This window comes from Macaca nemestrina, chromosome 10, assembly GCF_043159975.1.
Source record: "Macaca nemestrina isolate mMacNem1 chromosome 10, mMacNem.hap1, whole genome shotgun sequence".
Taxonomy (NCBI): domain Eukaryota; kingdom Metazoa; phylum Chordata; class Mammalia; order Primates; family Cercopithecidae; genus Macaca; species Macaca nemestrina.
In genome coordinates, this window is record NC_092134.1 from 34853813 (window position 1) to 34925901 (window position 72089).

At 38.9% G+C, this 72089-nt stretch overlaps 3 long non-coding RNA genes and 1 pseudogene across 3 annotated transcripts; 2 read left to right on the top strand and 2 right to left on the bottom strand.

The window, feature by feature from the left end:
- The first annotated feature begins 327 nt into the window (after positions 1 to 327).
- Positions 328 to 5200, top strand: LOC139356529 (uncharacterized). Its single transcript, XR_011608520.1, has 3 exons — positions 328 to 862; positions 1032 to 1270; positions 4836 to 5200. It is a non-coding gene; the product is annotated as an uncharacterized lncRNA (long non-coding RNA).
- Positions 5201 to 8967: 3767 nt separating this feature from the next.
- LOC105463370 (SIN3-HDAC complex-associated factor pseudogene) lies at positions 8968 to 9690 on the bottom strand (annotated as a pseudogene).
- A 13630-nt stretch (positions 9691 to 23320) lies between these two features.
- On the bottom strand, positions 23321 to 33152 carry LOC105463355 (uncharacterized). Its single transcript, XR_976279.2, has 3 exons — positions 32957 to 33152; positions 30822 to 31021; positions 23321 to 23355 (listed from the first exon to the last, which is right to left on the bottom strand). It is a non-coding gene; the product is annotated as an uncharacterized lncRNA (long non-coding RNA).
- A 9155-nt stretch (positions 33153 to 42307) lies between these two features.
- Positions 42308 to 63991, top strand: LOC112423417 (uncharacterized). Its single transcript, XR_003013887.2, has 3 exons — positions 42308 to 42432; positions 43847 to 44021; positions 63634 to 63991. It is a non-coding gene; the product is annotated as an uncharacterized lncRNA (long non-coding RNA).
- Positions 63992 to 72089: the final 8098 nt, after the last annotated feature.

A 72089-nucleotide genomic window follows, 5' to 3' on the forward strand; every position in this document is an offset into this window, starting at 1 on the left:
AGGTGAGGTTGAGAATGTTTTCCAGTAAATGCCCAGGTGATGTTGATGTTGCTGGTTTAGGAACCATGCAGAGAACCTCTGGTTTCATCCAGTCATGATGTCAGACCCTCCGCCTTGCCTGGTTGGTTTAGTAAGACAGCAGAAAAAGTTTACTAGGGGCTTCTAGAGAAGGAGCTTTTTATTGTTAAGAGAGAGATGAGTTTCAGGGCATGCTATTCTGAAAAATGGCACATGGCATTTCAGAAAACAACAGAAGCAGGAAGGTCTCTCTCTCTCACTTTCTTTCCACTTCCTCCCTGAAGCAGGCCATAAAACCTAGCTGACCTTCCTCTGAAAGTAGGTCAGAAAATCCTCGTTTCAGATAAAGGGCTTCTCTCCCTATACCCAAAACAAAATAAAGAAATGTCCTCCTCTCTGAAGACACAGAGACACCAAGAAGAATCTGAACAAATAGGTTTTGGTGAGTTACCCCGCTTTATTACCATTGTATCACACCCTTCTGTTTCCCAGTCATCCTTTTGCAGCCCAACTGCCCACAAAAATACAGTCTTCCCTGCTTCTATAGGTCTTCATTTCTGTAGGTGCCTGTGTAACCTAAAATTTATATTAAATAAATTTGTATGCTATTCTCTTGTTAATCTTTTTTTTTTGTTGTTGTTATAGGGGCCTTTAAACTGCCTTTGCAAAATTATAACAATGAGGAATCTAACATAACTGACTCTACCTTGCTTCTAACCTCACAAGTTAACTGTCTTTGTTCATTCCTATATATAGGCTAACCTAACAATGGAAGAAATTTAGTTTATTGTTTAACTTTAGAGCAAGGATGATAATAGCCCTCAACAGAAAAAGAAGTCTTAAAGTGAGTGGGTGTTGTTTCCATGGTTGTTTTTCCTTTCTTTCTTTTTTTTTAAGTAAACATGTAGTATTGTTTTGTGTCTTTAAACATTTATGTAAATGGCAAACCTGTGTATACCGTACAGATTATCTTGTACTTTGTTTTTATCCATCGACATTTTCTCTCGTTTTAGTTTATTGTGGAGGGACTTCAAGATGGCTGAGTAGAGGCATCTCTTACTCGCCTCTTCTAAGAAGAACCAAAATAGTGAGCAGATAATCGCACTTCAAATAGATTATCTAAGAGAGAGCACTGGAATTCAACAGAGAAATGACAGGAAACACCTAAAGCAAGGAAGGAGAGGGAAGAGAGGAAGCCTGTTTGGCCAAGATCAGCTGGGAGCTGGGAGAGACTCCCCAGTGTGAGGACAAGGTAAATGAGAGATCCCTAGTGGTCCACATTCTCACCATGAACTCCTGCAATCCTACAACAGGAGAGCCTCTCAACCCCAGTGGCCTCAAGACTAACATAGGGGGCTCCCTGGGAACTGTGGGAAGGCACTGCTCTAGAGACGGAGCTCATCCTGGGTCTCACACATCCCTAAGCAGTGGTCTGACGGTGCCATGTTAAGAGCCCAGCCCCCACTGGACTGTGTTTTGCCTGGCAACCAGGATGAGGCAGCAATTTCGCACCCTCCCCCCAACACCTGCCCTGGCCCCATGCAGAGGGGCAGCTGTGCATTCTTACATGCCCCATGGGCAAATTCCACTGCCCACAGCTGCTGTGGCTGCGGACTGCAGGTGATCGAGGCACAGGGGGAAGTCCATGCTCCCTGGCTGCCTGCCTACGGCAGATTCCAGGGAAAGCAACCCATCCTCCCTAGTAGCAGGGCCTCTGCTGCCTCCACCAGAGCATTTTGCTGGCTACGGCTCACCCTACCTTTGCATACCACAGCCAGCGTCTATACGAACCAGTAGGGTGTCCAGCCTGGCTCCACCTTCTCCAGTACCGAGCACAGCGTCCAGAGGCCTGGGGATTGCCCAGCCCTCTCCACCACCAATGGCACCTGAGCACTCCTCCTGGGGTCTAAGTTTGGGCCCACTCAACCTACTGCTACCACAACTGCCACTGACCTGCAGGTGCCACATGTGGGTCTGGGGACTGGCCAGCCTGACCTGTCACAGCCACTGCCAACACCAGTGTGGACCACTTGGGTCCCAGAGGGATGTCCGTTGCTGCTACTGCCATCACCCATACCACATCCACTGCCCAGGGCCTTGGGAACCTGCTCACATGCCTGGCCCACTGCTGCCATTCCTGGGAACAAGCCTCCCAGAGGCCCAAGAATCAGCCTACCTGGACCAGCTAACACCAGTATGTATGATGCTCTAGGGCCCTAGGACAGGCATGCTCACCCACTGCTGCCACCGCTGGGGCCTGAAGACTGGCCTACCTGGTGTCCCAGACCCCAGCAAAACTTCTTCACAGTCTCCACTAGCAAACTGCATCCTGTCGTTGAGAAAATCACAGATACCACCAGTGCTGTTTATAGCCAAAGAAATCCTACAAAGACTAATCATCAGGGAAATGCAAATTAAAATCATAATGAGATATCATCATCTTACCCTAGTTAGAATGGCTATCATTAAACAGACAAAAAAAATACCCCTTAAATTGGCAAGGATGTGGAGAAAAGGGAACACTTATACACTGTTGGAAGGAATGTAAATTAGTACAACCACTGTGGAAAACAGTATGGAGGTTCCTCAAACAACTAAAAATAATCATCAGAGAAATGTAAATCAAAACCACAATGAGATACCGTCTCATACCAGTCAGAATAGCTATTATTAAAAAGTCAAAAAACAACAGATGCTGGTGAGGCTGTGGAGAAAAGGGAACACGTACACTCTTGGTGGGAATGTAAATTAGTTCAGCCACTTAGAAAGCAGTTAGGAGATTTCTCAAAGAACTTAAAACAGAACTACTGTTTGACACTGCGTTCCCATTACTAGGTGTATATCTGGATTAGTTCGTTCTTACATTGCTATAAGGAAATACCTGAGATTGGGTAATTTATAAATAAAAGAGGTTTAATTGACTCACAGTTCCAATGACTGGGGAGGCCTCAGGAAACTTACAATCATGGCAGAAGGCACCTCTTCACAGGGCAGGAGGAGAGAGAATAAGTGCTGAGCAAAGAGGGAATCCCCTTATAAAACTGTCAGATCTTGTGAGAACTCACTATCACGAGAGCACTATGGGGGAAACCACCCCCATGATTTATTTATCTCCACCTGGTCCTGCCCTTGACATTTGGGGATTATTACAATTCAAGGTGAGATTTGGGTAGGGACACAGGGCCAAACCATATCAATAATGAAAAAAAAAATTATACCAAGAAGACACATGCACTGCTATGTTCATTGTGCACTATTCACAATAGCAAAGACATGGAATTCACCTAGTTGCCCATCAATGGTGGATTGGGTAAAGAAAATGCGGTATACCTATACATACTACAGTCCTACAAAGCCATAAAAAAGAAAAAATCATGCCCTTTACAGCAACATGGATTCATCTGGAGGCCGTTATCCTAAGTGAAATAACACAGGAACAGAAAACCAAATACTGCATATTCTCACTTGCAAGTGGGAGCTAGATATTGGGTACTCAGGGACATAAAAATGGCAACAATAGAAACTGGGGACCACTAGAGGGACAAAGAGGAAGGGGGCAATGGTTGTAAAACTTACTATTGGGTACTATACTCATTACCTTGGTGACAGGATCATTTGTACCCAAGCCTCAGCATCATACAATATACCTAGGAAATAACCCTGTGCATGTATCCCTTCAATCTAAAGTAAAAATTAAAACCCTGGAAAAAGAACTACCATATGATCCCATCATCCAAATACTAGGTTTTTATCATAAAAACAGAAAAAGAAATCAATATATTGAAGAGATATCTACACTGTTATGCTTATTGCAGCACTATTCACAATAGCCAAAATATGGAATCAACTTAATTGCCTACCAATGGATGAATGGATAAAGAAAATGTGGTATAAACACACAATAAAATATTATTCAGCCATGAAAAAGAATGGAATCCTGTCAAATGCAGCAACAAATGGATAGCTGGATGGAACTGGAGGCTGTTAGGTTAAGTGAAATAAACCAGGCAAGACAAATACCACATGTTCTCACTCATATGTGAGAGTTAAAAAAATTGATAACATGGAGGTATAGAGTGGAATAATAAATCCCAGAGACTGGGAAGGGTGTATGTGTGGGCGTTGAGGGAGGATGGAGAAAGGCTGGTTAATGGGTACAAAAATACAATTAGATAGAAGAAACACTTTCTAAAGTTTGATAGCAGAGTAGGGCCACTGTAGTCAACAACAATGTATTTTTCAAAATAGAAGAGTAAACCTGAAATGTACCCAACACACATAGAAAAGATACATACTAAATATCTTGACTTGACCATTACATATTCATGCATGTAACAAAATTTCTTATGTAACCCTAAATATGTACAAGTATACTGTATCAAAAAAAAAAAAAAAAAACCAAAAAAGATTTAGTTTATTGTAATAGCTTAAAGTGTTCCATTTTAGGAGCAGACCACATTTTTTTTATCCATCCTGATAAGCACGTAGCCGCTCTAGGGTAGCTACCCAAAGGGGGAACTGCTCCACTGATAGTGGGATGCATCAGCTTAGCAGCTTACTAGGTAGAGCAGAATTGCTCCCCAAAGAGCTACAACAATTCGTCCTCCTACTAGGCACATGCGAATTTCCATTTCTCACATCCTTGCCAACAATTTGTATTAATAAACTTATTTTAAAAAGTTTTTGTGAAAGACATTGTGAAAAAATAGACCATACTTCCCCCACTAATTTTTAAGGCTTTTTTTTTTGTTTTTGTCATAAATGAAGTTGCAAGACGTAAACCCAAGTCTGTTTCCTGTCTGTCTATTCTGTTCCAGTTGTCACTGTGTCGCCTTGCTCTGTGGTATGACTTTACAATGAATCCTGACATCTTTGAGTGTAAGTTTTCCTACATTTTTCTTCTTCAGCATTGTCTTGGTTATTCTCTTTGCCCTTTCTTATTCTATAGGAATTTCAGCATCTGCTTGACCAAGTCTGTGAAAAACCCAGGAGGATTTGACTGCAATGCATTGACTTTATTGATTAATTTGAAGAGAATTGCCAACTTAAAAATATTGCTTCTTTCTTACTCATGAACGTGCTGCATTTTTCCATTATTTTTCAGATTTTAAAAATTTACATCCTTCAATAAAATTTTATACTGTTTTCATAATATTAATATATCTCTTTTGCCAGTTATATTCCTATGTACCTTATATTTTTGTTGCTGCTGTGACTGATACAGTTTTAAAATTACATTTTCTAATTGGATGTTGCAGGTGTATAGAGATGTTATTGATTTTTGTATATGATTTTATATCCAATAAGCTCTTACTGCTTTTAATAGTTTATATATTCTCATAGATTTTTCTACACGGACAATACTATTATCTGTGAATAATGACAGTTTTGATTCTTCATGTCCAATCTTTACATCTCTTTTTTCCTCCCTCTGGTCTTTGCTTTAGCTAAGACATCCAGGATAGTGCTGAATACAAGTGGCACTAATGGACATCCTTGTTCTTTAAAATGCAATGTTTTAAACATTTTACTATTTAGCATGATATTTGCCAAAGGTTTTTGGTAAATACCTTTATCAAGTCAAGAAAGTTCCCCTGAGTGCTGGTGTCTAAGAGTTTTTATAATAAGTGGATATTGAATTTTATCTATTCTCCTGCATTTTTGAGATTATCATATAGGCTTTTTTTTTCTTTTATCAATTAGGGTTGTGTATTACCTTTATTGATTTTCTAACATTAAATAATCTTTGCATTCCTGAGATAGGCCTTAGTCAGTCATGGGGTATCCATTTTTAAATGCCTCACTGCATTTATTTGCTAATAAATTATTTAAGTCTTTTACATCTATGTTTATGAGTGAACTTGGCCTGTAATTTTCTCTTTTTATATGATCCCTCTCCAGTTTTGGGCACTAAGTACATTAACTTTATATAATAAACCAAAGAGTTTTTCTTTTCTGTATGCTTAGTAACAGTTTGAATAAGTTAGGAAACACTATTCCTTGAAGGTTTGAAATATACTTGAATAATCATTTCAGCCCTTATTTGGCCATGAGGAAGAGCATAGATTGTTAATTAGTGGATTCAATTTTTTATATCAGCATGTCTATTCAGGTTTTTATATTTCTTGTGAGAAAATGTTGGTAATTAATTTTTAAAAAAATGTATGCCTGTCTGGGTTTCAAATTTATTGGCATCAAGTTGTTTATAGTATTCCTAAGATGTTTTAAATTTCTGATGTGTCTGTAATTACGTATCTTTTCTCATGTCTAATATGGATACTTTGTACCTTAGTTCTTTTTCTTATTCAATCTTACCAGAGGATTAGCTTGTTTCTGGTCACTGCAAATATTCAGCGTTTTGCTCTGTTGATCCTCTTTTATTTATTTATTTCTGTTATTATATGATGAATTTCTACCCTTAAATGTCTTATTTCCTTTCTCCTACTCCTTCATTTGAGTTTACTGGTTTTTTCTATTTTTTTTGAATCAGATGAAGTTCATTACTTTTTAAAAATTTTCTAAGACTAAATGCATTCAATATCCTCATGAAAGTTGTGATTGTAAGTATCCAATAATACAAAAAGTACAAAACAGACCTGTGGAGTTTGAATATATTAATAAAAAGTGCATGACTGCATGCGGTACATCCTACAGGTAAAGAGAGGTGGAAGGGGAAAAAGAAGACTGTGGTTGAGGGCTAGTGAAAAATAAATAAATACAGAAGCAGAGATGATTCACACTAGAGGATATCCTACCACCGATACTACAGCCAAAATTACAAACAAATTTTTTCAGAATAACTCTGGAGGATAATAACGGCTGGACTCTTATAATTCACCTCAAAGACTGTGGGAGAGCCAACCCAAGTCATTGTGCGGTCTGTGCATACGGTGGCTTGTAGCATGTAGTTTTTTCTGAAAGGAGGAAATATAAAATGTGTTTAGATTAACTGTAAAACTACAGGGTGCCTATAAAAGGTGACTAACTCCTTATTGTTACACTATCCAATTTTAAAAATCCTATTTAAAAAATAAGCACTGAGTTATGTTACTATAGGGCAGGCAAATGCTTCTTCCTCATTATGAAATCTGAACTGGTGATATGTTTTTTTTCTTGCAATAAGAGTACTTTGGTTTGGGTTCAAGTGAGAGGCTTTTAATGAGCATTTTAGAATTGAAGAGCCCTGAGTTCAGGATGTCTCAATGTTCAGAAAGCCTGACTAAAAGAAGCCAAACCAAAACCAACCCACTTGTCATTAATACCACCCCTCTTTTCTTCTAGTAAATTTTACTTTAAATATAGAGTGGGAAAAAACCCTAATAGGCTGAACCAAGTCAAACACCCACTCTTCACAGACAAAACCTTCACAAAAGTTAGCTGAAGTAATCCAGACCTAAAACTGACCTGTGCAGATTTTCAAGGAAGTCATCAGTTATGTAACACAAACAGAAGTCAATTATTTACACACTCAGCAATTCCTCTAAGAAATGTGCCCCAAGAAGCATTAGTTTTTGTTTTGTGCCATCCTGAAGACTACACATTTTAGTTTTGAGATAGTTTAACTTTTGTGTTTGTTTGTTTAATTGAGGCAGAGTCTCTCTCTGTCGCCCAGGCTGGAGTGCAGTGGTGCAGTCTTGGCTCACTGCAACCTCCCTCTCCCGGGTTCAAGCGATTCTCCTGCCTCAGCCTCCTGAGTAGCTGGGATTACAGGCATGCGCCACCACGCCCGCCTAATTTTTATATTTTTAGTAGAGACAGGTTTCACCATGGCCAGGCTGGCCTCAAACTACTGACCTCGAGTGATCCACCCACCTTGGCCTCCCAAAGTTTTGGGATTATGGGTGTGAGCCACCACACCTGGACTCCGATAGTTCAACTTTTTTTTTTTTTTTTTTTTTTGAGACAGAGTCTTGCTCTGTCACCCAGGCTGGAGGCCCGATCTCGGCTCACTGCAAGCTCTGCCTCCCGGGTTCACGCCATTCTCCTGCCTCAGCCTCCCGAATAGCTGGGAATACAGGCACCCGCCTCTACACCCAGCTAATTTTTTGTATTTTTAGTAGATATGGGGTTTCACTGTGTTAGACAGGATGGTCTCGATCTCCTGACCTCTTGATCCACCCGCCTTGCCCTCCCAAAGTGCTGGGATTATAGGCGGGAGCCACCGCACCCGGCCGATAGTTCAACATTTTTAATAGAATGTGTTCTCTATTATGTGTTAATGCTTTGGTACTGTTCATATAGGGTCTTGGCTACCCTAAAGACTTGTTATTTCCCCAAGAGGAGCATTGATTCTGCTTTAGAAGTTTCATAAAAATTGAAATCTTTATCAAATATTAATATCAAGAGAGGTGGCACAGAATGCAACATATACAGTCATCTTTCCTTTCTGTATATTTAGAAATTACTTTTTCCTTTAAGGTATTTGCAACAGAAAGCACAGTCTGTCCTGCTTAATAATCAGTAGTACAGGTTTCAATCGTTGGAACCTTGACAAGACCTTAATATTTCAAAATTATTAACAACTACCTCTAGGGGCAAGTCCATGTTACTGAGTTATGACAAATTATTATCATGAGGGAAAACAAGTGTAGCTGGCTACCTTAAAAAATGCCTAACCACTGCTTCTCAATATAGAAGGACTAAAACCACATACCGTTTAGCATATGACAAATCCCATCTCTGTCCCCTGAAATTCCCCTAGTTTCATTCCTTAGAAGGGTATTTAAAAAAGACCTATAGCAGCATTTGGCTTTCTTGTGAAATATCCAGCATCTTAAATATTATTTACAATTCTTTTTTTGTGAAGCTGGAAACTGACTTCAGAATTTGTGAGACTGGTGGGAAAATAACCCATTCAAAACTATTCTAGAATTTCTTTTTTGGCAGAGTAGCAGGTATCCAAGTTAAAAATAGGAGGAACAGTTAGTTGTTTTGTGGTCTTTTCAAAGTTTAAATTGCTTTTTGTTCCCCGTTTCTACTCCTGAGTGAGGTGGGCAGAGATTCTGGCCCCTGCCCTTAGGATTTCTCGGTAGTTGCTTTCGTATTCCTGCGGCAAGGCTTGAACAGATGTGAGCTGATGAGGACTTCCCCAAAATGGCCTTTATAAACAGACCCACTACGTATCTTCTGTCTTTTTCAGTCCGTGAGATCTAAAAAGGAAAACACCTGGTGTTCTGGTAGAACCAGAAGCCATCTCCATAACTGAGCCATCGTCTGACTGGTTGCTGTTACAAGGAGGCACTTGAGGTGGTACTGTGAGCATCATCATTGTGATCTTTACCTTCCTTCTGCAGTTTATTGGTCTGGTTGCTTTTTATCCTCTTCCCAGATACAGTTTTCACTCTCTTTGGTTTCAATGTAGTCTTTAGACTGGGTCCAGCCCTGCATCTGCCACGTGAATCCAGGGTTTTTGGATCCTGCTGGCAACGTCTTCCATCTTTTCACAAACAGGACACAGGCATTGCAGATGTCTCATGCAGCCCCAGAGAGCTCTGGAAGTCCTTTCCATAGCGTTTACTGTCAGTGAAGCGAGAACTGGAGGACTTAACTCTGCAAACGCAGCAGCCCTCTATACTTTGGTACATCTTTGGCTTGGGAAAAACCAAACATCTTTTCTTCTGGGCAATAGTCTTCCAAATCTTCCAGAAGCATCCATTCCATACGAAACAACATGCCGGAGGTGCAGAGTGCACGCCAGGCCAGTCCCTTTCTAAGCCCTCCCTCTTCAACTGCCTTGTCTAGAAAGATTGGCCCATTACCTTTTGACCTTTCTTCTTATCTAATAAATGCATTTCAGGCTAAATTGCCCATAAGTGCTGACTGAGTTGCATCCATCAATTTAGATATGCAATATTTTTATTGTTATTCAAGTCTGAATATTGATAATTTCCTTTATGATTTATTTGTGGTCCTATAAATTATTTACATGACATTGACATTAAAGATTTCTCTAAGATAATATGGTTTTAAAGTCTATTTCTCTACTATTGGTTTCTAATTTTATAGTACTTTGATCACAAAATGTGGTCTGCTGCACAATGTTTTGAATTTGTTGAATCTTGCTTTGTGAGGAAGAGTCTCTAGTAAATTTATTCATGTGTCCTTGAAAATAAAATGCAATCTTTAATTTTTGGTGTAGAATATAAGTTGCAATCTGTTTGGTAAAGTTTATTAATTGTACTACTTAAGTGTCTATTTTCTTTCTGGCTTTTATTCAGTATTGTAAGATGTTAAAATCTTCCTTCCAGGATTATGGATATGTTCATTTCTCCTTGTGAGTCTTTGGTTTTACTTTATATATTTTAAGGCCATGTTATTAGAGACTGTTATAAGACTATTATATCTTTTTTTTCAAATTATTCATTTTATCATTACATCATGTTTTCTCCCTTAAATTTATTTTTGTCTGATTTAATATGACTGTTTTTATTTATTTATTTATTTATTTATTTATTTATTTATTATACTTTAAGTTCTGGGGTATATGAGCACAAAGTGCAGATTTGACACACAGGTATACATGTGCCATGTTGATTTGCTGCACCCATCAACTTATCATTTACATTAGGTATTTCTCCTAATGCTATCCCTCCCCCAGCCCCCCACTCCCCAACAGGCCCTGATGCGTGATGTTCCCTGTCCAAGTGATCTCATTATTCAATTCCCACCTATGAGTGAGAACATGCAGTGTTTGGTTTTCTGTCCTTGTAATAGTTTGCTGAGAATGATGGTTTCCAGCTTCATCCATGTCCCTGCAAAGAACATGAATTCATCCTTTTTGATGGCTGCATAGTATTCCATTGTGTATATGTGCCACATTTTCTGAATTCACCTATCATTGATGGGCATTTGGGTTGGTTCCAAGTCTTTGCTGTTGTGAACAGTGCTGCAGTAAACATATGTGTGCATGTGTCTTTATAGTAGCATGATTTATAATCCTTTGGGTATATACCCAGTAATGGGATTGCTGGATCAAATGGTAATTCTAGTTCTAGATCCTTGAGGAATTGCCACACTGTCTTCCACAATGGTTGAACTAATTTACACTCCCACCAACAGCATAAAAGCATTCCTATTTCTCCACATCCTCTCCAGCATCTGTTGTTTCCTGACTTTAATGATTGCATTCTAACTGGGGTGAGATGGTATCTCATTGTGGTTTTGATTTGAATTTCTCTAATGACCAGTGATGATGAGCATTTTTTCATGTGTTTGTTGGCTGCATAGATGTCTTCTTTTGAGAAGTGTCTGTTCATATCCTTCACCCACTTTTTGATGGGGTTGTTTGTTTTTTCTTGTAAATTTGTTTGATTCTTAGTAAATTCTGGATTTTAGCCCTTTCTCAGTGAGTAGATTGCAAAAATTTTCTCCCATTCTGTAGGTTACCTGTTCACTCTGATGGTAGTTTCTTTTTTTTTTTTTTTTTTTTTTTTTTTGAGACGGAGTCTCGCTCTGTCGCCCAGGCTGGAGTGCAGTGGCACTATCTCGGCTCACTGCAAGCTCCGCCTCCCGGGTTTAAGCCATTCTCCTGCCTCAGCCTCCCGAGTAGCTGGGACTACAGGCGCCCGCCACCTCGCCCGGCTAATTTTTTTTTTTGTATTTTTAGTAGAGACGGGGTTTCATTGTGTTAGCCAGGATGGTCTCGATCTCCTGACCTCGTGATCCGCCCGTCTCGGCCTCCCAAAGTGCTGGGATTACAGGCTTGAGCCACCGCGCCCGGCCTGGTAGTTTCTTTTGCCATGCAGAAGCTCTTTAGTTTAATTAGATCCCATTTGTCTATTTTGGCTTTTGTTGCCATTGCTTTTGGTGTTTTAGTCATGAAGTCCTTGCCCATGCCTATGTCCTGAATGGTATTGCCTAGGTTTTCTTCTAGGATTTTTATGGTTTTAGGTCTAACACTTAAGTCTTTAATCCGTCTTGAATTAATTTTTGTATAAAGTGTAAGGAAGGGATCCAGTTTCAGTTTTCTCAGCACCATTTATATTCCCCATTTCCTGTTTTTGTCAGATTTGTCAAAGATCAGATGGTTGTAGATGTGTGGTGTTATTTCTGAGGTCTCTGTTCTGTTCTATTCGTCTATCTCTCTGTTTTGGTACCAGTACCGTGCTGTTTTGGTTACTGTAGCCTTGTAGTATAGTTTGAAGTCAAGTAGCGTGATGCCTCCAGCTTTGTTCTTTTTGCTTAGGATTGTGTTGGCAATGCAGGCTCTTTTTTGGTTCCATATGAGCTTTAAAGTAGTTTTTTCCAATTCTGTGAAGAAAGTCATTGGTAGCTTGATGAGGATGACATTGAATCTATAAATTACCTTGGGCAGTATGGCCATTTTCACGATATTGATTCTTCCTATCCATGAGCATGGAATATTCTTCCATTTGTTTGTGTCCTCTTTTATTTCATTGAGCAGTGGTTTGTAGTTCTCCTTGAAGAGATCCTTCACATCTCTTGTTTGTTGGATTCCTAGGTATTTTATTCTCTTTATAGCAATTGTGAATGGGAGTTCACTCATGATTTGGCTCTCTGTTTGTCTGTTAATGGTGTATAGGAATGCTTGTGATTTTTGCACATTTATTTTGTATCCTGAGACTTTGCTGAAGTTGTTTATCAGCTTAAGGAGATTTTGGGCTGAGATGATGGAGTTTTCTAAATATACAATCATGTCATCTGCAAACAGGGACAATTTGACTTCCTCTTTTCCTAACTGAATACCCTTTATTTCTTTCTCTTGCCTGATTGCCCTGGCCAGAACTTCCAACACTATATTGACTAGGAGTGGTGAGAGAGGGAATCTCTGTCTTGTGCCAGTTTTCAAAGGGAATACTTCCACTTTTTGCCCATTCATTATGATATTGGCTGTGGGTTTGTCATAAATAGCTCTTATTATTTTGAGATACGTTCCATCAATACCTAGTTTATTGAGAGTTTTTAGCGTGAAGGGCTGTTGAAGTTTGTCGAAGGCCTTTTCTGCATCTATTGAGATAATCATGTGGTTTTGTCATTGATTCTGTTTATGTGATAGATTACATTTATTGATTTGCATATGTTGAAACATCCTTGCATCCCAGGGATGAAGCCAACTTATCGTGGTGGATAAGCATTTTGATGTGCTGCTGGATTCAGTTTGCCAGTATTTTATTGAGGATTTTAGCACTGATGTTCATCAGGGATATTGGTCTAAAATTCTCTTTTTTTGTTGTGTCTCTGCCAGGCTTTGGTATCAGGATGATGTGGGCCTCATAAAATGCATTAAGGAGGATTCCCCCTTTTCTGTTTATTGGAATAGTTTCAGAAGGAATGGTACTAGCTCCTCTTTGTACCTCTGATAAGATTTGGCTGTGAATCCATCTGGTCCTGGACTTTCTTTGGTGCGTAGGCTATTAATTATTGCCTCAATTTCAGAGCCTGTTATTGGTCTGTTCAGATTTAGTCCCAAGACTAAACCAGGAAGAAGTGGAATCTCTGAACAGACCAATAACAGGCTCTGAAATTGAATCCTGTGTCCAGGAATTTATCCATTTTTTCTAGATTGTCTAGTTTATTTGCTTAGAGGTATTTATAGGATTCTCTGATGGTAGTTTGTATTTCTGTGGGATTGGTGGTGATATCCCCTTTATCATTTTTTATTGTGTCTATTTGATTCTTCTTTCTTTTCTTCTTTATTAGTTTTGCTAGTAGTCTCTCAATTTTGTCGATCTTTTCAAAAAACCAGCTCCTAGATTCATTGATTTTTTTGAAGGGTTTTTTGTGTCTCTATGTCTTTCAGTTCTGCTCTGATCTTAGTTATTTCTTGCCTTCTGCTAGCTTTTGAATTTGTTTGCTCTTGCTTCTCTAGTTCTTTTAATTGTGATGTTAGGGTGTCGATTTTAGATCTTTCCTGTTTTCTCTTGTGGGCATTTAGTGCTATAAATTTCCCTCCACACACTGCTTTAAATGTGTCCCAGAGATTCTGGTATGTTGTATGTTTGTTCTCATTGGTTTCAAAGAACATCTTTATTTCTGCCTTCATTTCATTATTTACCCAGTAGTCATTCAGGAGCAAGTTGTTCAGTTTCCAAGTAGTTGTGCAGTTTTGAATGAGTTTCTTAATCCTGAGTTCTAATTTGATTGCACTGTGGTCTGAGAGGAAGTTTGTTGTGATTCCTGTTCTTTTACTTTCGTTGAGAAGTGTTTTACTTCCAATTATGTGGTCAATTTTAGAATAAGTGCAATGTGGTGCTGAGAAGAATGTATATTCTGTTGATATAGGGTGGAGAGTTCTGTAGATGTCTATTAGGTCTGCTTGTTGCAGAGCTGAGTTCAAGTCCTGGATATCCTTGTTAACTTTCTGTCTCGTTGATATATCTAATATTGCCAGTGGGGTGTTAAAGTCTCCCATTATTATTGTGTGGGAGTCTAAGTCTCTTTGTAGGTCTCTAAGGACTTGCTTTATGAATCTGGGTGCTCCTGTATTGGGTGCACATATATTGAGGATAGTTAGCTCTTCTTCTTGCATTGATCCCTTTACCAGCATGTAATGGCCTTCTTTGTCTCTTTTGATCTTTATTGGTTTAAAGTTTGTTTTATCAGAGACTAGAATTGCAACCCCTGCTTTTTTTTGCTTCCCATTTGCTTGGTAAATCTTCCTCCATCCCTTTATTTTGAGTCTATGTGCATGTTCGCATGTGAGATGGGTCTCCTGAATACAGCACACTGATGGGTCTTGACTCTTTATCCAATTTTCCAGTTTATGTCTTTTAATTGGGGCATTTAGTCCATTTACATTTAAGGTTAATATTGTTATGTGTGAATTTGATCCTGTGATTATGATGTTAGCTGGTTATTTTGCTCGTTAATTGATGCAGTTTCTTCATAGCATCGATGGTCTTTACAATTTGGCCTGTTTTTGCAGTGGCTGGTACCAGTTGTTTCTTTCCATGTTTAGTGCTTTCTTTGGGAGCTCTTGTAAGGCAGGCCTGGTGGTGACAAAATCTCTCAGCATTTGCTTGTCTGTAAAGGATTTTATTTCTTCTTCACTTATGAAGCTTAGTTTGGCTGGATATGAAATTCTGGGTTGAAAATTCTTCTCTTTAAGAATATTGAATATTGGCCCCCACTCTCTTCTGGCTTGTAGGGTTTCTGCTGAGAGATCTGCTGTTAGTCTGATGGGCTTCCCTTTGTGGGTAATTCGACCTTGCTCTCTGGCTGCACTTAACACTTCTTCCTTCATTTCAACCTTGGTGAATCTGACAATTGTGTGTCTTGGGGTTGCTCTTCTTGAGGAGTATCTTTGTGGTCTTCTCTGTATTTCCTGAATCTGAATGTTGGCCTGTCTTGCTGTGTTGGGGAAGTTCTCCTGGTTAATATCCTGAAGAGTGTTTTCCAACTTGGTTCCATTCTCCTCATCACTTTCAGGTACACCAGTCAAACATATATTTGGTCTTTTCACATAGTCCCATATTTCTTAGAGGCTTTGTTTGTTTCTTTTTACTCTTTTTTCTCTAACCTTGTTTTCTCACTTTATTTCATTAATTTGATCTTCAATCACTGATACCCTTTCTTCCACTTGATCGAATAGGCTATTGAAGCTTGTGCAAGTGTCATGAAGTTCTTGTGCCGTGGTTTTCAGCTCCATCAGGTCATTTAAGGTCTTCTCTACACTGTTTATTCTAGTTAGCCATTTGTCTAATCTTTTTTCAAGGTTTTTAACTTCCTTGCGATGGGTTCGAACATCCTCCTTTAGCTTGGAGATGTTTGTTATTACCAACCTTCTGAAGCCTACTTCTGTCAACTCGTCAAAGTCATTCTCTGTCCAGCTTTGTTCTGTTGCTGGTGAGGAGCTGCGATCCTTTGGAGGAGAAGAGGCGCTCAGATTTTTAGAATTTTCAGCTTTTCTGCTCTGGTTTCTCCACACTTTTGTGGTTTTATCTACCTTTGGTCTTTGATGTTGGTGACCTACAGATGGGATTTTGGTGTAGATGACCTTTTTGTTGATGTTGATGCTATTCCTTTCTGTTTGTTTGTTCTCCTTCTAACAGTCAGGTCCCTCAGCTGCAGGTCTGTTGGAGTTTGCTGGAGGTCCACTCCAGACCCTGTTTGCTTGGGTATCACCAGCGGAGGCTGCAGAACAACAAATGTCACAAAACAGCAAATATTGCTGCCTGATCCTTCCTCTGGAAGCTTTGTCCCAGAGGGGCAGCTGCCTATATGAGGTGTCTGTCGGCCCCTACTGGGAGATGTCTCCCAGTTAGGCTACACGGGGGTCAGGGACCCACTTGAGGAGGCAGGCTGTCCGTTCTCAGAGCTCATACACTGTGCTGGGAGAACCACTGCTCTCTTCAGAGCTGTCAGACAGGGACGTTTAAGTCTGCAGAAGTTTTCTGCTGCCTTTGTTCAGCTATGCCCTGCCCACAGAGATGGAGTCTAGAGGCAGTAGGCCTTGTTGAGCTGTGGTGAGCTCCACCCAGTTTGAGCTTCCCGGCTGCTTTGTTTACCTACTCAAGCCTCAGCAATGGTGGACGCTCCTCCCCCAGCCAGGCTACGATCTTGCATTTCGATCTTGGACTGCTGTGCTAGCAGTAAGCAAGGCTCCACGGGTGTGGTAGCCACCCAGCCAGGCATGGGAGAGAATCATCTTGTCTGCTGGTTGCTAAGACCTTGGGAAAAGCACAGTATTTGGGTAGGAGTGTCCCATTTTTCCAGGTAGTCTGTCACGGCTTCCCTTGGCTAGGAAAGGGAAATCCCCCAACCCCTTGTGCTTCCCAGGTAAGGTGATGCCCTGCCTTGCTTCAGCTTGCCCTCTGTGGGCTGCACCCACTGTCCAACCAGTCCCAATGAGATGAACCAGGTACCTCAGATGGAAATGCAGATATCACCTATCTTTTGCATGGATCACGCTGGGAGCTGCAGATTGGAGCTGTTCCTGTTTGGCCGTCTTGGCTCTGACTGTATTTATTTTATTTTGGTAAGTATTACTGCATTATGTAATTTTTCACATCTTTACTTTCAACATTTTTGGAATTAGGTTTTAGGTGTGTCTCTTATGAATAGCATATAATTGGAAAGTGTATGTGCCAAAAAACCAGTGTAAGACTGGTGAGTTTAGTATGTGCATATTTATTGTGATTGCTGATGTCTCTATTTCTACCATTTCATTTTATAGTTTATAACTACTGCATAGCCCTTGGATTCTTCTCTCACTTTCTCATGTGTGTGTGTATGGGGGAGATGGGGTCTATTAGATTGATTGAGTTTTCTTTATTCCTGTGTAGCTACCCATATAACCTTCTCCTTCAGACACTGCATACTATTCTATCTTTTTAGGTGCTACCTTCCTTTTTTGCATGCATAGTTGACCTAAAAAATGTAAATGTAATCAATATGTCTATTCTTTACATAAAAAAGCAGTAGCTCTTTCCTTTCATGTTATTATTGTATATTATTTAATTCCGTCTTTAAAAACACACATGCACAAGATCAGTCAATACCTTTGGCATTGTTTTATACAGTCAGTGCTTCAACTATTTCTTCACTTTCTTTACTTTCATTTCTTCATTGTAGGTTTAATTTCTTTCTTCTTAAGAAACATCCTTTAGTATTTTTTTCAAGAAGATCCTGTGTATGGTAACTTTTTTTCAGTATCAGTCATTGTTAATCTGAAATGTCTTAGCTTGCTCTCACTATTTTAGAAAATTAAGTTATAATTAAGATATAATAAAATACATAGAGTTCAGTTCCATATGTTCTGACAAACTACTACCAAAGCAAGATATTAAGATGATATTTCTATCATCCTAAGAAATTCCCTTGGGCCTCCTTCCAGTCAGTTTCCTGCCCTGCTCCATTCCAGAGACAACCACGGTTCTCTTTTCTTTTCTTTTTTTCTTTTGAGATGGAGTCTCACTCTGTCATCTAGGTTGGAGTGCAGTGGCACAATCTAGGCTTACTGCAACCTCTGCCTCCCAAGTTCAAGTGGTTCTCCTGCCTCAGCCTCCTGAGTAGATGGGACTGCAGGCATCCACCACCACACTTGGCTAATTTTTGTATTTTTAGTAGAGATGAGGTTTCACTATGTTGGCCAGGCTGGTCTCGAACTCCTGACCTTGTGATCCTTGGCCTCCCAAAGTTCTGGGATTACAGGTGTGAGTCACCATGCTCGACCCGCTGTTCTGTTTTCCATCACTATTAGATTAGTTTTGTCTTTTACAGAACTTCTTCATATATGTATACGTTTGTATATATATGTACTCTTGTATTTGACTTCTTTTACTCACAATGTTTTTGCAATTCATCCACGTGTTGTGTGTTTAGTACTTAATTGAAGAAAATTATGAGTAGTATTTCATTATGTGACTATAACATTTCTTTACTCTTTCTCCTGTTGACAGACAGTGGGTTCTTCTATAGATCAACCATTTCCCTAGCTAGGTGGGTCTGTTGTTTTGAGAATTTGAACAATCATTCAGGATGCCAAACTGCATTATCTGTCCCCATCTAATAATACTTGCTATTCATTTCCTGCTATTCATTCCTCTTTTATCTTTCAAATTTCTTACCTTTCCCTGGGATTAAATATAAGAATGCTATCCCCAGTTCCTTCAGTTTTTTTTTTGTCCAGTATCTCAAAATCCAAGACTTTTTCTGAAGTCACAATTGCTTCCAAATTATTCAGCAACTGTTAGGAGTGGTTGGAGCATGAGATAATGGGATTCTTCGTATATAATAATCAGTTATAACATTTATGAAGAATTTACTATGTGGTAGATGTTTAGTTAAGTACTTAATTTAGATGAGCACATTTAATCCTCAACACAATTCTAGGATGACTCCCACTTAACGGATAAAGACACTGAAGCTTAGTTAAGCTCAGGAAGATGACCCATCAGGTGAATGACAAGTTAGAATTTGAACTCAGCCTATCTCTGTACCTTGCATTCTTAAAAATTGTTCGCCTTGCTGGGCAGAAACTATACTTTTAGCTTATTGGGGCACCTCCATACATATCACTAGGGTAATTTTTTAGGCTATCTTTTCTTTCTGGAGCCAAGGCACTTGCTAGTTATCTGCAGATCTTTCTTTCTGCTTCATGGTCATGGGATGTTGCACTTTCTCCAGGAAGTGTGGCTCACATTCTAGAGAGTGCCTCCTTTCTGTGTGAATTTCTTTTGTTCAGAGATCTTGAACCTTTCCTTTCTCCTTAGTGGTAACCAGCTTTCCAGTGAACCAGAAGGAGACCAGAGGGATGAATTAAATCTCTGCCTCTACAGGCAGGCCAAAGTGCTGTTCTCCTGGCTTCTGGAAGACCTTTGGGTTATTTAGTGATTATTTTCACAACCCAGCTGGGCATTCAGTGAGAGAGCCTCTTGGATTAATTAAGCAGTGATAATTAACTGAGTTTCAGGCCTCAGTGGAGTGGTTTTAGGTGGTAATTTCGCAGTTACTAAGACGACAGCTTTAAATCTCTCAGACAATCTTACACATTTTTTTTTTGTACCTTAAAAGTAGCACAGCTGATTTCCCAGAGAAATTTGGTGCCCTGTGTATGTGAATAAAGATAATAAATATAAATGAGGTAGATAGGCCATTTGGCTACTTGTAATTCAAGCTTCCTCAGATTGTCCATGAACTCATGATATAAGAGAAGAAATCCCTAAAATATAGTGAATGGAGATGAAATATGTTGAGGTTTGGTTTCTAGAGCAAATGTGAAATTGAAGGAAAATGCAGTTTTTGAAATAATTCAGGTCAATTGCATATTGGAGAGACTAAACAACAATAACAAAATATCCAAGAGAGAATGGGAAAGGTAAGAAATATGAGACACTGGTTTTGACCCATACAAGATGAAGGGCAATAAAGCACATTAAATTCACATGGAAAGGGGATAGGCCAGGAAGATTCATCTTTGTTTGGAGAGCCATGCCTCTGAATTACTAATGAACAATTTGAAAGATAACACTAGAGTTTGATTTATGCTCACAAAGAAAGACTTGGCTTTCAGACTAAGGAGCCAGCAACAATGGAAAGGCTCAAGGTAGAATTTGAGACTGTTCTCCTGTCCAAACTCCAGATCAGTGGCAAACAGAGAAATGGAATGATGCTCATTTTGGTCTTATAATGTCCACAGAAGATCTCTATCCTCTTTGTAATCTTGAAGAAAACCCCTGTCTGTGTCAAGGCTCAATCACCATGAAGTGTAGGGTGGATACAGACATATGTCTGCTGACTTCCAAATTCTCGCTAACCAGAAAGTTATTTCTCCTCAGCAGCCATGACCGAGGGGAGAGAGAGAAGGAAAGTATCCTCTTGGGTTGGGAGACCAGGCAAGCTCCCCTGGTCCCTTTTGGCTCTGAGGCAGAATGTGGGAGGAAGAGAATGCTCTTTAGCTACTTATTTTCTTTCAAACCTGATTTTCTTTCAAACTTTAGGGTGTGGGCCAGTGTAAAAAGCCCTGAAGGTTACTCAGAGTCCAGCCACAAGATTAGGCTTCACAACCTGTACCCATGAAGGGTTGGATGATGCCTTCATTGAAGGGGTTGGGATCTTGAGCATACAACTCCACCTTTTAGGCCCTATGGGCTGTCCCATGAGGAGAGGAAAGTTTTGACTGCTGGGGAATTGTGTTAGTAAGGGTTTTCTAGAGAGTCAGAACCAGTGGTGTACACACACACACACACACACACACACACACACACACACAGAGAAACACACATTCTGTAGAACGATGTTTCAGTCAACAATAGGCTGCATATTGTTGGTGGTCCTATTATTGGCTTATCATGGAGCTGAAAAATTCCTATCACTTAGTGATGCTGTAGCCATTGTAATGTCAGAGCACAATGCGTTACCCGTATGTTTGTGGTGTTGCTTGTGTAAAGAAACTACTGAGCTGTCAGTCATATAAAAAGCATAGCGCTTATGGTTATATACAGTACATAATACTTGATAATGATAATAAAATGACTATGTTACTGATTTATGTACTATTATACTATATTTCTTTTGTTATTTTAGAGTACTCCTTCTACTTATATAACATAAAAGTTAACTGTAAAACAGCCTCAGGCAAGCCCTTTAGGAGGTATTTCAGGAGAAGGCATTTTTGTCATAGGCGATGACAGCTCCATGAGTGTTACTGCCCCTGAAGACCTTCTGGTGGAATGAGATTTGGAGGTGGGAGAGAAGACTATTGATGACCCTGACCTTGTGTAGGCCTAGGCAAATGTATGTGTTTGTGTCTTAGTTTTTTTTAAAAAATTAAAAAGTAAAGAAAAAAATTGAAAATGAGAAAGCATATAGAATAAGGATACAAAAAATGTTGTATAGCTGTACAATGTGTTTGTGTTTCAAGTGTTATTATGAAAGATCAAAAAGTTAAAAAAGTTTATAAAGTAAAAAAGTTACAGTAAACTAATATTAATTTACTATTGAAGAAAGAAAAATTAAAAACATAAATTTAGTGTTGCCTAAGTATACAATGTTTATAAATTCTACAGCGCAGTAGTATACAGTTGTGTCCTAGGCCTTCACATTCACTCACTACTCACTGACTCAACCAGAGCAACTTCCAGGCCTGCAAGCTCCATTCATGGTAAGTGCCCTATACAGGTATACCATTTAAAACAATCTCTATACCATCTTTTTACTGTATCCTTTTCTATGTTTAGATATACAAACACCAATCACTGTGTTACAATGGCTACAGTATTCAGTACAGTCACATGCTGTACAGGTTTGTAGCCTAGGAGTAATAGGTTATACATGTAGCCTCAGAATGTAGTAGGCTGGACCAATCTAGGTTTGTGTAAATATAATACTGTATGATGTTCACACAATGATGAAATTGCCTAACAAAAACACTTCTCATAACGTATTCCTGTCATTAAATGACACATGACTATCTATCTATCTATCTATCTATCTATCTATCTATCTATCTATCTATCTATCTATCTATCTATCTTTGAGTGAGACTGAGAGAGAGAGAGAAATAGAGGAGAGAGAGATTTATGTTAAGGAATTGGCTTATCCAACTGTAGGACTGTTCACGGTGAAATTTGTAGGGCAAGCCGGCAGGCTGGACATTCCAGCAAGAGTCCGTGTTGCCTATTGCAATCTTAAGGCCATGTGGATGCAGAATTCCTTCCTCTTTGGGGGAACCTCAGTCTTTTTTCTTAATGCCTTGAACTGATTGGATAAAGACTACCCACATTGTGATGGGTAACCTGCTTTACTCAAAAAGGACTGATTTAAATGTTAATCACCTTTGAATAATACTGTGTTAGTCCATTCTTGTGTTACTATAAAGAAATACCTGAGGCTGGGTAATTTATAAGAAAAGAAGGTTTATTTTGGCTCATAGTTCTGCAGGCTGTAAGGAAGAATGGTGCTGGCATCTGCTTCTGATAGGGGCCTCAGGAAGCTTCCAATCATGGTGGAAGGTGAAAAGGAGCCAGTGTATCATAAGGCAAGAGAGGGAGCAAAGGCTGGGGGAGGTGACACACTCTTTTAAACAACCAGATCTCTTGTGAACTACCAGAGTGAGAACTCACTCATCACCAAGGGGATGGTTCTGAGCCATTCATGAGGGATCTGCCCCCGTGATCAGAATGCCTCCCACCAGTGCGTTACATTTCAACACGTGATTTGGAGGGGACAAACAACTAAGTGCCATGACCTAGACAACTTGACATATACAATTAACCATAGCAGGAGGGAGGGAGAAAGGTTGCTTCCTCTCACATGCCCCCTCTTTTCCCTCCTCTTCCTCAGCTGCTGGGCAGCATCTGACACCTCAGTGGAGGCAGTGGTGGGTCACAGGTGTTAATGTTCAAAGCTGGGCACTTGTGGTTGCATCAAAGGAATGAGACCAGAAACTGTAGCAGCACAACAGGCAGCCATCCACACCCCATGAGGACGGGAAGAGGATCTCTACACACACTCTCACCATAAAGGGGGCTTGAAATTAGAATAGGGGTGGGTGGGTGGAAGTGGAGTGAGATGAAGTTCCGGAAATACAACTTGGTGGGACCCTCAGAGATCTGGGATTTTATTTTCTCTTTGGTGGGCCTGGCCCCAGGAGACCTAGGTCTTGTGGAAGGCTGGAGGATTTTTGTAAGACTTCTTTAAGGTGCTATAATTAAGAGCTTTTGGATATATCCATGGGCGATGCATTAATACCACTCCAGCACCTTAGCTTCCTTACTTAGCTGCGATATACTGAAACAGAATTCTGAGCTGCAACAATAGGATCAACTGATTTTGTTGTTAAGTAGCTTCTAAGAGCGTTTTGAAGTCTCAAAAATGCCACTGAGGAAAAGCTCTTCTAATCCTCTTCTCCTCTTCGCAGCTGCCCCTCTCTGTTGGCTGCAGAAATAGATTAACATTTGTTAGACCTCCATTGTAAGCAGTCAAGCAAGCAATCGGGCATTTTATCTTTGGTATTTGATTGAAGGTAGAAGGTATTTTTCATTTATATTTTTGCCTGAAGGGAAAGGGGAAGCAGATAAAAAGAAGAAAAGGCATTGCTCTTATGTACTTCTCTTGGATATAAAAGTTGTAATCTAATGTCGTACTCCAGCTCTTTTCAATTCAATGAATATTCCTTCATTATCTGACAAAACACCCAGTGCTGGGATATGGGTACCTGACATGTAGGGGAACGTTGCAGAGGTAATAAAATTGTGTCAAACATCTTCTAAAGTGTTTATAAATTTTTTTGGCCATGCTTTATTTTTACCTTCAATAAAAAAATGAATTTATGTATTTATTTTAGCATCCACTTTGATAATAAACTTGTTACAAGTCAACAATTAAGAGAGATGACAATTAACTTATTCCAGATTAAAGATAAAGGTGCAAATCTTTATTCTTCCAATTATTCCAGTACTGCAGACAATAAATAGCAAAGGCACTATGTGGAAGGATGATATTAAAATAAATAGATGTGTGTGTGTGTGTGTGCACAAGTAACACTTCTTTCTAGAAAACTCATGTATACTGTGTACAAACTGCAGCATTGGATGTATTGAAATGTAGTAATAATACCTCCTATTTATTTGTAACTTTAGATTTTATAAGTACACTTCTACACTTTGCTCATTTAGGGTAAATTTTTCCAGTTGAGCAATCCTCTCAGCACTTGGGTTTTCAGAGATGGAGAAAACCTCCCTTGTGTACTCTGAGGATTAAATTTTAGACCATGGAAATGAGATAGAAAATGAAAATCAAAGAATTGGCTCTCAAATTTTTTTTTCATTACAGTATTTTTTTTTTCTTCAGACAATTTAATGGAAGAAGTCAGAAAAATTTTTCCTTGAATAATTTTCGTATTTCCATTTTTTGACATTAACCGGTGGGTATGGGAGGAGTTTAGAGGACACTGGTCAGGTTTGCCTGAGGCACAGTGATTGAGAGGAGACTGTAGTATTTGACTGGAGTAAAGGGAAATATATAATATTATCTAGATTTGAACTAACTGTGTCATTCAATGCCAAACGAGGTTTTTAAGACAAAATGGGAGAGAAACCATAAAGGTAGATTGCCCCGGGTTCTGGGAATGACCAGAAAACTGATAACCAAATGTTTCTGTATTCTGCCTTCTGGTTCTTCTTAGAGTTAAAATAAGAAGAATTTGCAGGAACTATGCAAGGAGAACATATTTATATAGGTTTGTTTATCATGTATACATAATATGTGTATATAAATATACACACAAATTAAACATAAAAAAGTTGTTATTATAAAAGCAATCCATATTTATTATGGTTAAATTAGGAAATACAGCCTAATAAAAAGAAAATAAAATTTCTAAACCCATCCATCCAGAAATAATTTAATTTTTTTCTTCATATGTGTGTATCATCATATACATAACAGGTAAAAATGAATCATTATTTTGAAGCTAGTTGTAGAATTTATTTTAGGGAGAGGGTAATTTTTGTTTAAAAGAATTCTATGATGGACTTGTCAGGCATGAAAGAGGAAGCCCAAGGATTGGGCTTTGTGGAGAACGTTGCCGTGCTCACCAATATTCAGTTTCTTCCTTCTGGATCCCATTGTAATTTGGCAAAGCCACGCCAGTAATTCTGGCCAATGAGCTGTGAATGAAGTGGGGTGTATGTGTGTGTGTGTGTGTGTGTGTGTGTGTTGTTTCTAAAACAGAAATCAGGGAGCGAGAGCTCTGTGTGTTTCCTTTTCGCTGGTGTGCTGGAGCCAATATGTGTATCTCTTCTCAACACAGCGTTCAGTGACTTTATGTTGGTAGACTGAAGCTGGTCGTGATGGGAATATTTTTTGATGATGTTTAGTCATCACCATGATGATCATCAAAACATGATAATGTTTAGTCAAATCTTTGTGCATGTCTTTTGTTTATTTCTTAAGGTAGCTTCCTAGAAGTAAGATTTTGGGATACAAGGTATACAAAGTTTTAAAGTTTTGCTATATTTTGTTCAGTTGCTCACTAGAAAGGTGATTTCATTTTATTTAGTTCACAGCAAAGGCCTATTCTGAATATATTCAGTTTGATAAAAAAGCAATACTGTTAAAATGTTTCACGATTTGTCAGAAGCTTACTGAAAGGTTACTTCTGTGTCGATTCAACATATAGAACAGAAAGGTTTAATTATTTTTAATAACTTGGGGGCTCATAAGGGAAGACTCCTGTGCACAACTGTCTTCAAAATTGATATCCTCTTATACCTATTCCTGCTCAACTGCCACATCCCTCCCCTCACTACTCACTTTCATAGGATGACTTCATAGGCTTGGGATCAGAATCTAGCAAAGATTAAGGGAGGGGAAAGAAGAAAGAGTGGAAGTAGGAAAAGAAGTATATAATGCACTTGTGTCTATATGCAAAAACCATTAAACTAAAAGCATTATTTTGAATTATTTTACCTTATTTAAAAGCATATTCTCTTTTTTCTTTGTTCCTAGTAATAGCTCCATCATGAGAGCTTGGATAAGTCCAAACATTTGGCAATGAACAAGCACACAGAAGTACCACCATTATTAGTATTCCAAAGTTGCCTATAAAGACTGAGTTAGCATGGTACCCGAAGCCCTCCAAAATCCCATCCCTGCCTACAGAGCACTGTAGACTCCCCTCTCACTGAACTGTTTGCAGTTTCCCAATACGTGGTTTTCCTCTTATGTCTTGACCTTGGCAGTATGCTTTTCCCTTTGCCTAGAACCTCCTTCCTCCTCTTTGTTCCACGATGTGCTTACAGTTTCAGTTTAGATATCACCTTTTACTAGAAGCTCTGGCTCCTCCTTTGAATAAGTAGATGCTTCTGTCATGTTCTTTCAACATGTTTGATGTGCATCACACAGTATTGTTCTGTCTGGTTCACTTATTGCCTCTCTTACATTAGACTGAGAGCTACTACAGCATGAAGACTGTGTCTGGTTCACTCTGTTCATTTAGCAGAGTAGCCGATATCTGGTGAGCTATCAGCAAACCTAAATGAATGCACAACTAAAAAATGACAAACACAAACATTCTTGTGAGTTTTTGAATCTGTTGTATAAATTCAAGTCAGTTAAAAAACACTTTCTAAGACCCTGCTTTGCGCCTGTAACTAACTAAGTGCTCTGTAAAGATGAATACATTTTAAGACACAAGTCTTAAGAAGCTTACCATCTGGTGAGGGATTTACAATCTGATTCTGATGATAATCCAGTCTCCTGAACAATTGAACAATTGAAGGAGAGGAATTGGCAAAGATTTGAAGGGTTTATTATTTTCTATAAATCTGGCAGCCTAATAAAGGACAGAGACGTAGCAAAAGTTTTTAATCTAAAGTTGCAGGTAAAGAAAGATCGAACACTTAAAAATATAATTTCACACACCTCCGAGTTTACTAACATAAAGGTTATTGTGGGATCTGTCCTTGTGAAGATATCTTGGCTTCTACACTATCATAAAATTAGAATTTTACTTTCCCTACAAAATCTGTTATCAGTTCTGGTTTCGTTAGTTTTCTGTGTGTGCCAAATTCAATAGAAGCTGTCTTAAGTGTTTTCCTCCTTATTAAACAGTTTTCTAAAATCCATAATTCAGTGAGACAGTAAGTAGTCGCCTTTATTTCTATGTAATTCAGCTCTGCAAAGCCAACTGTGAATTCGGTGGGGGCATTCTTGTGCTAGCCACTTTTTGTTATCAGCTACTCCACACGAAAGAAGATTGTACTTCCCTGCTAAAGGAAGAAACTGAAGGGGAGAATAAAGACCCTGAGTATTTTAAAATACTGGTTTAAATTGCAGCTTGAGCTCTAAAGGTAAAGAGCAGTGTAAGTTCTGGAACAGATACATCGTTTACTTATGTGAGACAAAGGGATTTCATTTTTCTTTTGCTTTAAATGAAATTACCCTTTCTATTTATGTACCTAGCCCAAACATTCACATCTTAAAGAAATTTTCATTCCTTAGCACTCTATTCTTTTATCTTCTCATCTCTCATATTTTAAGTACATAAGGACAGAAGCCTGAACTTTAGTTTCAGCATTTCCAAAATATGTTGCTAGGAAGCTCTTTTGTTCCAAGAGAGACCTTAGGATAAAAAGAGATTTTCTGTTTCAGAGGGGTCTTCCAATTGCAATATCTTCAATGCGGCTTCTCCAAAGACATTTAGTCCAAAATGTACGATTGTGATCTGAAGCAGCGATAAAACAAATCACAGAGACAATACGATTTTCCATGAAGTTTTTATGTTTTTGACATTCTTTGACTGTTAGTCTGTAAATGCATTTTGCTAATGGGGCGGTGAAAAACATCTCACAGGTGATTTTATTTCAAGAGACTTTTATTCCCCACTTGTGTTTGATCAGAATACCTTTTTTTTTTTTTTTTTGACAAATAAACTATATGTACATATAGGCTATACTTATTGGAAAAACCAAAACAAAGATAGTAAAACCATCCCAGCAAAATCTACTTTACTCCACTTTCATGCTTTGAAAGAGTTGATGCAGGCCAAATCCCATTAAAGTGAATAGAGATTTGAGTTCTGTTGGTATTTGTCAAAACAGATTTGACATATCTCTTTAATTAACCAATCTGGTATCAATAGAATTACTCTCTTTTGGTTCAATTGATAGGAAATTAGTTGCAAATGCTTTTTAGCATTTTGGGTGTTTTCCCCTGGGCTAACCATACTCTTTGGAATTTTTCTTTTAATAGCTTTCAAAAATCTCATTTTCAAGTTACATGGCAAATTCAGATACCACCTACATAAGGACCATGAGAAATGCTCCAAGAAGCAGCATCCAGTTAAGCTCATTTTCTACATTTCTGCTTTGGGTAAGCTGAGAAGCTGGTAATATGAAAGAAATGACCACTATAACTTGACTTCTTATGACAAACTCATAACTAATCACATTTTTGTTAGGGGAAACTAGAGGTTATAATGGTTCAGTGTCTTAATACTTCAAATTTAACTTTTGAAAGGTGGCTTGATATAGTGGGGTTAGCTAGAGCTGGAATCCAATTTTAGTCTTGATGTTAGATGTGCTATCTTGGTTAAGTAAACTCTCTGAGTCTTCGTTTCTTCATCAGCAGAATGGGTATATAACAATATCTACAATACAGAGTTGTCATGAGATTAATTTTGATGACTTATGGAGAGCACCCAACCCCGCAGCTGGCTCATGGTATGTGATCAATCAATGTGTGCTCCCCCTCTTACCAACTCTTCCCTTACCCTGTCCTTCTTTGTTGAGGTAGGACCATGGAGGTTTTCCAAAGTGTAGAATGAGGATCTTGAGATTTAAAGGACTTCCTATCCCCAAATGCTTGCCTGGCATATTCTCAGAATTTCCTTACTTTAGAAATTAATTTGTGAGAGAAGAGTTAAGGCTCTATATCTGCTAGTCCTCTGCTCAAAATGTTAAAATGTTAGCTGGCATACTTAAATGGGAACATTCATTAGCTGCCCAGGTTTACTCAGCATAGTCCTAGTTTTGTCTTGGTCTGATTATTAATAGCAATGCTTTCACTCTCAAAAGTGTCCTGACTTGGCTGACAAATTATGTGATCACCTGTGTTCCATGACAAGAGACCCTTTATTGTTAACTGCTGTATTTATGACATCTAGCATGATACATGGTTGATGCACACCATACATTTGTTGTATAAATGATGCTATATCTATTTTCTTAATAGTGAATGTAATATTTCTGAATATATTTGTAAAATTGGAACATATTACTTATGGAAAATTTGGAAACTTCCAGAAAGTAAAAGAAGAAGATAAAAAATTACAACATAATTACCAATATTACAAGATAGATTGCCTTATTACATAATTTTTTTGAAAACAGAGGACAATATCTTAACAATACTTGTGATAAGGAGAGGTTGGAATATCAAACGTGTTGGTCAAATTGTCTGTCACGCTCATAGCCTCTTCTGAATGGATAGTCTTAAATTGCTATGTTTTGTACTATGTGACCCTGCCCTACTGGCTGGAGCTGGTTGTATAAGGGGTGAGCAATGATCTAAGAATAGTCAGATCAGAGACTGGCCAGCAGCCCATGATCTGGTGCAAAAGGATGAGCAGGGCTGATCATATTCCCTTTTTTGAAGCTGAACTTGAAAATACAGTTAGCAGTGGGATCTGAAACAGAAGGAATCTATAACGAGAAGCTATGAGGTAAGGTAGGACCATGAGGGGTCACAACAGGCTGAAGTAATGAAAAAGTAAAAGCTATGAGAGAGCAGAATCTTTGAAGTTGAGGAAAGCTACACAGAATGGGGGGAAAGAATAAACCAATTGGTATAGAGGGGCAGCACAGCGAGGAGCAGAGACATTGTCAGAGAGAGACTGTGAAGGCTCTGAGCAAGACAGGGAGATAAAGAGCAGCTTGTTCTTAACCTGTCTTGGTTCCTAGACATTTCTCTGGCCTTGAACCCAGTTCATGAGTATCTTTATGATAACTCACTCATTATTAGGATAGATGTTTTCCCTCTCTATTCTTGGAGCTATCCATAGTCCTAGTGCTGACAGTTGGTCTTCTTCCCAGTGTTTCCCCTGAAGTGAGTCTCCTGACCTTTGCAATCCAAAGAATCTGGAACAACTGGCCAAATACAACAATGAGATGTATGCTGACTGTGGGGGACCTTGCAGGATTAGGATTTCCTGGTTAGATTATAAAGACGTAGGAGATCTCAGAGATCCCGAGTGAAGGAATAACCACAAGATCTCTTGAGAACCTGAAAGCTGTCAGACAGCTAATCTGCCCATTTTCCCTTCCTTCTTGGATCACATGGTGTCTCATCTTTGCCACTCTCTGCATATCTTCTTTGTTCTTTCCCATACCAGCTTCTTTCGAAGGCTCTCAGTTTCTGCTCCTTCATGACCCTGGATTGCATGTGACTTTGAGTTGTTGTGGTGTCGACTGGTGCTTAATCTCTGTGGCTTTTGAGATCTAGTGTCCAGCACTACTTGACTAGCTACAATTGGTATATCTTTTATATTAACTTCTCGAGAGAGTGGATCAGATGCATCTCCAGTCAGCTAATGAATTGATTGCATTTGAGTCAGATGTTCTTCTGATCCAATGATCTGTGGCAAAGGTATGTAACTCACATGATCACCCTGATCCCTCAGTTGGGGCTATGGATATTGATTCTCTGATTACCAGAGAAGGGGAAAGGCAAATTGAGTAACATTGATGTTACACCTTGGTGTCGCCCTGCTATTTAATCCTGATCTTTATTCCTAGTGCAAACTCAGCAGTTGAACTGCTTAGCAAGTTTCAGACCCTAGCTGTGTCATGACTCCTAATATTTAGGGAGAGTTCCTTACTTCTACCATTGCCCTGGCTCACCTTGCAGGTTTTTTCCCCTTCTCTGTTCTTGGAGCTGTCCACAGTCCTAGTGCTGACAGTTTGCCTTCTTCCCAGTTTTGCCCCTGGGGTCAGTTCGTGAACCCACACTTCTGGTAGCCAATCTTCATTCTTCCTCAGAACTGGCAGTGCTATAAATGCTCACTCTGAAGGTGCAGAGAAAAGGCTGTGCTCCACATAGACTGGAATAAAGAAATAGCTGAAAAAATTACACAGTCTTGAATACTGACAGATTCAGCACTACTTGCCTGAGGGCGCCAATTGTGTAAATTCTTCCCATAGCAATGTGACAATCTCTTAGCAACTCTGAGCTTCTCTAGTTTCAGTTTAACAGCAACAGGGCAGCAGACAACAGGGGAACTCATTTCATCCCATAGAGTGTGTTCACCAAAGCCACTTTGGCTTAGCTGTCTGTCTGAATCAGCATATCCTGATGAAGGGCAATTTGGCCTTCTTTTCAAAATGTCTCAGTGGGAGTGACAGAGAGATGTGAGGACTTGCAGCCTTTGGGAATTGTCCACTTGGCCAGCTGAGGCTCTGGGCTACACGCTGTCCACAGAGGCCCCTGTCATTTGTTGCAACTGCTCTTCCAGGTCTGGATCTTGTTCATTCCTTCTCAGGGAGGGAGAACCTCATATTCCTCACCTCTGCGATGCTTTGCACTTGAATTCTACACCATTTTCATCTGACACCACAGATTCTGTGGCTGTCGTCCTCTCAAGACTGTGTGGCCAGAATAGATTATATCTGACAAGTTGAAAGCCCCATAGAGCCATCTCCATGAAGGAGGAAAAAAAGTCAGACCAAAAATCGAAGGCTTATCGTGTGGGTGTGGGGTCTATTTTGCTTAGAGAACAAAAGGAAAGCATTGAACTTGGAAGAGAGGAAAAATGTGGGGGTGTGTGTACATGAATGTGTTTTTCATTGCTTTGTCTCAAGTGGCTATGCACTTGGTCTTTTGAACAAGTTGTTGACTTGCATACTTTCCCATTCCTCCAGTAGTATTAGAAAATAACTAGCAACCACAGGAATTCTATAATGAGTTTTTGAAGCCAGATCTTCTTAGTACATGGGCTACTGCAAGGGAGTAAGTGAGACACTTTGTGAAACTTTGTAACTCTTTCAAGCAACAGAGGGGCCATTTAGTAAATTAGTCCTTGAAATGGTACTCAGAGAAGTTGTTAGCTAGGGTGAAATTACCAAAATCGTTCCCTGGTGACCTGAAAGAACCAGTGAGTTCTTAAAGTATTCTTAGAGTTTCCTACGTGCAAAAACAAATATGACTCCTCTAATATGAATTCTACAGCATGTATTGTGTAGGGGTAAGAGGCAGGCAAACTTCTTGATCACACGAAGGGCTTTTGATTGTGGAGCATTGCAGCAGCAATGATGATTCTAATGAAGTTCTGAGAGCTATTTCTTTCTACAGAGCTCAGTGAGAATTTTTTTTTAAAGTTTTTAAAAATTTTTTTAGACTGAGTCTTGGTCTGTCACCCAGGCTGGAGTGCAGTGGCACAATCTCTGCTCACTGCAACCTCTGCCTCCTGGGTTCAAGTGATTCTTATGCCTCAGCCTCCCGAGTAGCTGGGATTACAGGCATGTGCCATCACGCCCAACTAATTTTTGTAGTTTTAGTAGAGACAGATTTCACCATGTTGGCCAGGCTGGTCTCAAACTCCTGACCTCAAGTGATTCACCCACCTCGGCCTCCCAAAGTGCTAGGATTACGGGAATGAGCCACCACACCCAGCCTAGTGAGGAACAATTGAGATTACCTATGCAGTTAGCCAAATAGAGTCATGTTCAGCGAAAGCTGAACTGGGGTACTAGCAGTGTAGACACCAAATCTTTTCCTAAAAAAGATTTCTTTAATAGAAAATAATTTCTTTAAGTCACCACTTGGAGAATTAATAGAAAGATTTTAATTTCTAGGTTTGTGCAAAGGTAACTAGAAAGTCATTAGTGAGCTATGACCATAGCTCATAATTTTTTGATTCCTCTATTGCAGAAATTAAGTATTTATCTGGAGAAGAGACTGCTAGATACCTACTCAATATTGACTATCACCTTTTTTCTTGTATACAATGTTGATTTTATTGGAGAAGTAGTTTGCTTACCTGAAATATACTAGATTTCCCAGGATTCCTAGAAGATGAGAGGTACATCAGACTAAATCCTAGCCAATGAGATGCAAACAGAAGTTATTGGATGTGTCTTCTGGTAATGCTCCTTAAAAATAGGCAATGACTCAGCCAGCATGCTCCTTTTGTTCCTTGTGTTTTCCCTTCTTCCTACCAGGAATGAGAAAATGCTGTTTGGGGTTCTAGTAGCCACTTTGTATGTATGAGGCAGCCTTGAGGAAAGAAGTCACAACTCAAAGATGGCAGAGAAGAGGGATGGAAAGTCTACGATGAGGTTGCGGAGCCCCCGTACCACACCTAGTGTGTTTAAGCCCTGTTTTCAGGTCTCTGCTCTTCACAATTGAGCACATTTTCTAACTGATACAATATGCAGGGCTGGAATCCCACATGTTTTACTCTTAAATAGAAGTTATTCTGTTCACACAACAGGAACATCAGTAGGGAATAAGATTCTAAAATCCAGCCAGCCTATCCATATGGATGGGCACCATATGGCCTTTCTTTGCTGCCAAGGCCAGTCTAACAGACACAGGGAAGAATGTCAAGTGCAAAGTCAATAATGACATTCTAGAATGCATGAAATGGAGACATCCTGAATAACCTTGAGATACTATAGAAGTATTGATTCTGAAGTGTTTAAAAGAAAAATACCTTATAGTGTGTACTGACCATATTTTATGAAGTCCATAAAGCAACTATTTTATCTTCAAACCATCATATTGGTCAGCTGCTTTAATTACTGTTGCCTGCATTATTCATCAGATCAACTATGTAGAAGATCACTTTGGTTACATTATGTCCATTTTTATCCTTAATCCATGTTGATTTTACAGGTACATACTTAGAGCTGCATGGGAACTTCAGTACATTCTCTCTCCATTTTCTATCTCCCAACATAACAAAAATCCATCCCAACATGTATTTGCTCTCATATTCTGCAGGTCCGCATTGCGTAATAGTGGCCTCCACTTATTTGATATACAAGGCACTGCACTCTATGAGTTGGGTATTGTTATCCTTGTCTCACAGATGAGGAAATTGGGGTTGCGAGAATTTTTCAAAATTTACCAAAGATCATGGTAGAGCTGGGATCAAAATCCAGAACTGTGTAACCAAAATCCATTGTTTTAACCACTCTTTATTCATTCAACAAGTATTGAGCTTTCACTGTGTGCTAGATAGTATTTCAGGCCTTAGGGATGAAAAAGTGAACAAAAATTACAAACATTCCCTGCTGTCCTGAAGATGATGTTTCTTTCTCTCTCTCTTTTTAAATGTTAGGCTTGTGACTGTAGTCTTAGCTACTTGGGAACCAAAGGCAGCAGGATGGCTTAAACCCAGGAGATCAAGGCTGTAGTGAGCTATGATTGCACCACTGCACTCCAGCCTGGTTGAGAGAGTAAGACCCCATCTCTAAAAAATAATGATAGTAATAATAATAATAATTTAATGGGGAAGATAGGCAATAAACATATTAAGTTATGTGCTGTAAGTAAATTATGTGTGATAGGTAAGAAGACAATGGAGCAGGGTAAGATACAGTGAGCACATGGTGGGGACAGCCAGGGACAAGGTTGTGTATTCAGTAGGGAGGTTAGGGAAGGCCTCTCTGATGAGGTGGCACCTGAGCAAAACTTTGAAGGATGTGATGGTATGAGCCAGGTGGATATTTGCTGAGAGGAGAACATTTGAGGCCAAAGAAACAGCTGGTGCAAAGGCCCTGGGCTGAGAGCACACTAGCATGTTTGAGAGACAGTGAGGAGATTGGAGTGGAGTGAGGGGGTGGGAGTGGATAGTAACTGGAAAAGAGATTTGAGAGGAAACAGAAGGCCAGATTATATAGGGTCTTGTAGACAACTGTGAAGACTTCGGTTTTTGGTTTGAGAGAAATAGGGGCCATTTGAGCTGAGAAGTGATGTGATCTGACTTACGTTTCAGAGGACCACTCTGGCTGATGTGTGGAGAATAGACTGAAGGGAGGTATAGATGCGGGGCGTCCAGTGAGGACTGAACACAGTTAGGCTGCAACTGTGTTCTGCTTCACAGTTGGTTAGAGAACACTGTCAGAAAAGGGACTTCTGTCCTTCTCGTCCTTTTAATGTGTTTTGATTAAGGGGGTAAATAACAAAACGGTAAAGGTAATAGCAGACAATGGCTTCAGCACATGGAAGTGGGTCAGGGCCTGGGGATGGTGGTGGTGGTGGAGGAGCAGAAATCTCAGCTGCCTTCTCCATTTTTCTTTCCTCTCTTAGGGAAATGTACAGGCAGAGGCAGGCACTGTCGGGATGGACATCTCCAGAAAGCCTATAAGAGAAACTTTTCCGGGACCGAAGTTTTGAGCATTTATTTTTCTTCATTAATTCAATGAATATTTATGCAGCCATTGTGTAGCTTACATTAGTGGGGGAAACTGACAATAAACATTAGGCATGATAAATATGCAAATTATACAATGTGTTAGGATGAAACCCAAGTTGTAGAAAAATGTAAGACAAGGTAGGTGAGAGTTCTCTGGGCGGGGAAGGGGTAGGTTGCTGTATTAATGGGGTGGTCAGGGTAGGCTTCATTGAGAAGGTATTCTGGTTTGGTGGCCAACAGGACTTGATAATGTCACACCGTCATTAACTAGAGACACTGTGCCATCACCTTTTCTTTTATATTGTGCCCCCTGCTGGTAAGGAAGGTAAGTCGGCTGACATCTCTTCCTTCTCTCCCGCTGAGTGGAGAGGGCTGCTGCTGCTGAGCTCAGTTTATGTTCTTCCCTGTCAGAGTCTGAATCCTGTTGACTCCTTAGAGCCTTGGAGGAAGATAAAGATTAGCTCCTTCTCACAAAATGTGAGCAGCTCCTGCTCTAGCTGAACTGGTTTTCTGGGGAAACTGCGACTTCTTGTCATTTATAGATATTGTTACAGGATCATTGTGGGTTAGCATTGATTGATTGGGTTAGCATTGCCTGCGTCTATATGATACAATATGGGTAACGAAAACATTCATCAATTAATTTTTTCTTCTTGCTTTCCCCTCTGTTTATAAATTCCTGATAATGGAGCATTTGAGCACATTGTCAAATAGTTCTTTAAATTTGGTCTCAAGGCGATGAGGGTTGAATCAGCTATGTGATGGTCTTTACTGTCTAATTAGTCATTTTCTGTTTAAATGAAGCGATTTAATAATTTTGAACAAATTGACAGTGTCAACTCTAGATAATATTTCCAAGAATCACCTGATATAAGCATTATCTAGAAAAGTCTAATTCAGCACTTTTCAAAGTGTATTCCATGGAACATGTTGGTGTTTGGTGTTCTCAAAAAAAAAAAAAAAAAAAAAAAAAGATTCAGTGGTCAAATAAGTTTTGGAAGTACTGCATGCTGCAGCTCTGTCCTGGAGATTCTTGATTCACATTGGTTTTTTAATAGCTTTGAGAACTTTTCAATAAATGAACTTGGTTTAATTTGGTGTTTCCCAAACTTATTTGATTATCTATTTGCCGTATAACCATCAATTAAATCCTATGGGACTATCAGTTTACAAAATGTGCTCTGAGAAAAGCTGATGTGGCTGAAGTTAAATTTCTTAGAAAAATAAAACAGAATTGCTTATTAATGGGATTCAACCAATGTTTATTGAATGAATGAACACTGAAGTTCATTTAATGCTGACTTGAATGTTAAATGTTGAAATGTGTAACTTGAGGGTGAGTTACACTTTTGAACTTATTTGTGTTCCTGAGGTTTATTGTGATTACAGTGCTAAAAGTTTCTATATCATTTTCTGAATCTGAACATTAGGAATCTCACATTGATTTAATTTTGAATTTGTTATATAGTCATAAAATAGACAGGGTCTCAATAGTCATCAACTTCCTAAAGCTATGTAAGGCAAGGGACTATTGGCATTTAAACAAACCAAAGATATAGTTTCTAATTTGTGACCCTGCTCTAATTGTCCCAAGTAACTGCTGTGATAAAATTTATTTCCTCAAATAAAAACAAAAGAGATCAGGCTTAAATATTGATAATTTGTTCTAGAATTAGGGGGTTTCTTACCATTGCCCACAACACGACAATATTTTTGAGACTTAAGATGAATACTCTTAGTTTTCTAAACACTTCCAAGATTTTGAAGTACAAATCATAAGGATGCTTGGTATGGCAGTTGATTTTGGCAGTGCTCAATTGTCAAAATTAGTTTAAACTTCACTTTTTTAACCTCTGCCTCTTAAGCCAATTCTCCATTGCTTATGCAAAATGAAATTAAAATATATGCTTCTTTTGCTGAAATGCGCTTAGAAGATTTCTCTGGAAAATTTCTTTTTTATAAATGATCATATCTTTAAAGTCTTCTGCTACAGTGGACATTCTATTTCCTCTCATTCCATATTGAGTAGGAAGTCACGGGACAATTGAGTCTTTGTAATCTTGAACCAAAAATTTTACTTTTTAGTAGAGGACAACATTTTTCATTCTTTGTTACATTGTCTAATGTCTCAACTTAATAAGTTTGACTTATTTGAACAATTTTTTTTGTTAAATGATAATCACTTTTTCTCTTCAACAAAGAAACAGGACAAATTTTGCCCTGGAAAACAAGTGGTGTATTGCAGTGATTCCTTCATAATTTTTGTGAAAAATGTTGGCATGCTCACTATGGTGTGTTCTGTGCACCATATATTTTGATGCTTCTCCTTGTGATTCCCTCCCTGTGGGAGGATGATACATTTCTTTCCTGTTGAGCTTAGGCTTGGCCCATGTGACTTGCTTTGGCCAATAAAATAAGAACAGAGGTGATATGTGGCACTTTCAACATAAGCTTATAGAGCCATCTCATGGTTTGCCGTATGCTTTTTTCCCTCTCTGCTATGGAAACCTGTTTTGTTTGAGTTAAAGGTTGTTTCATCATTCTAGATCTTAGAGTGAAGCTGATGGGCAGCAGATCCACAGCCAAGCAACAATTGATGCTTCTACAAGGAAGAGAAAAACCCTTGTTGTTGAGAGGTTCAGATTATTTGTTCTTGTTCATAACCCATTCTATCTTGATGAATACAATCACCCTTCTCATCGGAATATTTCTAACTTTCCTTTTTAAAAAACTTGATATAAAAGCAAACAATTCAAACTATCATCTATCAGTTAATCAATATTAAATGAATAGAATAAATTTTCAACAAATTGATAGAAAGCTAACTTTCAGCATCAACAAACAATAAAATCTTTAACCACTGTAACATAGCTAATAACTGCTATCTCGTTTTAAGTAATGAAGCAAGTAAAAATATAGGCAATGCTGCTGTTTAATGGACTGATTACAATGATTCTTGAATGTGAACATGGTATTTTTAATCTAAACCTTTTTTATTCAGACCTTAACAACTGTCTTTGTGAGTTGCAACTTAGTCTCTCAAAAGCACCAAAAGAAAAAGCAAAATTAAATTTTTCGTAACTTGTGTTTACATACAAATGATTCTTTAAGACAGTGGTAGTTAGTGCAATAAGCCCCTAGAATATCATTTTACAGTTGCACCTATTTTTCTCAGGTGAGAGTAGACTTCCTTGGTGTTAGGGCAGTGCTGATTCTGACTAATTATTTAATTCATAAATAATAGTCAATAATTACTATTTCTGTAGATTTTCCCCCACGAAAAGTGAAAGGAGCACCTGAGGAGGTTTTTAGATGAATATGAGAGATGCCATTCTTGAGGGCTTTTAGGACTTGCAATTCTTAGGAGAAACATATATATACATGTTTTGAATTTGTAAAGTACATGAAAATACTGAGATTATTTTATTTTGATAAAGAATTTTAGAGTTTGGGTCACTGATAAATATTAATCTTGGAAACTGAATAGCACAATTAATTCTGTTGGAACTGGCTCACAAACAGGTAAGGAGGAAACAGATTAACTTTCTTCATTTCTGGACATAAGCAATTCTCTTTCAATTTCTTGAAAAATGCTAATCTGTTCCAATGGGAAGAATATTATTTGAAAAATGCCCTTCAAGCAATTGATATTAATCTTGTTTGAGAAGAGTATGATTTTATTGTCAGAAGCTTTAGAAAAAAATAAATCTTAAGTACATTTCCCCATCTATAACCCAACTTGGCTTATTTCCCCTCGATAGTTTTCCTGAAAAAAGGCAAGAAACTTAGAATGCTGTAATTTTTCTCGGAAGAAAATGCCATCTTCTATATATTGTTCTCATGTTTTAGCTCTACTGTGTTATTAGATTACCTTTCAAAATTAGTCACTGTGGTTATTATTTTATGGAGCCTCTATTTATTCAGATTTGCAAATAAAAATAGATTTTTTTTCCCACAGTTGCTTCTTGTATCCCACTCCATTGTTGCTTTTTTGCTTTTTGCTCAAATTCAGTTTTTTGTGATTCTTTCATAGTGTGGTAGGGCAGGGGACTTGTCTATAAATCACAAATTTCCTTATTCTTTATATGCCTAAAAATGTCTTTTTTTTTTTTTTTTTACTCTCACCTTTTGAGTATTAGTTTCACAGGGTAGAGAATTCTAGGTTGACAGTTATTTTACTGAGCACATTTAAAATAATTTTGCTTTGTCTCCTGACAGGTGTTTCTGCTGATTACAAGTGTGCTGTTGGTCTGATTGTAGTTTATTTGTAGGTAAACAGTCATTTCTCCCAGGTAGTTTTAAAAATTGTCTTTACTTTTGTTTCTCTACCGTTTCACTATGATGCATTTTTTTTTAAAAAGTTCTGCTAAGAACTCACTATGCCCTTTAAAATCTAATGATTTATGCCTTTATTCATTTCAGGAAACATTTCATTGTCATCCCTTTGAATATTGTCTCTTTCTAAAGACATTATCTCTCTTTACAAAACCCTATTATATGTATACTAAAGCTTCTTATTCTATCCTTTCTGTTTCTTAACTATTTTCTTCCCCAAATTTTTGGTGATTGCCTTATCTCTTTACCTTCTGGATCACTAATTTCCTTTTCTGTTATGTCTAGTGTATAGTTTAACTCATCAATAGATTATTTGAATGACTACGGTTTTTGTCTTAATCTGATTGAGCTGCTGTAAGACAATATCATAAACTGGGTGGTTTCTAAACAACAGAAATTTATTTCTTACACTTCTGGAGACTGAGATGTCTAAGATCAAGAAGGAGGCAGATTTAGTGACTGGTGAGGACTCAATGCCTAGTTCAAAGACTGCTACCTTTTTGCTGTGTCCCCACATGGCCGAAGGGGCAAGGGAGCTTTCTCAGATCTGTTTTATAAGGAACTAATCCCATTCATGGGGGCAGAGCCCTCATGACCTAATCACTTCCCAAATGCTCTACCCACTAATACTATCACCTTGGAGGTTGGGATTTCAACATTGGATTTTGCGGAGACATAGCAGTCTTCATTTCTAAAAATTTTGTTTTGTTTAGATTTTTCTTTCTCGAGTCTGCCTGTTCTTTTTCCAAAGCACCTTGGTCTTGTCTTATTAATACTTTTTCTTTCTTTATCTTGTGGGACATTATTAATGTACTTATTTTCAAGATTTCATTTTAGATTGTTCAATTATCTTAATTTTTCCCAGCTATAAATTCCCCCTTTATCACGCTTGCTTTCTCAGGGCTTTGGGTTTCCCTGTGTGTTTTACAATTTTGGATTATGAGCTCATCATCAGTTGGCTTTGTCTCCTTGGGAAGCCTTGTTTGTGCCTGGAGTTGAAGAGGCACCTCTATTAGGGACTGTTGCCTAAGTCCTTCCTAGGGCTCTGTGTTTTCCCATGGCTCTGAATCTGTTGTAATGTTAGTTTCTTGGCTACAAACATTCTCATGCCACTTAAGTAATGTTAATTCAGGTCACACATTCAATACTTTTAGTTAAGAAAAATGTGAAAGTAAGCCATAGAGTTGCTATTGAGAGTGTTTGGCACTAATGAGAACTTTAAAATTTCTATCTGGAAGGAGGGTAGAGCCTGTTAAAGAATCTGTCTTAAAGTTGTAACTGCAATTTGTATAGCAAACATAGTACTTTTACTTTATTTGCATGTTTATTTGGAAGAGCTTGGAGATAGGCTGATGGAAATATGATATGGTCTTTAAATTGTGGTTAACAGTAATAACAGTGTTTTTACTTAGAATACGTGTTTATTTGGAGTATACTGAGAAGTGCTGACAGAAATAATGGTGGGGGAAAATCATCTCAAACCTCCTCTTGTGGTTGGAGCTAAATATGCAGTCTGGAATAATATATAAAGGTACTGATCAGCCACAGTGCCTCTCTTAAGAGGTGGGGGAAAGGAACTCTTGATAAACATATCTTTTAACACCTCTGCATCTGGATTAAATTTAAAATGTGTTAAATAATGTTTAGGTTTATTTTGAATTACATGACAATTGACCTAATCAAGTGTGGGATATTGGATTGCTTAAGATTTCAGAAAATAAACTAAAATCAATCAAAACATTTAAGTTTCTCAATTTAATTTGATATGACCCTGAGCTTTTGCCTCATATAATACCAAGAAGAGGAAATTTAAATTAAAAACGAAAGAAGATCTTTATTAACTTGGACAGAAAGAGCTTTGATTATAGTCTTTCTTTCTCCAATCAGTGAGATGTCTGACAGCAAACCTTAGGGACTCCAGAGTTGCAACAAATTAAGAGAAGAATGCTGCTGTTCCTGTGACAGTGTTTGGAGAGTGTAAAACATTACTAGGTCCAGGAGGGCTTTGTCTTGAATGTAAGACCTGAAATTCAAGGAGGTTAAAAATGAAGAAACAATGGGATATCCAGATTGTTAGTTTAATAATTAAATAGCACAAGAATAAAAATAAGTAGCCTGGATTGAGTTTGGGAGAGAGGAGGCACAGTATTTGATCCCACTCTGAAGTTTTTGGAAGTAAGATAGAATAGGTTCTTTTCCTTTTCCTTTTCCTTTTTTTCTTTTTTGGTAGAAAGGATATATTACTAGAAGAGGGATGGGAGTGGGGGCAGCGTCTCACTTTGGTTATATGTATTTCCAAGGTCTTTAGACATAGACAGCATGACTTCCAGGTCTACTCTGTCAGTTCGAGGTGGGTGATGGTAAGAAGTTGCTTAAATTCTCTATGCATTATTTTCCTTAATTGCAAAATTGGGAAATTTGAGTTGTTATAGGAAGCAAATAGTCTTTGTAGAGTGTTGTGCTGCCTCATAGGAGTCTATGGTGTTCCTAAGGGAAATTGGTGCTGAAAAATAGGGATTTTAAGTTATAAGAGGTTCTCAGGAATGCTTCCCTTACATATAATTGAAATACCTTTTATATGCGTATGTGAATTTATCTAGGGGATTAAGGGAGTGACAGGAGCCATAGCTTTCTTTGGATTTTCAAAATTATTCAAAATCACCAAAAGGGATTTATCCTAAAATTTCTACAAGGGGACAGGACAGTCCTAATTTGTATACAAAATATATTGGAGTTGATGTAGTTCTCATTTCAATAAGGTGAGTATTTGAGCACATTGGAACATCAGTACAGGTGGGAGAGAGATATGTTCCCATGGCAAAAAGAGTCCTTATAAGTAGGTTCAGAAATACACACCTATAAGGGCTTTCCTTGCGACCACATTTGAATTAATCTTTAGGAACTTCTGAATTTGTTGGGTGGATTGGATTGTAGCTGTGGTCCTCCTAATTCTTTAGGTATTTAGAGGTTGAACCAAGGAAAGAACTATTGCATCTTATTTCTACTTTGCTTTTGCTGTAACTCCATGTCCCTGGTCAAGACATTTAATTATCTACTCCTATGTATATCTTTGACTGGAGCATGTGGTTCTCCGTGACTTATTAGCTTTGTTGTATCACAAAGACTTGTAGTTTGATTCATAAGTGTAATGGTTATTTAGGTTATACCAGTTTCTTCTAATCTGCCAATTACTTTTCATTTGTTCTTTGAAAAATTCAAAATTAGTGAGGGACATTCTCTGGGTAATGCTTACATTTTCCAGTCAGACGTGAAATGTCAGCTGAGATTTAGAGATTACTTATAAAAAGGTAGTAAAGTACCTTTGAGTGGACCAGCAGAATTCTAGTGCAAGGCAAACACAGGTTTGAGGTGGAGGAGTCAGTGGTCTTAGTTGGGGTGGTTTCATCCTATTCTCCTTAGCCAGATATGTTGCTCTCTGCTTCCTGGCATTGACTCTGTGCACCTGTCAAAATGACTGCTTCACATTCCCCTGCCGATGTGTGCCTATTTCTACCTCTAGTTTTGCTCATACTGCATTGTTTTACTTCATGGGATGACTCTTTATGTTTATCTCCTTATTCTACCCATTTTAAAATTCTTTCCTTAGAAACTTTTCACTGACTAATTCTGCCTCTAGTGATCCCTCACATATTATATGTATAATCCTTCATCTTGTCTTCCTCTTTGAATTATAAGCAACTCAAGGGTGGGATAGTGGCAGAGACTGACTAACTGTTCAAATCCATTCCTCTTTTTGGGCATATAGTTAGACCATGTCCTCAGATTGCTTTGCCTTGCAGTTAGATGTGACCATGAGGCTGAGTTCTAACTGAAGCAATATAAGCAGAGGTGATGAACACTACTTTCAGGTCTGACATAAAATATCCTACACATGGTCCTCTATGTTCTTTTCCTATATACTGGCTGAATGTAGAGGATTGAGGGATTTAGGGGAGGGCAAATCTGCGATGGAAGGGGCTTAGGTCTCTGAAGTATTATAGGAAAATATTCCACCAACAAGTAATAACTACATTATGCTGTTAGAGGATAAGCAACCAACTTACCAACTTACCACGTATTAAGCCTCCAGGGTCTTAGGGCTTCTCAGGGTAGTAGCTAGTGTTACTTTAACAAATATAGAGGTGAATTATATTATATTTGTTTCCTTCACAGTACCTAGAATAATGTAGACAGAGGTTCCATCAATGCTGGCTGCCTCCTCCAAAATGTCAGTGTACTGACTGTCACCTTCCAGAGCAAAGAGAAGTAGGATGATGTTCTGCTCAGGTCTGGAGAGTGGGAAGCAGGACAAAGAAGAGATGTTAGCAGTGGATGGCCCAGTGTGCAGGTAAATAGGGTAGATAAGGCACATACATTTGGTCTTCTACCCTGGTCAATGGCATCAAGTAAACAAACAGTATTGTTATTGATTATTATATTAAGTAAATATCAGGAAAGGTATTGATATTGATTATTACATTAGATAAATGTGCAGAGTAGTGGTGTTATTGATTTTTATATTCAACAAATATAAGGATGGACAAAACTCACACCCCAGCCGACACATCTTAAAATGACTTAAGGTTTTGAGCACAATTCTGGGACAGGGACTTATTTTATGATTAATGTTTTAGAATATCTAAGAACTTTTCTCATCGAATTCCCATTAAGAAGAAAAGCAATTAGGGACACATATGCATCTGTCTATAAAAAGCCTTGGAGCTGGCAGCATCATTGTCGGCAACAAAGACCCATGGGATCTATCAAATACCAAATGTTGAACAGAGCCCCTTTAAGATATGGGGCCAATGAAATAAATCAAACTGAGAGATGGAACACATTTGCAAAAAGCAGAAAAATTTTAATTATGTGTAAAATGTAAACAAGGTGATATAGTTTGACTGTGTCACCACCCAAAATCTCATCTTGAATTGTAGTCCCCATACGTAATACCCATAATCCCCACATATGAAGGGAGAGACCAGGTGAAAGTAATTGAATCATGGGGGCAGTTTCTCCCATGCCGTTCTCATGATAGTGAGTGAATTCTCATGAGATCTGATGGTTTTATGTGCTTGGTAGTTCCTCGAGTTCATTCTCCTTCCTGCGGCCTTGTGAAGAAGATGCCTTGCTTCCCCTTTGCCTTCTGCCATGATTGTAAGTTTCCTGAGGCCTCCCCAGCCATACAAAACTATAAGTCAATTGAGCCTCTTTCCTTTCTAAATTACCCAGTCTCAGGCAGTTCTTTATAGCAGTGTGAGAAGAGACTGATTCACAAGATTTTCTATGATTAGAGGCCCACAGTTTTGTATCTTTGAGGTGGAGAAATGGTAGCTACATAGGGTAGGTGAAGCAATCCCTCATTTACACATGCTGTGGGTAAAGGGCAAAAAAATCAAGTTTTCCAGTTCGGGACTGTGGGACAGGAATACGTAGTTGTTACTGAAGCTTGCTTTTTTTTTTAAAAAAATTCAAGTAATAATAAAATTCTTGATTTTAACCAATATATTCTTCAAAGTTAGATTAAAACAACCTAGAGAAGGACTGATAATAGGATAAGAAAAGGGTTCAAAATAGTCTTTGTGGAAAGGCATTTCCTCCTGGTGGGAAGGATGAAGGAAGAGTTAGAGATGAAGAGTCCATGGAGAGGTGGAATCCCAATGTACACATTCAGAAAAATCTGAGAAATGTGTTATGCAGGGAAGGAGGTGCAAAAGAAAGTTCATATACACAACATATGCAAGCAGTGAAGACACCATTGAGGCTGTTGCTGTTGTCTTGCCTAGACAACTTCCCCTCTTTGACTGACTTGTTTCATTCAGATCTCAGCTTAGATTTTTTGCTGACTACCCCATGTAATGTTGCTCCGTCAGTCATTGTCTTCACCTTGTGATGGTGAATTTTCTTCATAGAATTTACTGTGTTAAAGTTTTCTAAGTCATTCATGTGTTTGCAGTCCATCTTCCATGGCAACAGGGATCTCATCTGGCTTGCTCATCACCGTACTCTGAGCACCCAGACTAGGACCTGGCACAGAGGAGGCATTCAATAAATGTCTTCATCAGTTCAGGCTGCTGTAACAAGTCATCATAGACTGGGTGGCTTAAACAACAGACCTTTATTTCTCACAGTTCTTGGAGTTGGGAAGTTCAAGGTCTAGGTGCTGGAAGATTTGGTGTCTGCTGAGGGCTACTTCCTGGTTCAGAGAGGGCTGTCTTCTCATTATATTCTCACATGATGGAAAGATGACAAGCTGGCTCTCTGGAATCACTTTTGTAAGTGCACTCATCCTATTTATGAGGGCTCCACCCTCATGACCAAGTGACCTCCACAGGCCCCATCTCTGATGCCTTCACACTGGGGGTCAGGATTACAACATATGAATTTTTGGGAATCACAAACATTAAGTTCATTTAAACACATATCTATAGAATGGATGAGCCAGATACCTGTCCTTTGTAGTAGAGAAGTTGCCTCTGAATCAAAATCAGGTGAAGGAGAAGCTTAAGAAATACCTAAAAACTTTCTTTGACTAAGGGAAGGGCTATCAGCACATATTATTTAGTTATCCTGCTTCAAGTGCAAAAACATTGAAGAGAAGTTAAGCTGACAACCTGTTATAAACAACAGCCACGGTCTTCTGACTCTGAAATTCTTGCTTATTTTGCTGCCCATTTTATACATTTCTCTCTTCAGTGTTTGGGAGGAGTAATATTTAGGAGGAAAACAAGTTGTTTGGCCACTTGGATAAAGCCATTGGCCACCTCAGCAAATCCTCTGCTTTGGCTGTGGGCACTCTGACCTGAATGAGTAGCAGGTGGTGAATTAACGGTGTGATTTGCATTTTTGAGGGCATGTGTGTGCAGAGTCTTGCTTATACTTGTCTGGAGCTCTTTATATTAAAATGTGTTTATATTTAAGGAAATAGAAAAGGAATTATTGGCCTGCTTTTGTCATGGTTGTACTATAATCCACCATGAGAAATCATAATATAATTTCATTTTTCCCTTGGTTTAATGCTGTTAAAGAAGCCAGCTCTCAGTCTGAGGAAACAAATCTACTTTTAAGCATACCTGCATGCAAATGGGCTGTGGAGGTGGTTTATCCTTTTACATAATAAGTTAGAGAGTTCTCTTTTTCAGTGGAATAGATGTATAGATTAATAAACCCCGACTAGGCACACGGATACGTGGAATCAATGTAAGCCTGGTTAGAGATGACAAAGAGCTTCACGCTCGAGTGCTTTGCAGCCTAATTCAATAAAACAAAATGAAAGGCAAATGCTTGAGGAGTTGAAGAGAGGATCTTTATGAAAATATTAAAACCTCTGTACAAAGAAAGTCATATTCTTTTTTGAGCTTGCTCCCAATATTGCAATGTAATATATGGGCCTCTTTAGGGGGAAAAATTTAAAGGCGCTTTGTGATTTTCTTTAACAAAGCAACAAAAAGGAACCATTTTGAATGTAGAAGCCTACACTTTGGTCTTTAACTGGAAAGTAAAATGCTGAGATAAAACTAGATTTTTTTCCCCCATCAATTTGCAAAACTTAAGTCTGAATCTAAACTGAAACAGCGACAGCGTGAAAAGCTATTCACGGGTCTGCAGCCATCTCTGATTCTATCAATTTGTTTTCCAGTCTTTGTTGTGATTCCGTGTTTCTCATGGATCTCTAGAGACAGCTTCCGGCTTGAGGAGAGAATATCAATAGCCCGCATGTTCCTCTAGGAGGCTTCCCTGCGACAATCACGATGCTTCCACAGATCAGATCTTCTCTTTCTTTAATGATGGGGTGTTAAAACAACAAAAATTATTCATTTTGGGAAACATGAAAATCAACAAAGCAATAATGTCTGAGTGAGAATATAATTTTGCTTCCTCTTTGTGCAATAAGCTCAAAGGCAAAAAGTAAGAATCAATTGGTCTCTTTTCTGGGATTTCATAAATCCATAATTATATCACATGCATTTAAAAATGAAGCAAAGAGCTTAATAAATTTGGACAGAACTTTCACACTGCAATGAAATAAGTACTGGACTTTCTGAGTCTGGAAGGCCTGGTTTTTGGCTGAGTCCCATCAGGTGACAAGTGGGTCATCTCCGATAAAACCCCTAATTCCTCTGAACTCTATATTTCACATCCATAAAATGGAAATAACAATATCTGCTGTTCTAATCTCACAGGACTGATGAAATATAACATGTCATGTATGCAAGTATCTAGAAAACGTTCGAAGCATGTGTGAATACAATATGCTGTCAAATTATTAGAGAAGTTACACTTTTCTTTAATATTCATACCATTCTCTAGGAACTTGTCCTGTCCAGAAAATCCTACAACGTTTAAGAGAAGAATTGCTGCTTTCAGTTGTATATTTTGTATTTTAAAATATATGTGTTTATATATATGTAAATATTTATATTTTTCTGCCTTTTTCCTTCTTCTCCCTCTTCCCAAACCCCTTAGTTCTTCCCGATTATCCTTGAACATTCAATTCAGTGTTATCTCCTTTAAGACACTTGCCCCGTGCCCAAGGCCAGATTGGTCCATACTACTGTGCTTTAAAAAAAATTTTGAGTTTATCTTCAGGTATCTTTTCAACATATCTTATGTTTATTTTTCTGTCTCCTTTGCTAGATTGTGAGTATCTTGAGAGTGGACTTTGTTTCTTAATCATGTTTGAATTCCCACGGCCTAGACAGTGTTGGCCACATTGTAGGCACTCAGAAAATTTTGTTACATTACTAATCACTGTTCTTATCAAAAAATACAAAAGTGTAAATGTTTCCATTCCAACGTGAGGGGCCAGGGACTGGCTAGATTTATCTGTTGCTATAAGAAATTGGGTTTTCCTTTAGAAATTGTGGTAGACAGAATGGTTTCTCCAAGATGTCTTATACTGGAATCTGTGACTATATTATGTAACATGACAAAAGGAACTCTACAGATGTATTTAAGGTTACAGATCTTAAAATAGAGAGATCATCCTGGATTATCTGGTTGGGCACAACCTAATCACATAAGCCCTCAGAAACAGATCGCTTTCTCTGGCTGGAAGCAGAAGAGATGCGGCAGCAGAAGCACTGAGGTTCAAAGTGTGAGAAGGACTTGATGTGTTGTTGCCAGCCATGAGAAGTAGGGGGCTATGTATGCAGGACGGAGAGGGACCTCAAGGAGCTGAGAGGGGTTCCTGGCTGACAGTTAGTAAGGAATCAGGAACATCAGCCCTACATCTGCTAGGAACCAAATTCTACTAACAATGTGAACAGGCTTGAAAGCAGATTCTTCTCCCGAAGCTCTAGGTAAGCTCTCCAGTTGGCTGACAACTTGACTTCAGCCTTAGGAGACGCATAGCCAAAAAAACAGTCTAGTCAACCTGGACTTCTATCTACAGAATAGTGAGATAATACACTTGGGTTGTTATATACCATTAAGTTTATGGTAATTGGTTGCCGCAGCAATAGAATACAGATACATAAATTAATTTACTAGTTCCAAAAGACTAGTTTTTAGAAACTTATAAAAGGTGGAATAGGCTGGGTGCAGTGGCTCACGTCTGTAATTCCAGCACTTTGGGAGGCCAAGGGGCAGATCACTTGAGCCCAGGAGTTCGAAACTAGCCTGGCTAGCATGGTGAAACCCCGTCTCTACTAAAAATACAACTAGCCAGGTATGGTGGTGCACACCTGTAATCCCAGCTACTCTGGGAGGCTGAGGCATGAGAATCGCTTGAATCTGGGAGGCAGAGGTTGCAGTGAGCTAAGATCACACCACTGCACTCCAGCTTGGGCAACAGAACAAGACCCTGTCACAAAACAAAACAAAACAAAACAAAACAAAACAAAACAAACAAAACAAAACAAAAGAACGTGGAATAGCCTGGGTCTGCTACAGACTATGAAAATCCCCAGAAAGGATGCCACCGAAAAGTTACACGGGTTGGATTCCCTGGGATGGTGACAGTGGCAGTGGTGGAATTAGGGGATTGGTTGGAGCTGCCATCCTAACTAAGTCAGGGTGGGCAGTTCATTGACCCCCCAGGAATAGGCTTAATTTCATCCTGATTTGAAGCTGAGTACAAGTTAGATTTGGCAGGGCAGGGTCAGGCAGAGCAGAGGTTGCAGAAATAAATAGCAAGAGTTAGTCTGGAAATAGTTTTTCTCCAGAATTTTGAAGATATTTCTCTCTGGTCTGCCAACTTCTAGAGTTCCTCTTGAGAAATCCAATGTCATTCTGATTTTAAATCCTTTGTACGTTTTTTCTTTTTCTCTCTGAAGTGTTTGGGATCTTCTCTTTAATCCCTGATATTCTGAAAATTTGTAAAAATATACACTGGAGTTGTTTTTGTCATTCTATGCTGGACACTCAATAGGCCCTTTCTTTTTTTCAGTTCTGTGCAATTTAAAGTATTATTATTATTTTATTTATTTGTTAATTTTTTTTGAGACAGAGTCTCTTTTTGTCACCCAGGCTGGAGGGTAGTGGCAGAATCACGACTCACTGCAACCTGGACCTCCCAGGCTTATGCAATCCTCCCTCCTTAGCCTCTGGAATAGCTGGGACTACAGGTACATACCACCATACCTGGCTAATTTATTTATTTATTTTTTATTTATTTACTTTTTTTTAGAGACCGAGTCTTACTATGTTGCCTAGGCTGGTCTTAAACTCCTGGGATCCTCCCAAAGTGCTGGGATTACAGGCATGAGCCACAGCACCCAGCATCGTGTGTTATTTCTTTGATAATTTCTTTCCTTCCCTTTTCTGTATGGGACTTTTATTAATAAGATATTGGGGTCCTAGATAGATTATATAATTTTCTTATCTTTTCTATCATCTGTTTTTTTATTTTCTAATTTCTTCAACTTTAACTGCTAATTCTCTCATTAGAGTTTTAAATTTGTTTTTTTAAAATTAAAATATTTTTCTCATTACATGTATACTTATTAATTTTAAAATAGCACTCTGCACTTGTTTCTTGGATACGATATCTTATTTCACTGAGGATATACTGGTTTCATTTTAGTTTTTCTTCTCTACAATCATTGTTTCTGTTTTCTCTGAACTTCCTTTTTCCCATTTGCTTAGGTTCTTCTTTTTCACATTAGAGACTTTCTTCAAGCCTATTGTTTCCTTGGCTGTCTGTTCATATTTAATGTTAAGCTTCTACAGAGTTGAGTAAAAGCTCTGGGTGCTTGGTTGGTCTGGCTGACTGGTGGCTTTGGTCAGGCAGGGGCCTATAGATCTTTCCTCAGTGGTTTCCTGACTTCTCTAAGAATGGATAATCTAATTGATTACTTTGGATTGGTGCAACTGAAAGATGGCTTTCTGGAAACCATAAGGCATAAGAGTCCATTGTTAACAATCAGACTAAAATCAGGCTGGCTGTTTCCAGCGTTGTGCTGCGTCACTTGTGACTCGCTGTGGAACTTGTTTCCTGCCTCGTTAGGATACTAATGGTACCCACGTTATAGGACTATTGTTAAGGTTAAATGAGTTTATACATATAAACTACTTACAATGTGAAATGTCATGAGAGCTCAATAAAGTACATGTTTTACTGTAATCATCGTCGTAATTACTGTTTCAGTCCAGTTCGCCTGCCGTGCCTCGTGCCTCCCTCCATTGCCTTAGTGTGGAAGCTTCTCTGGTTCACCGTTTCCAACCTTCTGCCAAAGTGGAGAATGAACAATCTCCTTGTGAGTTGAATTGCGAAGGGGACCTAGGGGACTTCCCAGCTCCTCAGTCTGACTTTTAATCAATCTTCTAGGTCTTCATCCCCACCTCTCACCCCTTCAGACGTACCTGGTATCGCCAATTCCTATGTCTTTCTGAAGTTCAGAGGTACAAGCAGACTTTCTTGCCAGTGGCCTTTCCTTCCGGAGGCAGTTCCCAGATTTCTGTCTGCTAAGTCTGTGACAGCCACTTGTCCCTCTCTGGTCTGGCATCTATTGTCTCCTCTCCTGTTCTTATACGCTTGGAGGATTTATACCTTTCATATCCCTTTACTGATAGTCTAGTTTCATCTGAGGAGGAAATGAAATCACCCTCTGTCTCCAATTAGCCCTGTTAACCACAAGGCCACTGGTCTCATTTCTTTGTCTGTGAAATGAGGGGTTACAGTGGGTAAACTTAAAGGCATTTTCCTCCACTGAAAGTCTTCGCTCCTGCATCTGGTTTAGCTTTAATGTAATTCCCAGCTGATCACAGCTAGATTCTCTATCACTTATCTCATTCTCAGAAGAGCAGTGATTATTTTTACTTTTGTTGTTTTGAACCTCTTTGAGCGAGAGACCTGCGGAGTAGCAAATTATATCTGGTGTACAAATTAGAGTAAACTGAAAAACACAGGTGACTTTTGTTCCCTTCTGCATCACAAAGACCTTTTCAATACACCTGATTGATTGTAAAGGGAACTCCGCAAGCAGATGTGAGCTACTGGGACTCTGCTAATGGTAATTTGGGTGCTGTCATATTTATCATGTTGTGCTATTTGGCAAGCAAGTAGGAAGCCTTTAAACTTTTTGCTGTTTCTGAAAAAATAAAAATTCAGAAAGAAGATGATACCAAAATTTCAATCAGAAAGAAGTTTCCTGTTTATGGGGAATCACAAAGAATGTTCTGATAAGTCAATAAAAGTCCTGCTTTGGTCCAATTAGATTGGAGTCTTTGATTCATGAAGTCTGGTGGAAATGGATTGTCTTCCCTGTTGGAACTCCACTATGTGGCTTGGCACTTTATACTTGTAGCCTCAGTGCCTGTCCATGTTTGTTGTATTCACTACTGTTAATGACTAGCTCTTAGGAGTTCTCTTTTAATATCCAGAAGAAAAACTTCCAAAAGATAATGACTTCTTCTAAGGTACGACGTTATATAGTATTTGAAATGAAAAACAACTTAAAGGCCAGGTGGGGTGGCTTATACCTGTAATATCAGCACTTTGGGAGGCTGAGGCAGGCGGATCACAAGGTCAAGAGATCAAGACCATCGTAGCCAATGTGGTGAAACCCCACCTCTACTAAAAATACAGAAATTAGCCAGGCATGGTGGCGCCTGCCTTTAGTCCCAGCTACTCTGGAGGCTGAGGCAGGAGAATCGCTTGAACCCAGGAGGCGGAGGTTGCAGTGAGCCGAGATAGTGCCACTGTACTCCAGTCTGGCAACAGAGTGAGACTCCATCTCAAAAAACAAACAAACAAACAAACAAAAACAAAAACACAAAAGCTTAGAATTTGGTATAATCCATTGTATGTGGTTTTTGTTTGTCTCAGTGCCATTGGTATAAGGCATGGGAATAGATTCCTCTGAAAAGTTTTCAATTAAAACAGAAGTCCTAAATAAAGTAAAGGAGACAGACATTGACAATCTTTAACTCTCTTAAAACTCAATTATTTTGCATGCAGAACATTATTAAAGGCTTGTAGTAAAAGAGATGAATGCATCAATATTTGACATGTTTAGGTTATTCGGTGGTTCACTCTGTTTATTTATTTATATTGCTACCTAAAAATATTTTTGGGATACATGTGATAATTTGATACATTCACGTGAGCAAATAAGGGTAAATGGGATATTCATTATCTTAAATATTTATATTTTCTTTATGCTAGGAACATTCAAATTATTCTCTTCAGCTATTTTGAAATGTACAATCAAGTAATATTAACTATAGTCACCCTACTGATCTGTTGAACACTAGGTCCCATTTCTTCTATATAACTGTATATCTGTAACCATCAATCAAACTCTTTTTATATATTCCTCCCCACTGCCCTTCCTGGCCTGTGGTAACCACCAATCTCTTCTCTACCTTCATGAGATCCACTTTTTAAGTTCCCATATATGAGTGGAGAATGTGGGATATTTATCTTTCTGTGCTTTGCCTGTTTCACTTAACATAATGACCTCTCGTTGCACCCATGTTGCTACAAATGACAGGATTTCATTCTTTTTTATGGCTGAAAAATATTCCATTGTGTATATAATCACACTTTCTTTTTTTTTTTTTTTTTTGAGATGGAGTCTCACTCTGTTGCCCAGGCTGGAGTGCAGTGGCACAATCTCAGCTCAATGCAACCTTCGCCTCCTGGGTTCAAGTGATTCTCCTGCCTCAGTCTCCTCAGTAACTGGGATTACAGGGGCCCGCCACAACACCCGGCTAATTTTTGTATTTTCAGTAGAGACAGGGTTTTGCCATGTTATTCAGGGTGGTCTTGAACTCCTGACCTTAGGTTACTATGGTCAGGATAGTACTTGGCCTCCCAAAGTGCTGGGAGAAGAGGCATGAGCCACCACACCTGGCTGTATCACATTTTCTTTATCCTTCACTCACTGATGGACACTTAAGTTGATTTCATATTTTGGCCATTGTGAATAGTGCTGCAATAAACATGAGAGTGCAGACACTCTTCAATATACTGATTTCCTTTCTTTGAGGAAGCTCCATACTATTTTCCATAGTGGCTATATTAGTTTACATTCCCACCAACATTTTACTAGGGTTCCCCTTTCTCCATATCCTTGCCAGCATCTGTTTTTCCCTGTCTTTTTGATAAAAGCCTTTCTAACTGGGGTAAGATGATATCTGATTGTGGTTTTGACTTGCATTTCTCTGATGATTAGTGATGCTGAACATTTTTTTCATGTATCTGTTGGCTGTTGATTTTCTTCTTTTGAGAAGTGTGTATTCAGATCTTTTGCCCATTTTAAAATCAGATTATTATTATTATTATTATTTTTTGCTATTAAGTTTGAGTTTCTTATATACTTTGGTTATTGATACCGTGTCACATGGATAGTTTGCAAATATTTTCTTCCTTTCTGTACGTTGTCTCTTCACTTTTTTGATTGTTCTCTTTTCTGTGCAGAACCTTTTAACTTGATGTAATCTCGTTAGTCTATTTTTGCTTTAGTTGCCTGTGCTTTTGAAGTCTTACATAAAAACTCTTTGCCCAGACCAATGACTTGGAGCATTTCCCCAGTGTTTTCTTTTAGTATTTTCACAGTTTTTAGGTCTTAAAGTCTTTAATCCATTCTGATTTGATTTTTGCATATGGTGAGAGATAGGGGGATGAAGGTACAGTTTCATTCTTCTGAATATGGTTATCCCATTTTCTTAGCACCATTTATTGAAGAAACTCTCCTTTCCCCATTCTATGTTCTTAGCATTTTTATAAAAAATGAGTTTGTTGTGAATGCATGGATATATATCTAGGCCCTCTATTCTGTCTCATTAGTCTGTGTGTCTGTTTTATTCCAAGACCATGCTGATTTGGTACTTTAGGTTTGTAGTATATTTTGAAGTCAGGTAGTCCAGCTTTGTTCTTTTTGCTCAGGATTCCTTTGGCTTTTTGGAGTCTTCTGTGGTTTCATATCAATTTTGGATTTTTTTCTATTTCTGTGAAGAATGTTATTGGTATTTTGATAGGGATTGCATTGACTTTGTAAATTGTTTTGGATGATATTGTCATTTTTAACAATATTAATTCCTCTAATCCATGAGCATGGAATATTCTTCAATTTTTTTGTGTCCTCTTCAATTTGTTTCAGTGTTTTCATCATTGTTTTATAGTTTTCCTTGAATAGATTTTTCACATCTTTGGTTACATTGATTCCTAGGTATTTAATATTCTTTGTAGCTATCATAAATGTGATTGCTTTCTTGGTTTCTTTTTAGATTGTTCACTACTGGTGTATATAAATGTTACTGATTTTTGTATGTTGATTTTATAAGTCAAAACTCTATCATATTTATCAGATCTAATTTTTTTTAAGTGGGGTCTTTAGGTTTGTCTAAATATAAGATCATATTGTCTGTGTACAAGACTTAATTTGACTTCCTCCTTTCCAATTTGGATGGCTTTTATTCTTTCTCTTGCCTAATTGCTCTGGTCAGGACTTCCAGTATTATGTTGAATAAAAGTGGTGGAAATGAGCATACTTGTCTTGTTCCAGATCTTAGAGAAAAGGCTCTGAAGTTTTCCCTATTCATTATGATGTTGACTGTGGCTTTGTCATATATGGCCCTTATTATTTTGAAGTATGTTCCTTCTACACCCAGTTTGTTGATTTTTTTAATCATAAAGGGATGTTGAATTTTATCAAGTGCTTTATCAGCTCCTATTAAAATGATCATATGGTTTTTGTTCTTGATTCTGTTAATGTGATATATTATGCTTATTGATTTGTGTATCAATAATCAATATAATTATGTGGGATGAATCCCACATAATCATGGTGAATGATGTTTTAAATATGTTGTTGAATTTGGTTTGCTAACATCTTGTTGAGGATTTTTACACGTATGTTCATCAATGATATTGCTTAGTAGTTTATTTTTTGTGTATGTGTGTGTCCTTGTCTGGTTTTGGTATCAGAGCTTCATAGAATGAGTTTGGAAGTACTTCCTCTTCTTCAGTTTTTGAAGAGTGTTGCTAGAATTGGTATTCATTTTTTTTCAGGTGAAATTAATTTTAATAGATATTCATTTAACCCAATATATGCAAAATATTATCATTTAATTTATTTTATTTTTTCTTCAATTTTTAAGTTCAGGGGTACATGTGCAGGATTGCAGATTTGCTACATAGGTAAATGTGTGCCATGGTGGTTTGATATTCATTTTTCTTTAAATGTTTGGTGGAATTCACCAGTAAAGCCATCAGATCCTGGCTTTTATTTGATGGGAGACCTTTATTATGGCTTCAATCTTGTTACTCATTATTGGTTTGTTGAGATTTTTTATTTCTTCATAGTTCAATTTTGGTAGCTTGTATCTGTCTGGAAATTTATCCATTTCTTGTAGGTTTTCAAATTTGTTGTCATGTAATTGTAATTCTCTCTGATTATTTTTTAGATTTCTATGGTCTCAGTTATTACATCTTCTCTTTTTGTTTCATATTTTCTTTGTGTCTTTTCCCCTTTTTTCTTAGTCTAGCTAATGATTTGCCAATTTTATCTTTTCAAAAAACCAACTTTTTATGTTTTCGATCTGCATTTTTTAGTCTCAATTTTATTTATTTCTGCTCTGATCTTTATTATTTATTTCCTTCTGGTAATTTTGAGTTTGGTTTGTTTTTGTTTTTATAGTTCCTTGAGGTATATTATTAGGTTTTTAAATTTGAAGTCTTTCAACTTTTTTTTATATAGGTGTTCATTGCTATAAACTTCTCCCTTAGTACTTCTTTTTCTGTATCCCATAGATTTTGGTATGGCATATTTACATTTTCATTTGTTTCAAGAAATTTTAACGTTTTCTTCTTAATTTCTTAATTGACCAATTGGTCATTCAGGAACATGTTGTTTAATTTCCATGTGTTTGTGTAGTTTCTGAGGTTCCTCTTGTTATCATTGCTAATTTTATTCCATTGTGGTCAGAAAAGGTACTTTGTATGGTTTTCACTCTTTTGAAATTGTTGAAGCTTGTTTTGTGGCCTAAAGTATAGTCTATTATGGAGAATGTTCCATGTACTGATGAAAATAATGTGTATTTTGTAGCAATTGGGTAAAATGTTCTATAAATGTTAGGCCTATTTGATCTGGTGTGTAGTTTAACTTTAATGTTTGTTGATTTTCTGTCTAGATGATCTGTCCATTATTGAGAGTGGGGTGTTGAAGTCCCCTACTATTATTTTATTGCAGGCTGTACCTCCCTTTAGATCCATTAATGTTTGCTTTATATATTTGGGAGATCTAGTGTTTGGTGCATATTTATAACTGTTATATCCTTTTGCTGTACTGACCCCTTCATTATTAAATAGTGACTTTCTTTGTCTCTTTTTACAGCCTTTGACTTATAGTCCTTTTCATCAGATAGAACTGTAGCTACTCTGACCTTTTTTTTTTTTTTAGTTTCTACTTGAATGGAATATTTTTTCTATCCTTTCATTTTCAGTCTGTGTGTGTCTTTATGGGTGAGGTGGCTTTCTTGTAGGCAGCATATAGTTGGATCTTATTTCTTTATCCATTCAGCCACTCCATATCTTTAAATTGGAGAATTTAGTACGTTTAAATTCAGTGTTATTATTAACAAGTAAGGACTTACTACTGCCATTTTATTGCTTGTTTTCTGTTTGTTTTATAGGTCTTCTCTCTTCCTTTCTTACTGTCATACTTTGTGGTTAAGTGATTTTCTCTGGTAATATGTTTTACTTTGTTATTCTTATTTTTAGTGTATTTATTATAGGTTTTTTCATTGTGGTTACTGTGAGGCTTACAAAAAGATCTTATAGATACAAGAAGTTACTTTAAAGAGATAATAATTTATTTTAGATCATAAAAAGAGAATAAAAACAAACAAAAAAGTAAAAAAAAGAAACCCAAAAACCACTGAACTCTAACACCTTTTCACATTTTGAGTTTTGGTTGTGTCAATTTACATATTATTATATTGCTTAGCCCTTGACAGGTTGTTACAGCCATTATTGTTTCTGATAAATTTGTCTTTTCAGTTTTATACTAGAGTTATAAGTGGATCGCACACCACTATTATAGTATTGGAGTATTCTGGGGTTTTCTCTGTTCTGAATTTTACCTGTGGGTTTTATAACTTCAAATTGTTTTGTACATTAGTGGATTTTTCTTTCAGATTGAAGAATTGCTCTTAGCATTTCTTGTAAGACAGGTCTGGTGGTGAATTTCTTAGCTTTTGTTTGTCTGGGAAGGACTATCCTTCATACTTGAAGGATAGCTTCATTGAATAAAGTATTCTTTGTTGGTGGTTTTTTCTTTCAGTATTTTGAAAATGTTGTTCCACTCCCTCCTGGTGTGTATGGTTTCCATTGAGAAGTCAGTTGCCAGACAAATTGGAGTGCCTTTATGTGTTATTTGCTCCCTTTTCTTGCTGCTTTTAGTATCCTCTCTTTGTTCTCAACATTTGAGAGTTTGATTATTACATGCTTTGGAGTAGTCTTATTTGGGTTGAATCTGGAGATCTCTGAACTTCTTGAACCTGGATACTTACATCTTTCTCAAAGTTTAGAAAGTTTTCTGTTATTGGCTGGGTGCAGTGGCTCATGCCTGTAATCCCAGCACTTTGGGAGGCCAAGGTGGGCGGATCATGAGGTCAGGAGATCAAGACTATTCTGGATAACACGGTGAAACCCCATCTCTACTAAAAATACAAAAAAGTAGCTGGGCGTGGTGGCAGGTGCCTGTAGTCTCAGTTACTTGGGAGGTTGAGGCAGGAGAATGGCGTGAACCCAGGAGGCGGAGCTTGCAGTGAGCAAAGATCACACCACTGTACTCCAGCCTGTGTGACAGAATGAGACTCTGTCTTTAAAAAAAAGTTTTATGTTATTACATCTTCAAATAATCTTTCTAACCATTTGTCTTGTTCTATTCCCTCTTGAACACCAATAATTCTTAGATTTGATCTTTCGAGGTTATTTTCTATATCTTGTAGGCAATCTTTTTTCCTTTTCATTCTTTTTTCTCTTCTGAAAGTATAGTTTCAAATTGCCTGTCTTCAAGTTCACTGATTCTTCCCTCTGCTTCATTCATTCTGTTGTTGAGAGCCTCCAGTGAATTTTCCAAGTCAGTGAATGTATTTCTCAGTTCCAAAATTTCTGTTTGATTTAAAAAATTATTTAAATCTCTTAGTTAAATTTCTCTGATACATTTCTGAATTGATTTTCTGTATTATTTTGGAGATCACTGAGTTTCCTTAAAACTGCTATTTTGAATTCTTGATCAGAGAGCGCACATATCACCATCTTGTTAGGATCTGTCACTGGTTCCTTGCTTTGTCCATTTGGTGAGGTCATGGTTTCCTGTTGTTTCGTGTGGATGTCTATATCTTTGTATTGAAGAATTAGTTATTTATTATAGTTTTCTCTGTCTGGCTTGTTTTGTTTTTTATTGGTTATGTTGCTTAGAGATTCCTTGTAATTTACCTGTTGGATTTCTTGTATATGTTTTTTCTGTTAGGCCGTTGTCTTCTTTTTGGTACTAGATGGTGCCTAAAGCTCAGGTTTGTCTTGGCTCTAGCAAATAATTAGAGTGCTGCCTGTTTAGAATGTGGAATGTCCCCAAAAAAGCCTATCCTGACAGTATGGAAAGGCTGGCTAAGGGTTCATTTTCAGGGGACCTATGAAACATACTTCCTACAGCATAGTGCTGCTGAACAGCCACTCTCCTCTGGTGTCTCCTTTGGCTGAGTTATAGAGCAGAGCTTTCAAGGCTAGAGATGGTGGTCCAACTTTGCCCCCTTTTTTTGTTGCCTGTCCTCAGGGATATGTCTCCCTTCAGGTAGTTAGACTGCTTCCTGTGGGTTAAGGCATAGACAGGTCTCCTGCCAAAGAGCCTGAGATGGTGGAGAAATTGGTTGTCTACCTCTATCTTACTTTTTCTAGTGTAGAAACCATAAGTCAAAGGACATTTGCCATGTGTTTGGGGTAGAGCAAATTTGGGGAGGGGAGTGAAGGATATGAGAATCTGATTTTCTATCTGCTCCGAGTTTTGTTTTAAATTTCTCTGTGTCCTCAGGAATGGACTCATCCTTATGTTTGAGTTCTGGGATATCACTGGTGATAATCTCAGTGCTGCATATTGGTTTTATTTTTCTGTAGCGTGTGAGGATAGGGATGGAAGCCAGCTTGTGTGTATACCACCATTTTGGAATCAGAAGTCTCTATACTGCATCTCAGTGGCTTACTCATTTACTTGGAATCAGTACTGTGTTCAGAACAATTCTTATCACATTTGGAATGGCTTTTTTTGATGAGATCATAATTATGACATATGCTGTTTGTTGACTACCTAGCAGATACTCATTTCTTTATCTTTGCTAACAGAACCCAGGTTTTGTTCATGAAAAGAGTGGCTAAATTCTTCAGGGGCTTTGTGCTCCTCAAGGACTTTGGAGTTTTAGCTCCAAGAGCTGAATCCTGATAAGTCTTAGGTTTTGTCTCTTGCCATTGATTGATTTAGGACTGAGCATGTAATGTAATTTTGGCCAGTGAAATGTAAGATGAGGTAAAGTCTACAAAGTAGCTTCTGAGAAAGTTATCTTTGCTCATGATGAAGGACTGGAAACCGGCATTGTTGTGTGTGGGTATGACATTTGAAAGAGCTAAAACTATTTGCAGTCATGAGGGAATACTCTTGAGGACCTCACTGAGGATGGTAGATTAGAAAGACAGGCTGGGCGCAGTGGCTCACGCCTGTAATCCCAGCACTTTGGGAGGCCGAGGTGGGTAGATAATGAGGGCAGGAGACTCAGGCCATCCTGGCTAACATGGTGAAACCCCGTCTCTACTAAAAATACAAAAAATTACCTGGGTGTGGTGGCACATGCCTATAATCCCAGATACTCAGGAGGCTGAGGCACGAGAATTGCTTGAACCCAGGAGGCAGAGGTTGCAGTGAGCGGAGATTGTGCCACTACACTCCAGCCTGGGTGACAGAGGGAGACTGTATCTCAAAAAAAAAAAAAAAAAAAAAAAAAGAAGAAAGACAAAAAGAACCTGGGTATTGAAAATATTACCAAATGCTGATTTGATTAACACTAAAACAACTTAATGTTTAGACTTTGCGTTTTGTGTGATAATAATTCCCTTATCATTTAACCCATTTCGAGTTGTTGCATCAGTTACTCATAGCTGACATAATCCTAACCAATGTAAAAGAACTGCAAATATTAAAGAACTCACAGAACGTAAGCACTGAAAACGATGTTAATATACTATTCAAAAAGCACTTGTTTGTTGAGAAAGATAGCACTGTGCTAGATAGTGGGTATAGCAGATAACAAGACAGACACTGTCCCTGATCTTTTAGAACATATCATCTAGTGGGCCTTAGAAAGTATTTGGTCTAATCTTCTTATTTGGACAGGTAGGGATAGCTTTTATCTCTCTCAGTGTTAGTATAATTATTTTAGTCACTTAATATAGGAGGGTGGATCCTATAAGTTTGCCATTCTTTTTGCTTTTGAACACACAGCTAGCTCTTTTGCTCATCTGGTTACTTGAAAGTGTTGGCTATTCAAGGTTAGGCTTGGAACTGAGTTTAGACATAAGGGTTGTAGAGTGCTAAATTTTTGTGCAAAATAGGGTGAGAGGAATGTGCAATGACTTGGACAATCTCTCTCTCTCTCTCTCTCTCTCTCTCTCTGTGTGTGTGTGTGTGTGTGTGTGTGTGTGAGAGAGAAAGACAGAAGACAGAGAAACGGCAAGTCAAGGACTGAGTGCTAGACTAGAAAGACCAGTGAGAAATCCCCTACGTGATGATGAGTTCCAAGATGAGACATGACCGATACGTAGTTTTAAGTATTTGCTGTATCATGCAGAAATGTAACTTTCTGGCAGTGACCTAGAAAAGTTTTGTAGAAATGTGCAAGTTTTGCTACACATCACAAGCTTTGTTCCCCGGTTGCTTGAGTGAGAAGACAGGAAGATAAAAGATTGACCTCAAGGCATGGAACACAAAACAAGCATTCAGCAGAGGCAGGAAATGGGAGAGAATTCAGCAGAGGCAGGAAAGCATGTCCCATTCCCCTATCTGCCTCTCTGCAGAAATTTTGCAGAGATCTTGAAGAGGGCTCTGGACTTTCCACTAGATACACAATGGTGTTTGACCATTTTAACTGACATCTTAAGGGGACATCTGGATTAGAGTCATACTCTGCTGGTGGCCGCAGCACTCATCATAATAGTAATTATTCAATTATTGGGTCATTGCCTTCCTACTTAGAGAGTAAGCTCTTTGATGACAGGGCCCATGTCCATTTTCATGATAAAGTTCATATTGGGTAGGATTTAAAAATAAGTATTCAATTAATTTTTATTAAATAGTTCCCTTCTGGCAGAGAAAGACTGTAATTCAAATAGTCACAGTATTTCCCTTCCTCTGCTCGCAGAGGAGAAGCAGTCTGCCTCCCTCTGACCTCTCCTAGGGAGAGGGCCTTGCCAGGTGGGTTCCAGGATCAATTGTATATGATTGTGGCTGTTGAAGAGACTTGGAGAAGTTGAGAGAGACCACCCAGGTTTACATGGAAAATATCAGAGAGCTACGGACAGGAGAAAAGTAACAGATACAGACACAGGGAAGAGAGGCAGAGAAAAAAGTCTTGTGTCAGTTAAATTTGAGAGATTTGGGGAGCATAGGAGGGAGAGGAGAGGCTTTAGGGGCAGGTGCAGTGGCAAATGAATGCACACACACATGCACAAATAAGATATTAATGTAGAGAGAAAGTGGCAGGAGGAATGGTTTCAATACATTTTGCTGTGTGTTATGAGTGCGATCTCTTTGGGTAAATTTCAATAGATTTCAATAAAGATTTAAATTGCTTCTTGGCTATTTTTGACTGTATTTCTTTGAGGCTGACTTCTAGGTGAGAAAAGACCAGCCTGGCTTTATGTGGGTTACAACCACATGTAGCAGACTGAGTTTCACACTTTGGTGTCCTACATGATGCCTCCAAGCACTTAGTGGAAACAGCAAATATTTCTTGCACATAACTGAAATAATAATCATCTAAGATCGTGTTCCATCCAATCTTATAGCTTCTAACTATGGAATGAATTAAGACTAAAATGAAGTACATTCTTAGGTTTTGTTCTTTAGTAGGTTTAAAGAATGTGTTAAAACATGCATTGTGGAAAAGGACATTCCATTTTGAACTATTCCAGAAATATGCATAGGAACCATTTGGACTGATCTTATTGTCCATTTGAGTTAATCTGTGGGAAGCAAGGCACTCCCTATTGCTAGCCAGATCCTTCCAAGAATTTTAAGATATTCAAATTGGAATTTCTTTCTTCAAGCCCCCGAGGCTTACAGAAAAATCGCCCACAAGGCCAGAGTCGAAGTTATGCCTCCCAGCTGGGGCTCAGTCAAACAAAGGCATTCCTTCTTGTTGGTAACACATCTCTGTATCAGCTGAATTAACGGGATTTAAATTAAATGGAATCTCAGGTGAAAGATTTTATTTCAGAGAGGCAACTTTCATTTTGGTGGCAGGGAGAGAAGGCGCTTCTATCATCTGGTGATAGGATGGGGGCTTCAGAAAGAAGCAGGAAGAGCTCTGCGAATATTAGATGGCTCAGTGCTGAGTTCAGGAAGTCACTGTTGTGTTCTTAAAGAGGCTATGCCAGAGGACTTTGGAGACCCAGATGCTTCATTCAATGAACTACAAATGGTGAGTACCTCTGTGTGACATTGAGTTGTCTAGTCCTACTCCTTACCTATTCCATTTTCACCTCCCTTATTCCTGCCCTTCTAGGAGGCTAACGTGGAACTCTGTTTGTGGCCATGTTGAGGTAGAAGAGTGTCTCTCTTTATTTTTGTTTTTGGAGGCATTAAAAATCTTAGGCCTGTATGGGAGTACACACTCTGACAGCACTTATAGGTGTCGCTAGGAGGAGGTGTGAATACTTAGTGACCCAACAGGAGATGTGACCCCTTGGGAGGCTTCCAGACCTTGCTTTCCTCACTGGGCTGGCCAAGGTGCTGGGTGTCCAGAAGAGGAGCTGTGGCCTCCAGGGACTGTGTTTACTCATGGGGAAAACCACAGTGAACTGATTGGACTCCTTGCTGTCTGGGAGAAGTTCACTGTTTGAACCAGTCAGTCCCTGCCCTGCGATGTCCTCATGGGCCTAAAAGAAAAGAAATAAAGAGGTTGTAATTCCAAGATAATCACCTAATAAGGGAGGCTGCTTGGGATGATGAGAGAGAGAGAAAAAAGAAACTAAAATGCATGAGAATGCCTTCGGAGAAGTGCTTAGAACACCTGAGTGGGGAAATTGTTGGCAGAAAGGCTAAAGATGTGGCTTGGGTTTGTGTTTTAGGGTGAAGCTGAGGCAAAGCTCAAGGGACCAGTTTGTTACTGTCTCCAGTCTTTGTGCCCGTGGGAATATGGGCTCCTGGGGGCAGCCAGGGCTTGAGGTGTGGGGAAGAGGAGTACCTAAATAAGTGCCTGTCATCTGAGAGTCAGAAGAAATCCCGTGAAGAATCTGGAGTTGTTTCAGAAGTTACTTCAACCTAGAAGCCTTCCCTGAAACTCAGAATTATTGCGTGCGCGCACACACACACACACACACACACACTTCTCCGGGGGCAATGCCTCTTTAGTTATTTTCTTTTATTCTAGAAGGGGAGAGAATAGCATTGAGGTGGGATAACCAAAATGGAATTTAAAATGCACTTTCCCTCCCCATTCTACAGAGGATTGAGAAGGATTATGTGCAGCTTTCATGAAATGCCTTGTGTTCCTCTCTGGGAAAGAAACTGTAAATGTCAAGTTATCAGTCTCTGTGATAACAGCTCACACAGGTACAGGCAGACCCGGGAGGAAGGAAAGAGCATGGCTGGTCCATGCACAAGTGTCACCTGCAGTTACCAAGACCAAGGCCCTTGTAGTCTGGTGTAGCCAACAGATGGAGAGGTGACAACAACTAGAGTCAGGGAAGGGGATGGGGAGCATGGTGACACCTAAGAGGTACCAACCACCCTGCAGAGGGTTCACAAAGCAGAAGCAGCAGGCTTAGCAGGTGCAGCCCCTCACTTCTCAAACCCAATCTTCAGGTGCCACTTTTATGCTTGGTGTTAACCGAGCTTCTCAGACCCTGATGTGCAAGCAAGCCACCTGGAGATCTTGTTAAAATAAAGTTTCTGATTCAGTAAGCCTGAGGCTAGGGCTCCCCAGGTGATGTTGCTGCTGCTGGCCTGGGTACTATCCTCTGATTAGCAAGGTGTTAAGAGAATCTCAGGTCACAGCTGTATTCTTGGGTTGCACAGCTTCAATAGAAAGAATCAAATTGTGTACAAAGATATACAAACACATTCTGCTGTCACTTAAGCTTATTAGTGTCAGAGAGAAATTGTCCAGATAACTCCCAATCTTTTGACTTTGGATTTGGAATGCCTTATATGAGTAAACACTTGCTTTCTATGGCTGACAGCTGATGCTGGGGTGTTCAGGCCTATATTAAGATGGTTTAGTAACTTTTTTTTTTGAGACGGATTCTCACTCTGTCACCCAGGCTGGAGTGCAGTGGTGTGATCTCGGCTCACTGCAACCTCTGCCTCCCGGGTTCAAGCGATTCTTGTGTCTCAGCATCCTGAGTGGCTGGAATTACAGGCATGTGCTACCATGTCCGGCTAATTTTTGTATTTTTAGTAGAGATAGGGTTTTTCCATGTTGGCCAGGCTGGTCTTGAACTCCTGGCCTGAAGTGATCTGCCCACCTCGGCCTCCCAGACTGCTGGGATTACAGGCATAAGCCACTGCGCCTGGCCCTAAGATGGCTTAGTACTTATTGAGTACACACCAGCTCAGGGGAGGGGCATGCTGAGTGGCACGGGAGGTGAGCTTGCCGTGTCCCTTGGCCAAGGACCACCTATGAAGTGTACAGCTTACCTGTGCATAGTTGGGAGCTGGCTTTGCCCTGGATATGTCTCCTCTGGTTGGGCTAGAGAGGGGAAGATAACGCTGTGCTCTTAAGGTCTCCCTCTTCTCCCAAGGAAGAAAATTGAGTAGGTAGAAAGAAACAGAACACAATGGCAAGAGAATGAATGTCAAGATATTGTTTGGGATTCTATTTTTTATCTTTGGGAGGAGAGAAAAATGAATTCCACAGGAAGAAGGACAAATCAAGGGGAACAACATTAGAAAAAGAAGAAACAAAAGAGATGAGTGATGAAGAGAGGAAGGAAATCTCCTCAGTAGATAAAACAGATTTGCCAAATATATTGCATTCATTAAGATTTTTCCCTGCTTATAATGTGTGCTTTTCGGAGGCTTTTCTTAGCATTAACGGACGCTCTGGGAGAGGAGAAAGTTGGCAGAGAGAATCCTAGCAAATATATAAATAAGCTTTGGAGGTTTCAGAAGTTTCATTTCCCACAATAGAATGTTCTCCAGGCTGGGCAAACTTTTTCTTACTTAAACAAATGCTTTGAAAGACAAAGATTTCATATCGTCAGTGGAACATTCAGACTAATAATTGCCTCTGTTCTTCCTGCCTTGAAGTCTCAACAGCCAGCAGATTTATGATTCACTTTCAGCAATAAGCTCCTTCAAATAAATATCACTTTACCTGGCTGCAAATTGAGTTTTCGCAAACACACAGAGATAGACTTCACTAACAGGAACTAAGTTTTCTTCGTGTGTGTATGTATATATGATGGTGAAACAATGTGTTTGCTTTCTTCTCCCCATCTTCTTGGGGGAAGATTGATTTGAAAACTTTATTAAAAATAGCTACTTTTAAACAGCTGATTTGCCACCAGAAAGACTTTTTAGAAACTTCATGTTTTGGGAGCAAGGTGTGGAGGTGAGAAAGTAACAGAAGGAAATTTGACTTTTCCCTTAGGTTTGTGAACCTCAGAAATCTTATGCAGTCTAAGGTCGAGGAGTTGAAACCTATTTGCTTGGTAACTGTGGGGGAGATAATTTCAAAATTCTTAAAGCAAAATAAATGACACAAGCTCATGTAGACATCAGCATTAAATTGATGGCTGAAGAACCTGTGTTGGGATTGAGACTCTTTTATGTCAACACATCTTCTATCCGTGCTGTTCAAGTGTCCAGGCCAAGTCCATGAACATTATTGAGTTCCTTAAATACGCCTGGCAGTGTGGAAGCCAAGGATGTGAGGCATGACACTGACGCCCAGATAGATACATTTAAGTTGAGAACAACATGGAGGAAACACAGCTGTGGGAGTGCAGAGGATGCCCAATCTGGGGTAGGGGGCAGGATATCAGGTCCTCGAAGCATTCTGCCCTGCTCTGGGAGGTGGCAGTCCCTACACGTACTTGTCCACAAGCATTAAGTGGAGTAGAAGACAATCAGACCACTTTCAGTAGACCCAGGACACTATTTCTTTGGCTGGATCTCATGACACTGGTCTACGTTCTATCTGGATTCCATTCTCGGTCCCTGCCTCAGTTTGCCCTTTTTGTAGTGACTGCCTTGATGATAATGACTCTTCGTGGAGCACTTGGTGGGTGTCAGGCGTCAGGCTGCTAACCATTTTTTAAAGTGTATTCTTTTCTTGATACAGGTATTATTGTCACATCATAGATGAGGAAGCTGATGTTTACAAAATGTAATGTAACAAACTTTCCCAAGGTCACACAAACTAGTAAGTGGTAGAACTTGGATTTAAATTCAAGTCTGTCTGATTCCATAGCCTGCAATTTACATCATTAGTAACAACAAGTCGTTAACATTTATTGAACACTTACCTGTGTGTACATAATTCCTATTATTTATTTTGTTTAACCCTCACATACATCCCTCACATAAGCCTCATGTGAGGGTATCAGTGGTTTTTATCCCATTTTACAAATGAGGAAATTGAGGATCAGAGATGTGACTAAGTGTCCAAAGTCACCCAGCTGGTAAGGGGGAGGGTCTAGATCCAAGCTCAGGTAGGCTGGCTCTGGAGCCCTGCTCTTAACCAGCCTCATCACCTGGATGCTGAGACCCTGCGTTGGTTTATGCTCTACTTTAGGTTCTGGACACAGACTTTGGCATTTCTAGAGCCATCGTCACATCCAATCTTTTAGTCTATTTCCTTTTCTCTTCCTTCACTGTTCCCCAAACATTTTCTAAAGACCTGTGGGTTCCAGGTGCTGTACTGGGCGACTGGGAGGTACAAGTAGATAACCAGAAGCATTTATTTAGAGAAATAATGAACTCTACTCTGAGCCAGTCACAATCAAGTGGCAAGACAAGTCTGCAAAGTGTTCTAGCGCCACGCAACAGGCCCTAAAAAGGAGGTATGTGTGAGTCCTCAGGTCACCTTTGAGAGGGTAGGAGCTGGCCCTGTGGAAGGTGAGGACACTCCTTGGAAGAGGCATTGTTTGGAAAAGAATCTTGAAAAGACAAGATCCACAAGGAGTTCACAAGATAAAGGAGGGAGGAAAGGCATTTAATCTACCAAGAAAAACAGACGTCAATTGAAGTCAAGGTTTTCACCTTCTCACGTGAAGGGTTGGAAGAAGTTAGTGGCTTGTTTGTGCCTCAGGAATCAACCATTCATAAAAGGTTGCATAAAAATAATAGCCGACGTTTATTGAATGCCTTCAATGGGCCAGGCAAATTTCTGAGTTGTTGCGTGTGTTATCTAGTCTAATCCTCACGCTCGTACTAGGACATACATGTCGTTATTATTTCCGGGTTCCACGTAAGTATCATGGGGAGCCTCACGGAGGGGATGTTTCCTTTTGCATCTAGTTTGTTTTGCTTCAAAGACAGGGATAGAGATGTTTCTAAAGTGTCCACAGATCACCTCCATCTGAACTACCAGGGGGCTTGTTTAAAATATAGATGTCGGGTCTAATGCAATAGAATCTGAATGATCTCTAAAACTCATTCTGAGATGCCAAAGGTGACTCTGCAGCACCCCAAATGTGGAAGTACCCCCCTCCCTGTTGGTGAGCACTGAGCATGTGGGGCAAATTTGTTCCCGGTTCATGAAGTTTTCTATGATCTCAATGGCCACTTGCTAGCAGAGCCAGACCAGGCATTTCTAGAGGGGCCTACATTTCTCCAGGAGGTGGAGTGTTTCTTTCCTCTTTAGCCCCACATGCATATTCTAAGAAGTTATTTATTTATTTTTTTGGTAAGATTCTAAGCCTTGAAACAATAATTTTCAGGAATTAGGCCTCTTTCAACAAGTGCTAAGGATGTGTTGATCTCTTAAGAAGAGAGCCGGCTGATGGAATAATCTGGTCATGATTTTTCTCTTCAGCACACATTTGGTCCTGGTGGCTGTATCCAGAGGATTTTATTCTTCATGGTTGATTGGAATGTTCTAGCACAAAGGCTATTTTTTGTTCACTCCCCTCTCCTGTGTTGGGCAGACTGTAGAGCAGAGATTATGGAAGAAGAGAAAGTGTGGCTGTCCACCAGGGAGACAGGCACTGTTCCTCTCAAACATAATCTCTTACCTTAAATGGCATAGAGGTGAAGGTAAGAAAATCTCTTACCTTAAATGGCATAGAGGTGAAGGATTTGGTGATTCTACAGCAGCAAGGTGGGTCAAATGAATGTACAGTCCAGTGGCTTTATGTACACTCACATTGTTGCCACAATAATAAAGAGTAAAAAAAAGTAAATGAATCGAATCTCCATTTTCTCTTAGTTCATGGTAGCTGAGTCCTTGACAATGCTAAACTCTTAGAATTATGAATGTTCAGTGCAAGTGAAGAGTTGGAATGTGATATAAAGGCACAAGGGATTGTTAAATTCCCTGTATCTCCCCCTTTTCCAAAGCACCATGAAGAAACAGGTGCATGACATGGGCTCTTTGATGACTATGTAAGTGCAATTTTCACTCCTGTATTCAGGTTTCCAATAATCATTTACAGCAGAACGGGATCTTAATTCCTAACAGGTTTGCATGTATTCAAAGACTGACTTTGAATGTAATTTATACAGGTTGGAGAGATTTGGAGGAACAGAGAATCTGATGCCAAATGTAAGAATAAGCTTTATTTGTAAATGCTCATCCATCTGTTTAGTACTGACTATAAAACCACAATGAGATTAAACAATAAGAGATGAGCAAAAAAGCACCTTGTATTCACAAGCATTTTGTCTAGCATGTGATCAAATAAGCATAATCTCGTTTGCGGATTGTTGTCAGGTTAAAATGCAGTACCGAGTGTGGGAGGGCTTTGAAAAGTGTAGGTGGGCAGTTTGCTATCAGGGCTAGAGAGAGACTCTAAAGAAAATGTTCCACAAAGATAAGGTATTCATTCAACAACCACTTATTTAATGGGTTTCCACTGTGTACCAATAGACTGTGCTAAAACATGAAATAATATGGGGAGCCAGGTAGGCACAGTTTTAATTGTATTGGAATATGCAATCCTCAAGAGAAAGGAAATTAATCCAAGGATTTTAATAAGGTGTAATGACTTCTATGATGGGAAAAAGTATTCTTGCTGTGTAATAAGTCAGCCCCAGATTTAAAGGCTTGAAACAGCGATCATTTGTAATTTCTCAGGTATCTGCAGGTTGGGTGGCCGAGGCCAAGGAACTTTGCAGATCTTCTCTGGACTCACTTATGTGTCCATGGTCATCTGTGGAGTAGCTGATCTGGTCTAGGCTTGGCTGATGAGGCTTGCCTGGATGGTTCTACTCCAGATGATTTTATATTCCTCCTGGGATCAGCAGGTTAGCCCAGGTATGTTCTCACGGCTATGGCAGAATCAAAGAAGGCAAGCGGAAATACATGAGACCTTTTAAGACTTAGGCTCAGAACTGGGACATTATTACTTCTGCCTCAGTCTATTGGCTAAAGAAAGTCATGGGGCTGAACTGAAATGTAAAGTCTGGGGAAATATTCTCTAACCCACTATTGGAAGAAATTTCAAAGTCATCCAAAAAAAGTATGTGAATACAGTGAAGTATGACGAATTGGGGTGAGCAATGTGACCTCACTACATAGAGGATGTGCATTTAAGGAGACCTAAAGGATGAATAGGATTCATCCATCTGAAAGGGAGTGGCTGGGATAGTCAGGGGAGAAGTATTCTAAGCAGGAGAAACAGTAAGTGGGTAGCTCTAGAGGAGTGGCAGGTTTGAGGGACTGCAAGTAGGTCAGGGTGGATGGATAGAAAGAAAACAATGGTAGAAATTGATGAGGAGGGAGAGCTTTACTACATTAATAACTGACTTTGGAGTTTCTCTTAAGGGCCTTAGGAGCCACTGAAATATGGGTATTTGCTAGTCATCATTGGTTCCATGGTCTAGATTTAAGAGAGAATGTCCTTGCTCCAGTTTGCAATTGCATAAGCAACACAGTGCACCTTTCTCAATATTTTGATTAGAGCTTTACACTATTTGTCCAATGTATTCCTATTCCCTTGGGCCCCCTGATTAATGTTTCTGCACAATCCCATTTTGACCTTTAGTAATTAGTGCAAATATTTTAAGTTCAGCATATTAATTCCTCTTGCAGGAAAAGCATTCTCTTTGAGAATCATCATAAATCATTTAAAAAATTAATTGGCCAGTTAGAGAAGAGGCCATGTTAGAGCAAATCCTGGCAGTCTTGCCTTGTTATGGGCTAAAGCTCTAGATGTTGGGAACAGTTTCTGACCTGCTCAGACCTTTGACCCATTCAAAGCAAAGACATGTCTTTTTTCTCTCATTCCTCAGGGTCTTTCATCCTCTAGTATGTTTTAAGGAGTTATGGCAGAGCTGGAAGAACCAGATTTTACTCCCAACACTGCCACTGATTGCTTGGGTGACCTTGGGCAACTGACTTTTTCCTACCGGGCTTCAAAGTTGTTGTCAAAAAGTGGTATAAGTGCGCCCCCATATTCTTCCCAGTTCTCAATTTCTTTGATTTTTGAATTCCTCTCTGAATATAATGGTAGGTCCACAGTAGAGACTTGTAGTTTGCAGTTCTGGAGACTGCCTGGAGTTTCCTTCACTATCATAGGAAGTCGAAAGTT